Source organism: Calypte anna, chromosome 2 (assembly GCF_003957555.1).
Source record: "Calypte anna isolate BGI_N300 chromosome 2, bCalAnn1_v1.p, whole genome shotgun sequence".
Classification (NCBI taxonomy): domain Eukaryota; kingdom Metazoa; phylum Chordata; class Aves; order Apodiformes; family Trochilidae; genus Calypte; species Calypte anna.
In genome coordinates, this window is record NC_044245.1 from 67,475,772 (window position 1) to 67,547,860 (window position 72,089).

The window sequence follows — 72,089 nt, forward strand, 5'->3', positions numbered from 1 at the left end:
TAGGGTTGGTACCTACATAAAGGCAGGGGTACCTGCAGCCTGAGACACGGTGGGTATGTGTCACCCAGTGATGCTGCAGCAGTTAAATAAATGTGATGCTAAGGAGTCTTAAATGTGTTTAGGGTCCTCCTTAGCCTTATCTGAGAGTCAGTGCTGCCACACAGGATTTGCCAGCAAAACCAAGCCTGCTGTCACACACAGGGCAGCAGAAGCAAGGCCAACAGAAACACAGGCAGAAGGAAGATGATAAATCTGCCAGGCAGAGCCAAGACCAGGCATGAGACTCAGCTGCCAGCAAAGGGACAACCAAAATATTTGCTGTTATTTCATGATAACATGGAACAGGGCTGGGGGAGCATGCATGAAACAGCCAAGGCACGGTGGGACTCTTCCACCTTTACCTCCAGTGCCCAGAGATGGGCTGTGGCAGTGGGAGGAAAGGGATCTGTGGGGTGATGGGGGAAGCAGCTGAGGGGGAGCTGAGTGCTGCCAGTGGGTGAGGCAGGCTCAGGGCCACCATGGTACCCTAAGGGGCCATAAAGGCAACAGCCTCTGTCATCCCACCCAGGGGCACCCCACTGTGGATGGGGCAGCTGCTGGGCTGAGGCAGGAGGTTGCCTTGTGGGGCCACGGTGGCTCTGGGCAGGGGTTGCTGGGGCACCCCAAGGTGTGAGGCTCGATGGTGACTGCAAAATGGCAGCAGTGGTGTGGAGCAAGGAAGGGGTCAAGAGCTGTGACCCTGGCCCAGGGTGGCCCTTGGGCTTGGGGCAGTGTAGGGGAGGTGTCTTTGAGACCAAATAGTGAAACCTGGCTTTGTCTTGCCAAGGCTTTTGTGGCTTGTATCCTTTTTTTCTTTTCTTTCTTTTTCCTTTCTTTTTTTTCTTCTCTTTTTTTTTCTCTCCTTTTCTTTTTTTTTTTTTTTTTTTTTTTTTTTCCTTTTCCTTCACACTGCTCATATGAGCCTGAAAGGCTTTCTGTGGGGTTTTAATAGCACTGTGGTGATGGCATAGTAGTGGTGGCCACTGTTGGCATTGCTGGGCATAAAGAGTGGTTCAGGCTTTTGAAAGCTCTTTTTCAGTGGCAATGTTTGGTATTCATGAGGTATGTATTTGGGGTAGTGTGGGCGTGTGTGATGCATTTGATTTCCTCAAGCAAAAACACAGCTGTTGGGAATCTGCTGATGGATGAAATAGCAGAAACAGGAGTTCCTTGGTAAAGTAGATACCAGCATGCTACTTAGCAATTATAGATGAACCATTACTGTTTCTTCAATTAATTAGATCTGCTGAAATATTTTTTTCTTGTTCTGACTCCCTGAGTAATGAGAATAAATCAACATTGCTTCTAGTGAATGGAACTCCTAGGTGGTTTTAGTTAACTTTTAAAAAAATTAAATCATTGTCTCAGACCACTTACAAAGTTAATAACTTCTTGGTTTGCAGAACATTTATTCCTGATTAGCATCACCTCTAGTTATTTCTACACATTTACACATAAAGATTTCCTCACCAATTGACATAAAGGTTAATTTAAAAATTGGAAAATATTTGCGTAGATTAAAAAAAAAATACTTAGTAATTCCATGGAGCTCGTAACAACATACTTAAAAGAAGGTAACAAAAAAATGTGTAAGTTGTTACAATTTGCACTGACTGGAATATTCTTGCTGTCTCATAACCCAGCTGAATATTGTTCTGTTTTTTCTTGACATTTAACATTTGTGTAATGTCTTAAAACTTTTTTAAAAGAAGTATCTGAGTAACAAAAGGACAGAAGATAGCTTGTGATCATATTGTTCCATGAGCCCTGATCTTCTAAATTTGTGTGACTTCTAACTTTCTTTTGTGATACAAGTACAGAATGCTAAATTATCTTTTTAGCAAAGTCTGCTATTGTACAAGGAGGAAGCAGCAGAAGGTACAGCTAAGTGCATAAAGTTAGTGGAGAGTTTCTTGGAAATCTCATCCTTATTCTGCAGTAACAGAACAAGAGAGTCTGTATGTGTCAGGGACAAACAATTTCAAACTGACAAACTGATCTATTTTCCTTCATTAATGACTGGCCTGGTGTATAAGGGAACAGCAGGGAATGTAATTTCAGGTTTAGAAAGGTTTTTTTGCTGTTCTGCTATGCAGCTGCTGTAAACAATTCCAGGAAATGTGATGTAGCTTAAATTGCAATTCTAAAGCTGTAGAATTGGCTGAAACACTCAAAGCAGTAGGCACTGGGTTATCAAAGTGGGAGGGCATCGACAGGGATCTGGCAGGAGCTTATTCTGATGTTGCTTTTGCTCAGTGTGTTTATAAATGAGCTGGATGTCAGAAGAGCATTATATTACAAAGGCTGTGGCTGACACCAAGGTTCAAGGTCATCTTGGGGAGTTGGATTGTGACCAACAGGCTGAATTGCAATAAAGAGAAGCACCTTTCACTCATAGTGCTACAGCTGAATTTTCTTTGGATGATTCTACTGATGATGGTTATTTTCTACTGATGCTGAAAAATGATACCCCAAGAACTGTCATAATAGCTCTGGTTACCTCAGAAATACTTCAAGAGCAATTACTTTAGCAAAACCTCCAGCCTGTTAGTTTGAAATCTGGTTCTCACTGATCTTCTCCTCAAGGAAGAACAAACTGTCATATAGGTAAGATTGCAACATACATGCAAAACCATTCTGTTAAGCACTTCCCTTTCCCAAGCCCTTCAATCCCTTCATAGTTCTGAGAATGTGCTCTTCCTTTGTCCTTGCTGGAGAACAGAGAAAGGAGAGTCTGATGCAGTAGAGTGAGGACTTTTCCCAACACTTGCTATTCTGTGCTAGGGCTTGCAGAGAGCACAGTGCTGTTTTTGAAGTTTTTCATATGCTTTTTTTTTTTTTAGGTTACAACCTGCTTATTTCTGTCTGCCCAGAAGCAGCATTACATTGTTTCTCATTAACTTACACTGAACCACATATCTTTCCATGCATATATATCCATGTTTTAACTAATTTATGAAAAAATTGCTCATGCCTACTGTATAGAAAGATGCACGCCACAGTTATCAAAAACAGTGTTAATGAGACAATGAAAGACTTAAAAGCTGTAACACGGAAGGAAGGGCCAAGTTTTTCATTTAAAGAAAATGATAATTTGTCTCAGGTCTAAATCAAGTTTAATTTATTTAAGCACTAAGATGTGCAAGTCTAGGAGCCCCACGTGGCAGCTTCCTTTCTGTATCCACATAATGATATCATAGATCATTAGAATAGAATCATAGAGAAATAGAATCATAGAAAGTTAAGGGTTGGAAAGGACCTCAAAAGATCATAGAGTCCAACCCCCCCTGCCAGAGCAGGGTCACTTACAGGAGGTCACACAGGAACACATTCAGGTGGGTTTTCAATGTCTCCAGGGAAGGAGTGCCAGTGCTCTGTCACCCTGACAGGGAAAAAATTCTTCCTAATATTTATACGGAACCACCTGTGCTCCAGTTTATAGCCATTGCCCCTTGTCCTATTGTTAGTCATCCCGAGAAAAACTTGACTCCGTCCTCCTGGCACTTGCCCCTTATGTATTTATAAACATTAATGAGGTCACCCTTCATTCTTCTCTTCGCCAAGGTGAAGAGAGACAGCTCTTTCAGTCTCTCGTTGTAAAGGAGATGTTCTACTCCCTCAATCATCTTGGTCACTCTGCTCTGGACTCTTTCAAGCAGCTAAATACACTTAAATTAATAATGTGATATATAATTCACAAGAAAGGAAAATACATACTCCATGCTGCTTCTCCCATGTGATCAGCCTCACTCTTTTCTTACAAAGATTAGTGTACAATTATACCTGGCTTCTGTTCTCTCTACTACAATGTAATTCTTTCACCCCCTAACCTCAAACAGGCTAGTAACTCCCTATAAAAGGTAAAATAAGGCATAGGGAAAATCAGAGAAATCCACTAGACATCTACTGTCAGTTTTATCAAAACCAGGAGGGAGGCAATTTAACAAAAGACGACAGCTCTATTTGACACACACTCAGGAAGCCCTTACACAGATTATTTAATGCCTCTGATACTTAAGCAGACAACCCCATTCAAAGAACTACGCTTCAGTTTTAGTGCATTTAAAAACTGCTCATCTGTTTAGCAGCTTTGCAGGATGACATCTGTAAACACCACAGAAGACGGGACTCAAGTTAAGTTCTAAACATACTTTATTGATTTCAAGCAATTGCCACTTCCCAACATTCTCCACCCGAGTTACAACTTTACACATACTGTAGCAGCTGGCTCTATCTCCAGTAGTATCACAAACTGGTTTGCCTTCTGTGTACCCATCCATATACACATAATGCTTCTTCAGAGGTTTAATGCCACTTACCCTACATATGGAGATAAAGCATTATTAAAGAAAGGTTTTAAAGAAACCATTAGATTCTATCAAAAGCAGTTCTTAATTTTAAAATTGTAAGAGCATACACCAATTAAAACACATTCTGACTGCATAGGGCTGGTATGTTGTTTATTAGGAATGCTTGGGAAACTAATTATGTTAAATGTTTAGCTCCTTGTCACCGTAAGGGAGCAAGAAACTGTAATTAGCATGGTAGATTCAGCCAAACTTTCTATGTGTAGGATGTCAGGTGAAGACAGAAATCACATCTTCATGTGTAGGAGGAAAAGAAAAATTACCCTCCCTCTTAGATCAGCTGAGATATATTTCAAGACAACACCTCTGTTGCACAACTGTTCTGTTTACACCACGCTGCAAGAGCTGGAATTCAGCTGACAGCAGTGGCAGTAGCAGCTACTCTGCTCTCCTCAGAGACCACGGGCTGCTGGGACAGATGCTGCCTAAAACTGAAGAGGTTCCCTAGCAGTGTCAAGAAGTCCCCAATTCCAGAGGCTTCTCAAGACAGAACTAAAAGATTTTCTATCTTTCCAGCAGCAAGTAACAGCTGAAACTCATTCTGAAGGACTGAAATAAACCTGGGTTTAGTAACACCTGTCAGTTGGCCTCCATATCAACAATAAGGTCCAACAGAATTAAAATACATAAGGAAACTTCTGAAGAAGAAAGTGCATAATCTACCTAAATATTTACCAGTTAAAACACAAGGATTTTAACCAGACACAACTGCAGATTTCTTCCTAAATGTCACACATTTTGCACTGATCATTCTACAATTTTAAGAAAACTGCATTTATACAGTAATGTTTATTTACCTACATTCAATCAAAATTAAAAAAAACCCAATATTGAATCAGAAATGAAAAACAAATAAAAGCACATCTATGCAATGATTTCTTTTACAGAATGTTTCAGAAATTATCAGTACTGCAGCAGTGTTAATTCTGAATTGGAATGCTGGAAACAAAAAGATTAAGACAGAACTAAAAGAAAAGTATTTTTCGTATCTTTTATAGGACAGAAACCTTTGTTCATGTCTTCTGGTAGCCATCATCTTCTTTTGAACTGCACCTACAACACAAAGAACAAGTAAACGAGCAACTTTACGCTTCTCCAGAATAGCTTAAAACAGTTCTGTAGGCATTAAGGGGCATCTTTTCTACTGCTTTGTTTCTGTATCACCAACTCATTTCATTGTTTTATATTCCTATTTTAAGGATAAAGTACAAAGCAACATAAAGACTAAGCTACCACTACATCTGTGTAAAACTGCTTCAGAAGTTCTGCCTATGCTGTAGAAGTGCAAGTTACTTCCTCTTTTTAACTAGCAAGCAACTAGTCTTTCGTGAGACATCAGTTACTTTATTTCTTCTATGAGCAAGCTACTTTATTTCCTCTATGAGCAAGATACCTAAATATGCATAAATAAGGATTTTTTTTTTTTACTCAAGAATTGTACAATATATATTGAGGAGAGACAGGTTGAAGGTTCCAAATAGGCATACGAAACCACCCATCTCCTGCTTGTTTTCGTAGTTAGTTCATTACATCTCCTTGGTGGGGCATTCCCCACCAGCAGAATGACAGCTTTGTGCCATTTTTCCATTCCTGAGTGCACTAAGAGTGCATGACTGTTGCCATTATGTACCTAGATGGACACAAAAACCCTTCTTAGTTTGAAGTAGTAATATAAAGTATGTGAAACCAGTGGGGTTTTCACAGCTTTTTGGAATATATTAACAAAAATGAAAAGGTGAAGTTCTTAACATTTTCAAAGAGAACACTAGAACAGCAGTATGGACCTGAAAAGTTTGATCCTGGTTTCCTCAAGCTGCATAACTAACTCAAATGTTTCAAGCTGTTTTAACTTGTTGCTAAATGTTTATCTACACATGCTGTCAGAAATAACCTTGTTAGGAAGGTGAAGTTGGTGTCTCAGCAAATCAGACCCATGGAGTAGGCGTTGAGTGGCCTGTGACTCGCTTTCCTTTTTCTCTTTCAGCACCATCAAAAGGAAAAGTGAGAAAAACAGCACAAACATTAGTTAAAGCCTGAATTTAATCCCATGTCCTACAGGAATAATTTCATTACAATGAAAGCAGACAGACAGTATCTGTAGGGCTTTTTGCTTTGTTTTTGTTTAAGCAGTGATAAATATTTATCTAATTAACATAGCCTATAGTTCTGCCAGATAATAATGTTTAATAATGCCTTTAATTAAGTGATTATTAGAAAATGCAGGGGAGGTTCTTATAAATTACCTGATTTACCATCACTGAAGACAGATTCTTTTAAAAATGGCTACAAATGCCTTGTTCACAAAAGACTTTATTATCTAATGATGCATACTGAAAACATACAGAAATCTGCATGGTCCACTTTACATGCAGCAGAACAATCTTCACTTTACAATAAGTAAGTGTCAACTGTTTTATGCAAGAGACAACACTTTAAAGTCACATTTCTTAAAGAAAAGCCTCATTTACAAAAGAAATAAAAGGTAAAGAAGCAATTACCGCTTTTAAAAAGCAGCTGCTTTGTTCAAGAGTGGAAGGTTTATGCCTGTATTGAAAGACAACATGATCACAAATAATGAAAACAATGAACAAATGAAACACTTTTAGCATAAAGCAGTACACTTTCAAAATGACATACAAATAGTTAAAAATTTTCATTATGTTGTCTATCCTTTAGATATAAGGTCTTTCGAATGAGATCCCAACATAGGTAATTACTAAATGAAAACTCGTCCTTAAGTACTGGTTCTATGTCATAGTGAACTGTATTTAACAAAATGTATACAAAGTCTATAGCAAGTTGATTAAAAAAATTAAAGTAATAAGAAACAGTACACTGAAGGCGCTCTATCCATCAAGTGCGCACTCTCAAAATTTTAAATGTGATGAACAGAACAGAAGCTGTAACTATGCCACGGTTGCAATGCCAGAAAATAAAACAAGACCATTTATCAAACATGCAGGGAATTCTGCCACAATGCTATTATTGTCTCTCATTTGTCAGTTGTTCCAGTAAAATAACAGCTTAAACACCGGTGATGTTGATGGGTTAGCTTACCTTCAGTGTACTGAAAGTTGTACACAACCTGCTTTAAAAGAGGAGACCATCCCTGCGGGCAGGCTCAAGAAGGAACAGACCCCCTTCGGCACTGACTACACCAAGGGCATGCTGCTGTGGCCTGCACACACACACCTAGGAAAATGTGAATATAAACAGCATTTATGCTGGCCATTTTTTAAAGACAAAAATGAAGCCAAGTCTGCTAAAAACAAATCAACCACCCAGTATTACTGCTCTTCTTTTTTTTTTTTCTTTCCTTTTTTTTTTTTTTTCTTTTTTATAACAGATGCTTTTTTTATAATATATATGAACTGCAACCATATACATTAGCATTGTACTTCTGTGCAGTCTTGGCAATTAAAACGGTTCTACAGTGAAAATTTTCACGTAAGACACGAAACAGAATTACTCTAACATTTCTAAAAGAAATATCAGCCTTGTTGTTAATTCAAATGTGTCATTTCTTCCTCAACTTTGCAGGGCAAATATTTATGTTTATATACATTAATAACTGCTGTGAAATCTCTTCAGTCTTTGTATCTTAATTACTCAAACCCTTTGAACTTCTTCATCTGGTTTATATTTTTTCCTGGATGAAGGCATGCTGCAGAGCCTGGTTGATGCTAATCCGTTTAGCTGGGTCTAACATTAGAATCTGGTCCAACAAGTCCTTTAGCTGGTGTACTTTTTTACGCTGGTCTTCGGGGAGTCGTTGGCACCCAATCAAGTCTGCTAACAGGTCCTTGGTTGGATTAATGGTGCTCATAACTGTAACTTTCTCCTACAAATACAAAAATGGCAACCTTGTAGAACAGAAGTCATGCACAAAACCCTCATCCCTTCCACAGTGCTTCAGCAGCAACGTTTGTGCTGCTGATACGAGGGTTCTCTCATGTCTGATAAGCAACGCCCTTTGTCACAACCTGGCCTCACAGATCCTCATGAGGCACAAGAGGAGTGACAATAATTCTGTCAGGGGTGGAACAGGCTCCGTCTTTTGCCAGCAGCAGGGGCACACAAGAACCTAACCATCCCAGATAACTGGGAACTGACAAATTTTGATTCCATGGGGAAACGTCTCAGAGTTGACCACTGACCCTGTGGTTCTTGATAAGGACACTCTTGTTAAAATGATACCAGACGTAAGAGACCAGACCTCCTACAACATAAGCACATTATAATGAAGCCGGACATCCTTCCCTTAAATGAAGGCAGAATTTCTTTTATTAATAATTTAGGGATAGATTGTGTGCAGATACCCTGTATACCTACCAAGACTGAACTTAAGATTTCTCTTAAACACATTCCTAAATCATAGGAACAGTTGCTGTTGCTACTTCATAACTATGTAAGTAATAGGTAATATAAGTAATATAAAATAAGTAATAGGCGAATAAAGACTTACCCTTTCTGTCACTTTATCTACTTCTATATACATAAAGTTGAGATTTTGATCAAAGTGCTGATCTTTGAACACACCTTTTCGAATCATCTGAAACCAAGGGAGAGGCACAAGTTTCAGACAAGATGTTTGTGTCTTGCAAATTCCAATTAGTGTCAATGTCTACAAAATCATTGCAATATGAATAATTGAATACTAATGAAAAGTACAGGATATCTTGATATATAATATCAAAAGGTAGTGATTAGACCAAATGAAAAATACAAGTTCAAACCAGCTGAAAAAGAGCAGTCTCTTCCATTCACTTACATATTTTTTCAGGTCAGTGCTTGTAAGGTTTCTGCTTTCACTTTATACTTAGTCTATGAAAAAAAAGCTGTATAATTTCATGTTGTAAGATTTTTATATCAGTAAAAACTATACAGTTAGAGCGATGTCCAATATTTACTTATTGATAAGAGATTTATATGACAGGAAATAGAATTCAGGGGAAAAAAGTAAGCAAGTTCTACTGTTTATTGCAGCAATTTCAGATATTAATTAAAAATCCCATAATTATTTTTCTTACCTTGTTTGGCATCTTTCCTTTGAGATCCATGGCTAGTTTCAACATATGGTTATTGGTTTTTCCAGGAAAGAGTATTTTTCCTGTATAAAGTTCATATAATGTGCAGCCTACAGACCACATATCTATACCATAGTCATACATTTTTCCTATAACTGAAACAGAGCAATTACAATTAATTCCACAAAGGCAGCCTTAAATGATACATCACAAAACCAGACAAGATGAAATAATTCTTATTTTGAAACTGTTGGTGCTTCTTCACTTAGGAATAAGAAGTCACCATAAAAAATTATGCAAGCCTTTTAACTTTTACTGCATCTGTTTTAGAAAGGCAGGTTTTTACCTAACTAATCAGCATGAATTAAATTAGTAAAAAACAAGAACTCAGAACAGTGTCTCTAAATTAAACTGTAACTATAGAAATCAGAACGTCTTCTCCCTGTCCTCACTGAGCTGACCACCACCCTATCCGAAGAGCCACGCAAGCATGCTTTCAAAGTCTGAATTTTTGAAAGCCATCATGTTTCCAGAGTGGTGATTTGCTAAGACCAAACAGAATAAATTGAAGTCAAAATTCTCAGTTTGTAGTCCTGGTATGCTCTGCTACTGCTCAAGATACATGTAGCCATAGTGAATGTACTTACTGATTTCTGGAGCTCGATAAAATCTACTAACTAGATATGGTGTGATGTCATTATCTGCAACATGTGAAGCTGATCCAAAATCACAAAGCTTCAATATTGTTTTAGACTCATTAACCTGAAAGTTAAACATTATTATCCATTAATGCTATTGTAGACAGAATCACCAATAGCACTGTAAAAGTAACACAAAAACTTTTGGCCATTGAATTACAAGTTTGTCCCGTATTTCAAATACTTCCTCTCTGTATTCTATGGAAACTAAAGCCTTCTTAAACAGAAAAGTGACAGCTAATGTCTTAAGATCCTACAAAATACAAAAAAGGTCAGTTTCACATGCTTTTCCCTTACCAAAATATCCCTGGTGGACCTGAATTTCATTACAGATACTGAAATTGTATCTGTTTAGATTTCCAACTCTAGTATCCAGAATACCACTCACAAACCAGCATATTATTTGTGTATCTTATACCCACACAGTACACTTTACTGTTATGATGGCAAGAACACTTTAAAGCAAAAAATCCAAGTTTGTTACAGGGATGACTACTGAGGAAACCAAAGGAAAGAGGCCCGATTCCTCTGATGTAGCTCTCACACTTTCTATCACTCAGAATGTTTAATGGAAACAGAAAAGGCAAAAGAAAGGAATTACAGACTTTTCCTCCTTATTCACATAAGCATTATTTTCATTCAGACTCAAACAACTTTCTTCGACTCCAGAGAAAACAAGAACATTTTTCAGCTACTGATGAAAAAAATCCCAAGACTTCTCCTAAGGATACTGTGTTGCATTGGAAGATCTGCTTTCTAAAAAGATTCCATTGGATGCAGATTTGTTTGAGAAAGAAGGTAATAAAAAAGATGTTATTTAGATGCTGGATTATATTTCTTACTTACTATTGTACCATGATAGCATTTTATATCAAAACACAAACCCTTAACATTTTCAGCCTAAGTCAGTTTTTATTTCATCTAAATTAACAGAATTTTATTAGCTTCAAATGTTTCATTTTATACTACAGACTATGTAAAATAAGTTTAAATTATTTCTAAGTAATTATTAAATTATTACTTACCAAAATATTATCTGGCTTAATATCTGCATGTAAGATATTGCATCTTTTAAGAAGTTTTAAAGCCAGGAACAACTGCTGGCTGTATGAACGCACAGCTTTAATATGGAGCCCAACATCTTTCCCATACTTTTTTAGCACCTCTCGTAAATTCATACTATTAAAAGAAAGGGAAAGAGAAACAGAAAAGATCTTAAAGAAAAAATACAGCACCATCCCAAGCTGTAAGACAATCTTGAAGAAACCAGTGTGCTTTACACTTTTTTGTAGAAAAGCAGCATTCAACACACATACTGCTTTGTTAGCTACAGCCATGAGATAAAAATGCTGGTGAATGAGATCAAAATGCTGGTGAATGAGATCAAAATGCTGGTGAATGAGATCTGTCCTATACCACGTAATTACTTATTAGCCTGAACTTACTTAGCTCAGAACATACTTTTAAATCAAGATTGATTTCAGAGGAATTGTTTGCACACGAACAGCATTCTCTTAACAACTGTACTGCCTTGTTTGTTGTACTTGTTGTTTACTGAATAAGTTATGAAGTATGCAAAAGATGTAAGTTGATGAGGCAATTTTTTTGATGACTTAAGCAGCAGATAAAACCACCACAATTTCACAACAATAACATCATTGCATATAAATAATGTACAAGTGTGTTAGAAGAAGATAATGCAATGGAAGGAAAGAATTTTTTATGGCTTATTAATAAAAATATAATAGTAATTTCATAAAACTTGCATCGCTTCAACACATTAACATATCTTCACCTCTAATATGGCAAAAATTAAAATATGACAAAAAGCTATGGTTATAGCTATGGTTATAAGCTATGGATGTCTCTATGCAGGAATGGGAACTAAAGCCATCAATATATTCAGATTTATCACAAATCTGAACTGAAGTGACTACAACTAACCTGGCAAAACAGCCTAATCATTTAAACAAAAAAATGTGCATGCAAAGAAAGCACTGTAACAATTGTCTTCATTAGACTGCTGTTATATATCTAGTCTTCATATGATATACAGGATTTGCTGAACCTCTCAGGGAATGCATTCTTAATCCAAACACTTAAAGAATTACAAAAACTAATACAAATATTTTGACAAACACACAAAATAAATCTTAAGATGGAGCACTGGTGAGAATATATTGTTTGTTTGTTTGTCCAGGCAGGAAGTTCACAATAATGCTTTACACAAGACAGAAATAGTTCAGTAGTACATGGATTCTGGCTACAGAACAAGGTATCAAAACAAAAGCCAAACCCAAAAAGGTACAGACCACTCAGCAGTACTTTACTTTTTATAGAGAATCCCTGACATCTGTCATCCTACCTGAGTGGCTCGAACACCAGACAGAGATGTTGTTTGTGGTAGAAATGCCTGAACAACCGTAAACAATGAAACTTGTCATCAGGATCTGCATCATTGAGCTTCTTCAAAAATTCCAGTTCTTTTAGGCCAGTTTTTTGCCTGAAAACAAATAAATATTATTAGAAAACAAAATAGTGAAATTATAGACCCACTTTTATATTTAGCCATTAATTTGCTGGGTTATAATTATAGACAAATGAGAAGTGTCTTGCCATTACTTAATTGTACTATGGCTTTCAAAAATCTCAACAGTGGTTTGCTGTCATTGCCTACACAATGGGTAAGTTTATTTGATTGTGATCTTCACTGTACTTCTGTAACTTACTTAGTCTCTCCTCCTCCCTCCTAGTTGCATGTAAAGCTAAAATTAGATTTTCTTCTGTAATATGACACTATAGTTTCAACCAACATTCACTTGAGAAGTTTACTTTTAAAAAAAAGTACTTAATCACACACATTATTTTAAAAAAGTTTTAAGCTACACTGACTATGGAGCCAAATACACACCCAAACCAATTATTTGTATGACATACCAAATTGAAATAGCATCATTCCCCCCTTTTCTAGATACATATCCACATAACTCAAAGTAACCCAGATGAACACACAGCAAGACAACTTTTAAAACTTCCAAGTAAAATACTTTCATTTAAGTTGTCTTTAATGGAAGAGGACATTATGCACGACTGTAGAAATACTGCAGCAGATACTGAAAATGACAACTACAGAAAAGTCCTCACATATCATAGGTTTAGTAGATCATATGTTCTAATGTGCACTCATTCTGTAAGACCTCTTTTTTTTTTTAATTATTTCAACAGAAAGAGTCCCATCCCTTTTCACATATCTTATATGAATACAAAGGAAACATACAAAAATAATTGTTGTATAGAGGGCCTTTTATAAGTTGCAGAGGACCAATTAGGAGCTAACCCATAGCCTGCCAACTTGATTTAGTCCATCCAACCAGAATTTTTACAGTTCATGGCTTCCATCTCAAAAGTTTTCAGGCTGCACAGGCCTTGTAATTAATTTGTAACCTTGTTTCTTGCTGTTCCCTGCAGTTTTGCAAATGAGAAAGTGCCTGATGAAAACACAAGTACCCTTCTCCTGTGATAGCTGTACAGAAGCGTGGATACATTGTCCTCAGGCGCTTCCCATTCATTATCTGGCTCATATTAGCAGAAAAGGCAGGAATCACAGCTGTAATCTGTTACTTCACTTGAAACAAAGGGAGATGCAAATCACATCATGAAAAAAACTTCCATTACACACACACTTTAGTATTATTAAACAAAAATATTACTTACATAAGTTCATTGTTCCTGATGATTTTAACTGCTACTTCTTGGTTGGCTCTTGCCATGTCCCTGGCTCGTACTACGTTACTGAAGACTCCCTGACCAGTGTAACCATAGACATTGTAACGTTTATCTAGAACTTCACCTATATTAACACCTGAAGGATGAAACCAAGCAATTTAAAGAGTTTTTAGTCACACACGTAATGAAACCTTTTATGAAAAATAAACCATTCTGTATAATTCTGTATAAAACAGTCTTCATCAGTTAATTTCATAGCACTCAATGTGTTTAGCTCCGTGGAAATCACGGGGCAGAAACTCGGATTCTGTAAGTCTAAGGTCTTTGCCTAACTGAGGTTAAAACCTGCACACTCATTTCATACATTACATTACACACCGTTATAGGGCACTATGGAACATTTACATAAGAGCAACATTTCAGTCCTTTTTAGAGATGACTATCTTTTCGATTCAGCACCTTACAAATCAACAAACACAACTTACGGTAATAGCCTTCTGCATCTGTCCAGTTATCCCTGAGATTGGGGTTTTCTTTGAAGTCTTTTCCAAACCCAGCAGCCCTTAGCCGAGCACTCTGAAATAAAAAGTAGCAGCTTTGCTTGTTTGCTTACCAAAAGACCTTTTACTCCTGGAACACTGTTCCTACCCACCACAGTACAAACACACTTAACTTGTAGGAGAGATAAACTACTGTACACAAAATGCTATTTACATAGCAGTAGATGAAGATCGATGCAAGGAAAGAGGATGGGAACAACCAATAGAACTATTACTAAACACAAATGAGCAATGTTTTAATTAATGCCCATAAGGAATTTATACAAGCCAGGTTAGAGTGCCATTTTTGACCATTTGAATAGCACTTTTTATGTATACATTTGAAGTAAAAAAACCATTTTCAGGGAAAATGGAACTGTTTAAGTCTTGAATTTCTACTCATTCAGTGTCACTTCACAGATCTCATATTATTATATTTATGATCAGAAAATTATTACAACTGCTGTTGACATATCTGGACAGACTTGGCAGTATATTACAACCAATTCAAATCTATGAGTAGTAACAAATACCTTCAATTGAAACACAGCTTCCGGACGGGAGAACTGCCCACTTGCAAGTCATTTAAATACCTAGCTGTAATTTTCAAGTTCTTAAAAGCACACACACCCCCTTCACCCACTCCAGCACAGCATCATTAGCAAATTAAAATATCGACACTTTTTAGTTAACCATAAATAAACCTTTGGAAAAACCTACATAATCAGAACCAAGCAGCATGGTAACACTAACATAAAAATTAATCCAGAAACAGATTTGTTACTCTGTACCATTATCTATATACACACTATATATACTATATATTTTAGAACAGCAGGTGAATTCCCTAATTAGTTATTCTGGGAAAGCTCCGACTAATTTCAGAAGAATTTCTTTCACTGAAATATTAAATAAGAACTTTCTTGCCTTGGCTGATCAAAAGATTCAGAACATATCATCTGCTCTAACACATGCTTTTACAAATGCAAGTTCACACAACCATCAAGCGACAGTAACTCCCTAAAAAAACCCCAAGCAAATAAAATCATACATTTAATCTCCAAGAATTACCTACATCAAAGTATGCAGCAAACATATCATCTGATTCTGTGAACATATCTGGAGCTAGCAGTTTCTTCTGAGCTGAACCTTAAAATAAAATTTAGATTACTTAGCATGAAAAGGTAAGAAACTAATAACTCTGTTACCAGCATAATTTATGACTTGGTATTTTTACAATATAATCTAAAATCAGTACGTAGACAGAAAGGTAGCTCTACTAACATTTCTAGCAAATACAATTTTACATTCTAGAGATACAAAACTCAAATTGGTTAATTCTTCAAATCGCTTTAAAAAGACACCTCAAAAAAGTACATACTTACACAAACTACAGATAATGACCACATATGTATAAAAAGAAATAAAATGATTGTGTGCATCATGTTTTTGATATATGAGTTCAAGCTTTTCTTCTAATCACAAGGGTTTTACTTAAAAAAAAGTTGTAAAGCCCAGAAGTTATTTCTTTGGAAAGTGTTTTCTTCAACCCTGTCAAAAAGGACCTCATGTAGCTTTTACTCCAAAAATAATGTTAACAATTACATTTAAGAGAAATATTGGTAATGTGGGCAAGATTATCCCTTTCTCACCTTTTAATGATCTTTAAAGTCCCCAAGACATTTTACTTGGTTGATAAGATAAAAGCAAAGAAATATAAATTAAGTACATGTTAGTGAGAGCAAATAAACTTCAAACTATTTCAAACACACATTATGGTAGCATCCCTCAAGACCACGGTGCATCACAGGCACTCCCCTTAGGGAATTAAGCAATGGAGAAAGATAAATCATTTTCCTTAGATGCTTCAGGTCTCGTGATACATATAAGCAGCCACTTTCACATAAAATAACTAGACTGAAATCTTCTGACAGCATCAAAAACTTTCATCCATCATGCTGACACCAATGTTTCAAGATACAGATCCTTCCATCAACTTTCTCAAATTTTCTTAGTTCCAGTTACACTTGCACTGGACTATAATGAGTTACCAGCTACTTTCTGGACAACTTCCTATCCTACTTCTACTAAATAAAAAATAGTTCTTAAAAAAAGGTCAGATTGCATCTGTTGTTGTAGCCACCTCCAGCCCAGAACCCTACCAATGTATGAAATTCCCAGATTTGAGCGTAACAAACCTTTTTTGTAGCTTAAAAATGTTTATGTAGTTAACAGTTATATTTTCATACACCTTACTAAGCAAAATTAGAAAGCAGTACATGCCTCTGACAAAAAGGGGAAAAGATACTGTCTTTTATAAGACTAAGTCCAGAGTTGTGGTATGCCAATAAAGGAAAAGTGTCTAAGAGAGTTCTTTTCCCCTACAATGAGGGAGAACAACCTGAAAACATGCTGCTCAAGGCAAAATCAGGACAAAGCACAGAGCAGCACACCAGTCTCAAAGAGAAGTAGCTTTATTACTTCAAAGAGAAGTATCCCCATGTTTAGCCCTCAAGGATACGCCTAGAGAATGACATGAGATACAAGCTAAATGTCCATCTCCTGAGGGGTTGGACAGGTTTCACAGCCCTTGTTAAAGAGCACACTATTGCAATTAAACTCTAAAAAGAAACTGAAGTAGTTAAAACTAACTCAAATATGTCCACAGAGCAAATAGTCAGACCTTCTGGCTACCAGGAAGATGTATGGTAATCCACTTTCAAGAGAAAAAAATGGAAAAAAAAAAATGGAAAAAAGGGAGGTGCACTGGGAGATGCTGTAGGTTCCTTTTGCAACAGCAGGCACATGGTAGGTTTTGTTTCAAGGTGCATAGCATTTCAGTATTGTTGTACTATAGATTACACACAGGGAAGAAATAGCCATTTCTTCAGCAAGAAGTTATGACATTAAAATGGTCCTAACTAGCAATGACTCTCAAAACTCTTCATCATTCTAAATTACTACAGACCCACCTGTACTCTTCTAACACAGTGGCTTTGAAAAAAAACAAAACCAAACAAAAAAAAACAACGACAAAAGGTGTATAGTTTCCAATACATCACAAAATAAAGACTAGAACTGCATTAAGCTTCTAAGAAAACAACATGTGAGAAGAAAAACCACCAAGTTATAAAGGGTGGTTCTTAACTATAAAGATATACATTATTATTTGCTCTTCCTATTTTATAGTATGAATTGTGCTATTAGAAATAGAGAGAGCACGATCTACTCATCCCTCTTAGCAAGCAAGCTTTATTTTTATGTTACACCTTAAGTACTATAATATTCACGGAAACATTCTCAAAGTCTATCCCAAAAGTCAATTTACTTCCAAGTCTGGGACTATATTAGGAGATTACGCAAAATGCTCCTTTTAAGCACTCTGCTTAAAAGTTGAGCTTTCATAAATTGCACTATATGGCGAGATTTCAGATTCTTACCATTGTTCTGTTCAACTGTCATGAGGTTGTGCTTGGCTTTTACTGATGCCTCAAACGTGTCCACATTTTCCCGTTCGTACTCTTTAACATCAGCAGCCACTCTTTCTAGGATGTCATCTGGCGAGTTAGAGCGACTACGAGTACTGCTTTGAGGACTGCTTGGTTCAGATGGTACAGATATATTACTGTCTTCTGTCTGGCCTTTGTATTTCTAAAAGGAGATTGAATTATTAATCTCACTATCACAGCTTATCACAATTTAAACATTTTCATATTCACTTTTCCAACAGTTTGTGCTAAACCTTTATCTTTGCTACCATAATCACCTACAACTCTGATGGCAACAAATTACTTGCAGAATGGGATATAGCTTTTGAAAACTCATTTTGCCACAACACAGCACAGCCCAGAGCATAGAAGACTGAAAAAGGCATGTGTCCTTCAGGCTTTTACATTTCTGTAAAAACCTACTTCTATTTCTATTTTTTGTTATGACAAAACATCAGTGCCAATAGATTTATTACTAAACCATTCTAGCACACAAATAGTGAAATAGTTTTTTAAGGCAAAATTAATGATCTTGCATCCTAGAATAATTTTTACAAGTGCTATGGTACAGAAAAGTACTTTTTCAATACAGGTTTTTACTTGAATTGTACAACCTGCTCATTAATTCTTGTTGAAAAATTTCAGATGCACTAAAAATGTTTCAGATAAAACCTTTTTTTTTTAAACTCAAGTAGTATGAAATTATACAAATGTCGCTTCCTCTCCCAAAAGTTAAAAGTCAAATTTAATAACCACTGATACCACTCAGTATGAAGGTTGAACTATTCAACAAGAAAAGTAATAAATCCTATTTAGGGAATGAAGCTTTGGAATTTGCTTCCTGCGTGGACCTACAGCTGTAACTTACCTTTAAAACGAATGTATTTTTATCTGGTTTTGCTCAGTCACAGCTCTAAAGGATTTTTCAGTTGGCTTTGTAAAAAAGGCAATGAGCTGTATTGGTAATGCTGCTTAAAGTCAGCTGCACATCATAACCAGTTTTTCTACAATTACATTTTCTACATTTCTACATTTTTCTACAATTACATATTAAGTAAATATGCTATAGCACTTTACTTATAATGACCTAACTTTGTGCCAAGTCCCAACTTTAAATATATAAACACCCATCCTCTGTTGTAGAATTACATCCCCTTCAGCCACAGCTCCCTTTCCGTAGCCTCAATCACATATTACTTGACACTACCAGAAATAACATGTTCACGTGAATTCACACATGTCACTGAATACATTATCTGCTTTCATGAAAAAGGGACCTTGGAGTTTGGATTGACAGGAAGCTGAACATGAGCCAGCAGTGTGCCCAGGTAGCCAAGAAGGCCAATGGCATCCTGGCCTGTATCAGGAACAGCGTCACCAGCAGGTCCAGGGAAGGGATTCTGCCCCTGTACTCAGCCCTGGTGAGGCCACACTTTGAGTACTGTGTCCAGTTCTGGGCCCCTCAGTTTAGGAAGGAGATTGAGGTCCTGGAGCAGGTCCAAAGGAGGCAACTGGGCTGGTGAAGGGACTTGAGCACAGACCCTATGAGGAGAGGCTGAGGGAGCTGGGGCTGTTCAGCCTGGAAAAGAGGAGGCTCAGGGGAGACCTCATCACTCTCTACAACTCCCTGAAAGGAGGCTGTAGCCAGGGGGGGGTTGGTCTCTTTTCCCAGGCAACTCTCAGCAAGACAAGAGGACACGGTCTCAAGTTGTGCCAGGGGAGGTTTAGGTTGGATATTAGGAAGGAATTCTTTGCAGAGAGGGTGATCAGGCATTGGAATGGGCTGCCCAGGGAAGTAGTGGATTCTCCATCCCTGGAGATATTTAAAAAGAGACTGGATGTGGCACTCAGTGCCATGGTCTGGTAACTGCAGCGGGAGTGGATCAAGGGTTGGACTTGATGATCTCTGAGGTCCCTTCCAACCCAGCCAATTCTATGATTCTATGAAGAGGGAACCCACATCAGTAGCTCTATGTTTTGGAAATGGGCAATTTCTACTAGAAACAAACTGACCAGTTGGGTTAATTGATATGTAACTTAATGCTATATTGACATTACATTATCAATGACAGAGCTAAAAAGAAAGGCTCAGATTAAGGTAATTGAAAAACATTTTAAAGATGTCACTGGACTGTCAGAGAATGCTGAACTGTAGCACAAAAAAGACTCACAGAATCATAGAATTGGCTGGGTTGGAAGGGACCTCAGAGATCATTGAGTCCAACCCTTGAACCACCACTGCGGTTGCTAGAAGAGTTGCTTTAGTCTTGAAAGCAACATTGTTGCACTCCAAGTGTAAAGTTGAACCAGGATCAACATTTACAATAAACTGGAAAAACAGTAATTATTACTGTAATGTAGTAATAGGCTAAGAGCCTTCTTTTATCACATTTTACACTAAAATCATAAAATTATTTTCTGTCACTCACATGATAATACAATAATATACCTGAACAATTGCTTGCCGCTGTAATCTTCTTTGTCTGATCTCTGCTTCTTCATCCTCTTCCTCCAAATCAAAGTCTTCAAGGCTAAAAAAAAAAATTGTTATGTAACACGATAAATACAAGATTATCTACGGAATTTTACCAAATACAGATCTTTGGCATAGAAAGCACACAATCTATTTAACAATAGCTATTCAACTGACTCAGAAAGCAAAGATGTATTAAATCCCAGTGTGTACATTTACATGTCCTTACAGAGAAAATTTATCCTTTAATATCTTTTTGGAGATCTCTTTGATGGGACTTACATCATTCACCCTTGATAATTTGATTAAGGATGCATACTCTTGTGCAATTGGATTAAGTAGATATTTAGCAAATACAAAATAATTTGCAGATTGCAATTAATCCTTTCAGCTGTTACAGTTTTTCCTCAAGCCTCCACAGGCCAGATATTTTCAAAAGATACTAATGAGGTCTAAATTAGAAACAGCAATGTACCATCCCCTCAAGTCAGCTCACTATACATCTTGGTATATCCTGCATACTCCAAAGTTTGTTAGATCACCCTAACAGTAATCTGACAAGATCACAAGTACTAAAATATGATAATGGTTTCAGGTGACAACGAAAAAAAACACCCCTAAAGATAAATGTCCGTTCTTTCTCTATTAGTGGATCTGTATTTTTAGATAATCATTTAAAGTTAAAAATTAATTCTTACTTTTCATCTGATGAAGACTCCTGTTCAGCTTTCATACCCTCAGAAAGACTACCTTTAAATTTGTCTTCTTTAACCTTGCTTCTGCTCCTACGTCTATGGCCACCACGTGATCTGGACCTCCTTCGAAGGCGAGATCTACTTCTTCGACCTCTATCCCTGGTAAGAATAAAAGAGGGGTTTTGGGGTGTGTTTGAGTTTGTCTTATTTGACAAAAAGGAGCAAAACCTATTTATAAAACATAAAGGTAGGTAATGACTCAAAAATTAGGACAAATGATTTTATGGAGGACAATATTAATTCAACTACACTAGCACATATACACATGTGAACCAAAAAGGGCATCATATTTTTTACATATAAGATAGTAATCTTTATTCTTTTAGTAATATTTACAAAACATTTAAAAAAAAAAAAAAGCAACATGTCCTCACCTCCTCCGAGGAGACCTGCTCCGCCTTCTCGGAGATCGGCTACGCCGCAGGGGTGTACGAGACCTCCTTCTAATGGGGGTCCGAGACCTCCTTCTGGATGGGGACCATCTGCTGGGTGGGCTGACATCTTTTGATCTCTCACGTCGAGATAAAATATCATCTCTGGTCCGCGTTCTTAAAAGAGAAGAAGAGAGTGGTAGTAAAATCAGAAGCAAGATGAAAACAAACAAACAAACAATAAAACAACACACAATTCCTTTCAAAAGCTCTCTTAAAACTATTACTGCAGGTGAGGGACCACCAGCTGGGCTTCTGAGGAAGGGATGGTTTAGGGGTGTCAGAGAGCTGGCTGCCCTTCTGGCATGTGTCTGCCCACCCTGATAAACACCTCCATATGCAGGCCTCTCTCGGGGCAACTCTGGAAACTGAGCTGGTGAACCACTACCACAAAGCTACGAGAGGTTTTAAAACAAAGCTTCTGTTTTAATTCTTACATAAATAGTGGTCTGTTCTCATGTTTATCAGAAACAGAGTTTAAACAAGAAATAAAACCCCAAGACTAATTTTTGAGAACTTTCTCAGCAACCTTACAATACTGTACTGAAATTGAAGACCATGCTGCTCCACAGCTACTGCTTTAATGTCTATTTCTATCTGGGCGCTAGAACTTCAATGTCTTCAACATTTCACAAACTGTGATACAGCAGCTGAAAATTCTAAAATTCTTAATTAACATGTAAACTAACCCTTCTCAAATTAAAAAATAATTCAAGTTTGACATTGTGTGCCACTGAAAATTTCTTTGTTCTTGTGTATAGAGATTCATGATTATTCAAGAAAAAATAATCCTTGCCGGGACAACTACATAAAAAAGTTTAATTGTATTCCATATCAATGAGACTTCAATCAAAAATTCAAAAGATGTTAAAAAAAGTTAACAACTATACTAATGAAGCTGCAACAGAAATTCTTAGAAAGTATTGTTCAAATGAATTGTTACTACTTTATTTCTTCTCCCCCTGCCTTCCATTTTTTTCCTTTAAAAACCAAATTGGGAAAAATTATTTCAGGTGTCATCAATGAAGAAAATCTCCTGGGTCTGAAAGATTAATTCCATTTCAGTAATAGTTTTTTTAATTTATTTTGAGACTGTTAGCTTCAGTTACCTTAGCTATTCATAATGAACAGGCATACAGAACTGGCATAAAACAGTAAGCAGTGGGGCAAAAGGAAAATCTATGCACATGCAGGAGTACTGGCAGTTTCTACAAGAAATTACTGTAGACTCAGATGGTGGAACAGGCTTATCCTTCTAAGCCATTTAATTTCTGTTACACTCTTGTGAACAACAATACTCAAAAAAATCACAGGACGAACCAATATTTCCAGGCTTCCTGACTAACAAAGTGGTTGTACTGCCAAACACCAATAGAAATATCTAAAAAAAAATGGATCAGTTCAGGGATCACAGGTATAAAAAATAGAAGCTGATAAAGAATCATAGTAACATCACATAGTGATTAACTTAATTCAAAGACCTGAGAGGTATCTTCCATGATAAGAACACTGGAAACAAACATGAAAATTAAATTACTGTGAATTTTTGGTTAAAACTGTTCATTAAAGCTCCTGAAATTCGCTGGAAGCCTGAGTAATTAATGCAGTTAAACTCCCAATATAGGTGGGGTTAGTTCAGGATGTAGCAATTCCTTGTGATCTGCAAACACTGCCAGCAGAAAATATTTCTTAGTAGCCTCAAATTCACATGCTTCTCACCGTAAGGGAAATATGAATTTGATATCAGAATTTTGGACACATGCATCACTTGAAATAGCATTTAGACAACCAGTTCAAAGTGGCTGCAACTCAAGCTGTCATGAGAAAGGAAACCAGGAAAAACGCTACAGAAGTCGAATTCTACGTCAAAGAAACTTGGTGGTTGCACCAATACATTCCTGATTCACCAGAAAGCAGTCAGAAAAACTGCTAGTGTTGACAGCATTGCTTAATCTGGTCAACACCACCGGGACATCCTCTAAAGTACCTGCAGTATTGCGAAGCAGTAGTACAAGCAAACTCACAACGTGCCTGTAGAAGATACACCAAACTCAAAACCAGAAAGACTTTCACACTTACTAGGTGCTTATTTACTGAGTTAGATCTTTGTGGTTTCAATGTATGGCTTAAAATTCATACTTCTGTGTTCTTAGTTCTGGGAGTGGGTGAAGCCAAGCCCCATGATAAAATGTTTTAAATTACTCATTATCCGGAAGTTATGATGAACTACTCTGCCTGATGAACTTCTTAGATTTAATGAATTAACTTCCAAAACTGTTTGCACTTGGATTGTTCTCTGCTTGGGAACTTATCATCCAGGCCTTATTACTTTAGAGAAGGCAATGCTAGTAATTATTGTCTCCTGGCTTATATTAAATTTCAAATTAACTGCTCTCATAAGCTAAATTGTCTTTTTAATTCTTTTTTTAATATTTCACTCTTTCTCCTTGAAGTGTATGCAAAATACAGTAATGATACAAAACAGACCAATAAAAAAGAAACACTGCTATAACTCGAGCGAAGAAAAAATACAAAATATTTTTAGTAAAAACAACAGTGAGAAGGATATCTTGATGCAAAAGGTTTGCTTACATTCATACAAGCTAGCTCAATCATTAGGGTTTTTTTGGAGGGAGATAAGCTGTTAATTACTCATTTTTAGCCAACACTCACATGTAAGAGTGGAAGGGACTCTCACACCTCAGAAAATTCCTGAATGCAACAGAGCTGTTAACTAAGAAACAAAGGACAAGCCAAATTCTGAATTGAACTGAATAACAAAAAGGAGATCCTAAGCTACAAAACTTGTTTCCAGTAAGGGTGTGAGCAGCAAATAATTCAGCATTCTAACAAGCAAAGCTGAATTTGCATGTCTGACGGAGGGGGGGAGGAAGTGTTTTTTTAAAAAACTGAATACATACAAAGTGAGCTCATAATGCAATGCACAATCCAACTGCATTTTGAAATAGGTATTTTCAGAACACAACAAACTAGAACTTCATTCTGTAATGCATTTTTGCGACAGTTCATTACAACTTTAACTTACCTGGGAGAAGACAGACGCCTCCTTTCTGATTCTCTTCTTTTCCTTTCTGCAGACCTGCTCCTTACTCTTCTAACTGGAGACCGCGTTCGAGAGGGGGATTTACTCTGTTTAGATCTACGATCATTAAAGAGAGGGGATCTGCTTCTTCTTGACTTTTCACGTTGTTTTGGAGATAAGCTTCTTCCTTTTGGACTACGTCCAGGTCGTCTAGGGGACCTGTTTTCTTTCCCTGAAGAAGCATCTTTAGAAGGAGATTTAATTGGCTTTTTTTCTTTTTCAGTCTCTGATCTCCTAGGTTTTCTATCTTTGGACCGTGATCTTCTATCTTTGGATTTGCTTCTTAGTTCTGTTGGAGATTTAGATTTTCTGCCACGATCTCTGCTTTTGTTTTCATTTACAACCGGAGACTTTCTGCGATCTCTTGACTTACTTTTATCATCCACCTTATTTCTATCTTCTGGAGGGGATTTAGACTTCCTGTTTTTCTCCTGAGATCGTCTTTTAAGCATTGGAGACCTAGATTTCCTTGTCTGATCTTGGGATTTACTTCTCTTATAAGGGCTTTTCGATTTCCTCCTCTCTTTGGACTTGCTTCTAGTTGTCTTCTCTTTGATTCCATCAACTCCTGCCTTGCTCTTCTTTTTGTCAGATCTGTGCCTAGTCCTTTCTTTTGATTCACTCTTACTTCCTTTCTTGGAACTAGCTTTATTGTCCACAGGTTCTAATTTCCCCTTAGTGTTCGACTTGGTTGTGGGTTTTGTTCCATTTCGTACTTTTTCATTAATCTCCCCCTCTTCTTCAGATCCAGACTCATAACCTTGTAATATTAATCCCATCCCAGACTGGACTTTTCCTTCCATTAATTCGTTTTCAAGTTCAGCTTTCAACAATGCTCTTTGTTTCTCCAAGTCTTCCAGAGGAGCTAAAAAATCAATTTTAGTTCTTTTAGCTGGTCCATCTTCCTTGTCAGAGGTATCAGCTACCTCTTTTCGTTTATGTTTCTTATGTTTGTGTCTGTGTTTATGTTTTTTGTCCTTATCTTCTTCTGAAGAATGTTTATGTTTCTTGTGTTTACTTCGGTGTTTGTGTTTCTTTTTTTTGTGCCGGCTGTGCTTGTTCTGAGGTTGGTCTGCCTCTGATACTTCCCCATTTTCTTCATTTACACTTTTCTCAGATGCATCAGCATCCTCAACCCTGCAAAAAATAACAATTGAGTATCAGTACTATCTCGTAGCAGTCCTTCATCTTATGTTGACAGTCATTTTCATGGTAGAAACTAACTGGCATTTAACTACCTATCTTTGGAAGGATTAAAAGTGCACTTCTAGTGTAACTAAGATATAGCAGCAGACAGACTTCCTCACAAACAGACAACACAACGGCAAAAAAAATACTACAGAAAGATGATACAGCAAATGCACTAACAAAACTAAGCATGGGTGAAATCAATGCTTATGCCTTTAGGTTCATTACCGACAGTACCTCTTAACAGTACACAAAAGTGCTGTGTATTTATGCATCCTCTCCATCATCTACATTATCTACTTTTCCACTCTAATGACTAACCCAAGCTATGCCTTTTAAAATTATTTTCAAATGACAAAACACAGTTGTGCTCCAAAGATGGAAACTTTTTTCAAGGGATGACTCTGACCACCTAATGAAGCCACCTTACAAAATCTCACATGGAGCCAGCTGATTCTTTTTTAACTGCTAGTTCTAAGTGTACACACCTGTTAGAAAATCAGGAACTGCATTTATATCATTTATGCAGTACACGGTACACTACTGAGGAACATGATCAATTAAGGAAGTCTAATTTCAGAAAAGTTTTCTGATAGTATACAGCAGACTAATAGCTTCCTGAAGAAAAAAAAACAAAACCACAACTGTAATCTTTAGGCCTTTAATACAGCACTGGCCAGAAAAGCAAAAAAGAAACTTCCAGACAGTTATCAAAATAATGTACAGTGTTTCTTCTGAAAAAGAAATAAGTATTTCAATGAGGTAGTCACAGCAACAAGCAATTTAAATAGTGTACTTCATGACTTCAAAAACTATAAAATGAAGTCCTGACTTTATGCATTCACTTAAACTGTCATCCTTTTCAGAACTGGCTTAACCAATAAGTTTTTTACAGTGTTTAGCTGTAAAAATTGATCTCCCTCAGAATATCAATTCCATTACTGTCTGTGGCAAGAAGGCTGTTTGCCTTTTGGAAACTGTTGCCAAATATAGGTACCAGAGTTCACCCTTCTAGAGGCTCACTTCACTTAAGCTACAGTTTCAGAATGTACTAGCCAACACTTCAGTAACCTAAATATATTCTAAGCCTCATTCATTGAAAAGAAATTCCCTAAGCATGTTCGAGAGTGGTGAAGTGGGGGGTGTACAGAGAAATGGAGAGACATATTATGAACTCTATTAGCTTAACACAACAGATGTTTCTGCAGAATATGACCAATGATCCAATAGAAATAATACAGCAGAGGTATCCTAAGCGAGGCTTAGTGGATGTCACTTCACATTTGTTTGAAGTCTTCCTAGTTATAGATAGGATATTCAAACAGCACACAGTTACTGATTCTTTCCTGCTTGAGTTATTGTGAAGTCTAGTGCTACTAAATAAACCAGAGTTTTCTGCAATATAGACTGAAATTATTTGCTAAAATCATTAACACTTTAGTACTCCAAAATGGGGTATTTCTTAAAGGAACAGACTTAAAAATATGCAATATTCAGAGACTTAAGTTAGAATACTATATTCTTTTTCTTCTTTATCTTTCTCACTACTGCTGTTTACTCAAAGCACGTAGAAAGAAGGGCATTTTTCTTAACTGCTTCCTCCTAACACTCCACACCCTTACAACAGAGTATCAGAAAGGAAGACAGAATGCCTTAAAATGAGCTTGCTCTACCTGCACTTGGCACAGAAGAACTGAAAAAGAAAGGAAAATGTATTACATGTAAGCTTTTTCAACTTGGATTTACAACCCAGAGCAAGAATGTCAATGGTCTAAGTTGGCTAAAGGGCACAGAAATGCCAAAAGCAGAATTTTAAGGGAGTTCTGCATCTTTCAAAATTTCTTTTAGTCAGATGCAGGGTGTTGTGTAAGTCCCTGATAACACATCAATGATACTTCAACACACTATAAAGATATTACAGAACAACAAAAATCACATCCATTCAAATTCGTTCAGATCAAGTCTGCTCTAATAGCAGAAAGTTAAACTGAAATCTATAAGGAAGGTATTTCATTACTGTATGTAGTTTAGTGCTATGTAATCTCACTTTAGATTCCACAAAAGCAAGCTGATAGCCAAGGCACCAGGTGAGACACAGCACTACAGCAGCAACTCCAGCTGCAGGAGGCTGCTAAAACAACCATCATCTCTCTTTGCATTTGCACCTCTACAATAAAATTACTATTAATTTTGGCAACATGCATAAAATGTTTTAAGAGTTTATTAGTGGACAAGGATCTGTTTATTTCAAGTAACTTTATCAAAACACAGATAAAGCTTTTACTTCATTTGAAATGCTTCCGAGGTGTAATGACATGGATAAGAAACCTTTTAAGAAGATTTCAGAAGGTAATAAGGTAGCTCAGTAACTACATATTTGGGTGTTAATGGCTTTAGCAGAGGAATAGTGACATGATCTTGTTACAGTCCCACCTTTCCTTACTTCTGAATTAAGGGAGAATGACAAGAAGTCCATGAAAGAGATTTCACCCAGATTTTCCTACATTCAGACTTCCTATTGACAGAGATCTCCCTTCCTAGAGCTTATTGCTCTGAATTATGTTTCTTTATACAATGCTAAATACTTGATGTGCTCATGTGTTTTACATGGCTTAAGTGTAACCACTGCTTCTCCTCACCTGTTTACCTACTTCCAAGATTAACAAAAATAAAAAAAGTCTCAAATCGTTTCTTTTAAAGGGAGAAAAAGAAATACAGAAATTGGATCATATGGCAAAAAATGTTTGCAGAGAGAAGAGCAGCAATAAAGTAGGCACTGAGTTGTCACCTCCGGGAAAAAAGTCCCAGAGAAGAAAGAGCATCGACAAACCCAAACCTCTAAACGCTAACGGGGTTGGCCCGGAAAATGCACCCCCAGAGACCCGCTCCGTCGGGGAGGCGGCAGCTCCATCTTCGCTTCCCAACGGGAGCCGGGAGTTGCCAGTCATTTCGAGGGCTGGAAGGAGGGGCTGGCGGCAACAAATCGCTTTTTGCTTCCACCAGCACAGACGCTCTTCATAACGCGAGAGCGCCCGGGACTCCGGGGAGGTGAGCTCGCCGCAGGGCGGGCAGCGGCTGCGGGCGGAAAGGCAGCCCCGAGGCACCGGCTGACCCGGCTCCCCGATCCCCACGTTGGAGGAGGCCTCACTCGGACACAGCCGGGGCCCAACGGGTTGGGGTGGTGGTGGTGGTGGGGAGTTGGTATCCCGGGGAGCGCCGGCCCGGCTTCGCCTCAGGGATGCCCGACCCCGGCTCGGGAGGGCAGCGGCCTCACAAACACGCGGAGAAAGAGGATATTCCCCCCCTCCCCCTTCCAACCCCCGCCGCTTCCTCTCCCGCGGCACAACCCGCCTCCCCGGGGAGGGGCAGGAGGTGCCCGAGCGAGACCCGGGCGGGCCGCTCCTGAGGCCTAAACCCCCTCCCTATACACACCCCACCCCCCACTTCCCCCTCCGCCTTGAGGCGGGAAGGCGCACGCGGGACTGAGGACACGCGCCCGCAGGTCCTGGTCCCGGTCCCCAAGTCCCGGTCCCGGTTCCCCTCCCCCCACACCCAACGGGCCGCCTCGCGCGCGCCCATCTCACGGCCTCCACATCGTTACCCTCCCCCCCCCCCCCTCCCCCCTTCCTTAATTCCCCATCTCCACTTCTACCCCCTCCATCCCTCCCCCGTCTATCCCGGTCCCCAACCGGAGAGAGGCGACTACCGCAGCCCGACCCCGCTGGGCCGCCTCACGGCGTGGCGGCCGGCCAGCCAGCGGCTCCTATGGTAACCCCTCTCCCCCGGAGCCGCCGCCTTCTCCCCTCTCCCTCCTCCACCCGGGCCTCGTCTACCCCTCGCCCGCACTTCCCCTCCGCCTCCCTCCCTTCCCGAGGCGCCATAGCGAGGAGCCTCCTTGCCGCTCTCTTACTCGGGCGCTCGCTGCTCGGGTTCCGCCGCGGCGGCCATTTTGAACTTCCAAACTCCTTCGCTACCGCTGGGGGAGACGCGGGGCCGCGGCGCAGGCGCAGGCAGGCCCCGCGGGGGGAGGGGCGGGTGGGCTGAGGAGGGGGACGACGGAAGTGAACCCCGCGGCCTGAGTAGGAAGCGGGGCGACAGCTCCGCCTCCTCCGCCTCAGGGAGGGCCGAAGGGAGGCGGCAGCCGGAGCCGGTGTGCGGCGGGGAGGCTGAGAGGTGGCGGTGGAGGGGCCCGGCACGGCACGGCACTGTCGTCATTCGGTGAGTGGGGGAAAGCGGAGCGAAGTTCGAGTGCTCGCCCCTGGTACTGTCGTCGTCGGGGGAGCGGGGGGAAAGCGTAGCGAAGTTCGAGTGCTCGGCCTTGGCCCCCGCGGTGGCGCCTCCTCGGCACCTGGGGCGGCCGTGCCGCACCCTGTGTCTCCTCAGGGAGCCCCACCGGGAGCGTGTAGGGCGCCGCTTCCAGCCGCTGCTCGAGCGCGGGAAGAGCCTGGCGACGGGAGAGGCCGCCGCATCCCGGGAAGAGGCTGCAAGGAGGCAGCTGGTGTGTGGTGTCAGGCAGTGCTGCTCTTACCTTTGCTTTTTTAGGCTGTGTCTGACTGTGCTGAGCTGCACGGAAGGTGTCGGCGGGCCCTCAGCTGCGGGGTGCTGGGCTGGATGTGGGGTGCGCTGGCAGATGGCTGCAGTCAGGAGGCCTCCGTGTTTTGTCGGAGTAGCTTTCTCACCGGCGTTCTTTGCTCGGAGATGAATGCAGCCTGATAGATAGTGGGATCTGTTACAAAGTTAACACAAAAAAGTGATGCGGTATTATTAACCTGCATTTAATATTTGTTAATTTCTACAAGAGGTTTGAGTAAACGCTTACGGCATAATTTTTCTCCTGGCAAAACCTCACTCCTTTCAGGTAATCTTAAGATCTAGAGGCATCCCTTTGACTGGCAGCTGACTCTAGATTTCAGTGTGGCCTAGCGTTGTTAAAAGACATTTGAAATAATAAAGTGCATTTTAACTTGTTTGTTTATTGTCTTTTGTAGATTCACCTACCGGCAACTACAGGAGATGAATTGATATCGAAAGAAACATCAACGTGTTGTATCAATGAACCTGAGGAAATCACAGCATCCCAGTTACTGTATGCTGCTGTACCTGCAGGTGTTGAAGTCCAGATTGCTGGCTTGGTGGAAATGTTTCTGGTGGAGGTATACAGGTGCAAGCTCTACCAGTTCACAAGCATCAGAAAACAGATCAGGCACACCTGGCTCATGCATGAAACAGATACAGCATGTGAAATTTCACACTGTCGTAAGTTGGACCAAAATGAAAATGAGTCATGCATCCCATAGCATAGGAGTCGAAGCTAAGCAAGAAAAGAAAGTAAAGAAAGAAAATGGCGCAAAAATTGTCTTTCTTCTGGTGTGTCTCATACTTCAAAACATGAGTCCCCATTGTTGGTAACATGAGCACAAGCAGCCAGAAATAGTCCTCATGCCTGTCACTCTTGTGAACACCTTGTTTGGAGAAGCAGCAGCTCATTTGCAGCTTGAGAAGCCCTGTTCTGCAGTGCTGACTTCTCTTTCGTATTCCAAGAGCAAAGATGAAGAAGCAGCCCAGTGTGTTCGTCGTGGCCTCTGTCATGTTTCTGATGTTACAACTCAGACCTTAGCTGGGGAGATAAAACTGAATCAAGGTGGGAAAATTTCAAAAATCAGGAGAAAACCATTTGTGGTAGTATAGAGCTAGCTCATCTTTTGCAAGATGCTTGCACCTTAAAGCTGGGTTCTGATAGTATGCATCCTTTCTGCAACACCTGCAAGATAACACTAAAGTCATAGAATGCTCATAAGATCCATTAAAAAGGTTGTGGTGTCGATTGTGGCTTCAAGTGCATTTATTGTTGCATGGCTGGCTGAGTGGGACTTAATGGAAAATCATTTAAAATCATGGAAGTGGATGAAAGAAACCTGCCAGAGCCTCATCTGTGAAAGTGTTTTTACATAAGCAAGTGCCTGGGAGGTTCACAGGAACAGCTGCCAGAGGAAACCTCATCGCTTTCAGTGCACAATGTACTCATCTTTTGAAACTGAGTGGAGAAGAAATCTTCAAGTAGCTTACCATTATCAGGATGTTTAAATGTCTGCATAGGGGTTGTACCAGTAAGTCAAACTTAATTTTTAATTCTTGTACAGATCCTCTGCTTTGAATTTCTATGTCAATGTAACTTTATTTGGTCAGTGCAAAATTTACTAGGGAGTTTGAACATGAGATCAAATGCTGTCATGAGAAGCTACAGTAAAACATCCTTGTCTTGGTTTAAACAAAGGAAATACATGACTTGGAAACAATTCTTAAAAGTGTTGCAAATGTTTACTGTTTGGTGATGTTCCTTTATTCTGAAAAATTCTGTTTAATTTCTAAATATTTCTAGAAGTAGTTGATCATTGTATTCCAATAATTTCAATATTATTGCCTTTTAATGGTTCCATACAAATAGTATAAAGGTACTTCTGTCAAGCTTAATGCTTTTGATTTTGTCACACTGCTAATAGATAAATGTTATCTCCCTTTATAAATGTAGGACCTGGGCAGACTAACATAATTTCTGTGACTCATAAATCACAAAAGGACGTAATTCCAGTGCTGTTCCTTGCATTGACTGCATATGATAGTTTTGTACCATTTGTGCTTTATGTATGCAAGGAGGGAAAACCATAAATCTTTTCCTGTTACCAATTACAAGTATTTTGCCCTCAGGAGAGCCATGGAGTTGGTGCTTACCTTCAGGTCTGTAGGTAAAATCTTCAAAGATCTGTGTATAAAGGTGGTGTTGGCATTTTTTTGTTTAACCATTCAGTGCTGCAAGTGATTGCAGTGGTGGTTAGTTTTTTTGCAAAGTTTCCACAGTAGCTTCTGCTGATGCAGTCCAAATTCTTGCTGTCTGAATTGAACTATTGGTTTGGTTCTGATTGCTGAGTAAGACTAGTCCAAAATCAGATAATTTATGTGAAATAAGATGATGGCTCATGGGAGCCACATGCTCTGAAATTTGTGGCAGTGGTTGGATAAGAAAACGGGTTATCTTAAGAGCATTAGGGAGTGTGGAATAACAGGGCTTCCTGTGATTGTAGCCAAGCCAGACATTCCATCTGTGTTGAGGTGTAGGTTTTGGAGGGTTTAGGTACTAGATTGCTTTGTGCAGTCTTAAGTTTGAAGTTTTTGGGATAAGTGGTGGTGTTCTTCAGTTTTTAGTGTTCAAAAGAGCAGGAGACAGGATTTTCATAGGAGGTTATTGGAGAATTTCTGCAGGATAAGCAACTGAAAAGAGGGTTGATAACTCAAAATTCAGTGATTTGTTATTAACACCTTTATAGCAAAGGCTCAGTGGTCTTGATTGCATTTCCTGTTAAACAGAATTCCTCTAGGTAAAACCTACAACCTCCAAACAGTGCTTTCTCCAGACCAAATTTAGGCTGTCAGCAAATGTGCTTAGAAGGGGATGAACAAGTGCAGTGCATTGCATCTCACAGATAAAAATTGCTTTTTGAAGCTTGGGTATTTTGATGTTTCTTAAGTATCTATTTCTTCAGTATTTTCCATATACTCTCTAATTCACAGCAGAATAACTCCACCGCAAATACGTATTTTTGTTAACTCATTTTAAATTGTTATTTGAAAAGTTTGAGAACTCCTTTTTATCCTATTGGCTTTTTTGTTCTTTTCTGACACTGGGGAGTGCATTGAGCATCCTTAGAGATGAGGTAACCTTGCTGTTGTCATCAGAGCTCCCATGGTCAAATTACGTTTATATTCAGTAATCACTTTCTTCTGAAATACTATGCATCTCAGCCACCTTCAACCTCACATTGCTTAAATAAGGACAAAACACTTTGAAACTACATAGAAGTAAGGTTTGAACTTTCATATTAATAATTGTTTACTGTGGAGAAATGTCTTCTGTTTCATGTATTTAATCCAATTTTGGCCTGTTATAACAAACTGTGGCTTTTAATACAGCTAAGAAATGGATTAAGATCTACAAGCATTTGTGCAACCATAGTTATGGTTTCAAAATGCATCTGTGTGTGGATTCTTTTTTGATTGGGTTTTTTTTTTTATTCCCTCTTCCTTGAATAGATCTTTCTTTAACCTTTTTCTTTTCCTTTTCCTTTTCCTTTTCCTTTTCCTTTTCCTTTTCCTTTTCCTTTTCCTTTTCCTTTTCCTTTTCCTTTCCTTTTCCTTTTCCTTTTCCTTTTCCTTTTCCTTTTCTTTTCCTTTTCTTTTTCCTTTTCTTTTCCTTTTCTTTTTCCTTTTCTTTTTCCTTTTCTTTTTCCTTTTCTTTTCCTTTTCTTTTTCCTTTTCTTTTTCCTTTTCTTTTTCCTTTTCTTTTCCTTTTCTTTTTCCTTTTCTTGTTCTTTTTCCTTTTCTTTTTCTTTTTCTTTAACTGCTTAGTTTATAAAGCACCACAAAAGCTTTGTAAATACTATAAATATTTACTGGATTCCTGATTAAATGTTTTACTTCGATCTGCTTTTACAGAGCAGAAGTAAATTTTCTAGTTCTAAGCATTTGCTTAATGCAAGCGTATGTGCAAGTAAATACGTTTTAATTGGTGGAAGAGGGCTTTACAAGTCATTAAGCTAGATTGAAAGTGTGGATCGAGGGGGGGAAGAGGATTAGGGATTTGTTACAGTTTGCTTGAAGGCACTAAACAAGAATCCTAATCTTCAAAGGCAATTGTTGGTGATGGGATGAAGCAGCTGCATTGAGCTCACAGCTGAGCAGCTGTTACAGAGATAGAGGACAAAAGACAACCACAGCGAGACTCAGTACAGGGAATCTGCATTCAGGACATTAGGAATTGCTTGGGTTTTGGCTATGTTTTATGCTGATCGAAGTTTCCAATGAGCTTATTTTGGCAATTGATAATAGCTTGGTTAGATAACCACTTGTCTGTTCATTTAAAAGGAAATTTTTCTTTGTTAAATTAGTAGCAGTGGGCTTATCAGTCTTGTTCCATCTTATGCAGTGAGAGCTTTATTTCTGTGTGCAATAGATAGAGATTTTTGTTTCATACGAGAAAGACTCTACTACCTCACAGTTTTATTGTTCTTTTGTTATCAAACTAGGCCCTTTTGGGGGCAGAGAATACTGTATTGCTTAAAACATCAAAGATGAAGGATGCTTCATGCCTGAAGCTTTTCTGACTTTAGCTTTGTGTCAATATGACTGGAATAACACCAGAATTATAGTACTCTGAATTACAGCCTGCCAGGTTCGGTCTACAGTTTAGGTCTTTTTTGACCAAGGGATTGGTCTCTTTCTGATTCCTTTCTTGACATTTAATGATGTCAAAAGTGCATGCTGCAGTTCACATTGTTAGCAGTTCCAATTCCTCAGACCTTGACCTACAAAACTGTCTTAGAACAGATCTGTGTGGTGTCCCTGTGGCTCTGATTGTTAACTGAAGTAGGGTGAACCTGATGGGGAATGTATAGCAGCCTATCAGTCATATGTTTACTTTAGTTCCATAATATGAGCAATACTTATGGGTAACGTCAATGCTTCATAAATCCTAAAGCACCTTTCAAAGGACTATGCAGCTTTGTCTCCTGCAAGATGAACAAAAGGAGAGGAGGGAACAGCACATACTTCCACTATCAAATTTGACTTTGTAATTTATTTTTGAATAGTGCTAGAAGCTCTAGCAGCTATTCCTCTTTATGCTGATAAATATACTTTCCCCAAGATTTTGTTAAAAGGCTCCTTCCTCTGAAAACAGAAATCAAATTAATTTATGACATATGCCTGCATATTTCTCATTTCTATATTTTAACTGCTTACTGCATATTTAGTGTTGTAAAACTGCATTGCTTTTTCATTTACTACTCTAGATGCACAGATTGTTACCAGTGTTGCTGCTTATTTAAAGTGTACTATTTTCACTTGCTCATCTGTCTTGTTCTTTTGTTTAGACTATATTAGCTGAATTTTTTTATGTTGGTTTCTTGCTTCCATATGACTTGTTTCCTTTAAAAATGATCACCAAAATGATTCAACCAATTTTCTAGAATGTATATGGGGGAAAAGTTTCCATTCCTAATGGTTTCAAGTGAAAGCAGTAAGGGTTTTATTTAAAAAGTCCTAATACTGCATGGCCTGCAGAAAAAATCTATGCATTTTTTAGATGGCATCTCCTACTGGAGCAGATGAAAGGCTGCAAAAGTCCATCAAGGTTTGGCCTCTTCACAGCCTTTGAAAAATGCTGTGCAGAGCAAAGATGCCTTACTGCATGAAGCTAGTTGTGACTGGCTGTTTTAGGGAGGTGGGGACAGGAACTTGCCAAATTTTTTTGGTACCTGACTGCAAGAGTTTTTAATTTTTTCAGGGAAAGTATGTAAAAATGTTGCATATTAAAGACCAGTGGGGCTGGAGAACCTATGAGAATTAGATAGAAGACATGATGAGTTAAGGAGGTGAACTCAAGCATGATTTGGCACATCAAGAAAACTCCTAGGGCATAGTAAGCAGAGAATAATATTAAGTGGGGAGTCTCAGAGAATGAAAATAACCTGGGTACCAGGAGACTTAGATACATGAACCATCATTAATATAACAGGGTACACAGTGACTTCTGTCCACTATTGGTGTCATCACTCTAAGGGCAGTTAGTTCAAGCATTAGTGTTTCCTGGTTTATCTAAGGGTTCAGCAATGCCAGTTGGCCCAAATATAGTTGCCTATTGAGAAATCTGGAATTTATGTTTTAACATCTTGGGTATTAGTGTTTTAAAAGAATCTAAAAGTAAAAAACATGTTAAATGTGTGGGATGTTGTGCTCGGTTTTTTGTTTTGTTGGTTTTGGGTTTTTTTTGTTTGTTTTAAAAAAAAAAAACACAAACCCACACCAAAATTAAAGAAAAGACAGACACTCATCATCTGTGTAGGTGGATAGCCTTGCAAAATCTCTGGTTGCCTGACTTGACTGTATACAAATTTTTTCTTCCCCCATATGATCCTTCTAAAATTCAGTCTGGTGAATGAGTAGTGCTTCATTAGCCTTGGTTTATTGTTTTGTGAGCATAGAGTATATACACAAAACCAATGAAATTAAGATTACCAAGACAATTTTAATTTTGGTGGTTCTTAATCTTTGTATCTTGGCTTAGCAACTTTAATGAGCTGGGATTTTGTTTCTTTTTAACATAGGATTTATTTTGTGTTGTGGCAAATCTGTGGGAATCTACCTTATCATACTAAAAGATATTGGCCAAAAATGACAATATCAGTGTGTGCTTTCTGCTCTTACTAGGCTGTGAGACCATACTGTTCATTGCTATATAAAAGTTTGCATATTTCTTCCTTAGGTCCTGTGACATGTAGACCCCTTAGGGTCACTGGCTTCAGCTCCATGGTGACATCCTAACATACACTGTGGTGGTGGTCATGTATTGATCACCAAACCACACTGAAGCATGGAGCAGCTCTACACTGAGTAAAGGGTCAGGTAAGTTTTTGTTTATAATACTGTCTGGAGTTTGCCATCTCAAAGAAGTGTAAGACACTGATTTTTTTTTTTTTAATCTGTAAATGGTCTTACAATTGGCAGTTTATCCTTGTCTCACCTCCAGTCACTAGAGGCTCCATAGATCCAGCTGGGTTTGTAATCTGATGGTTGCTACACCATTTAAAAGGAACTGACAATTTAATAAATAAGGCCTCATAACACTTGGTGAGGAAACACCTTTAATTTTTTTATTCCTGTAAACAGTAGTGTGCTGAAATGTCTTATGTTTACCATTAACATAAGCAGTTAATACATAATTCTAGACTTGATGGATTTTACAAAAGCAAGAGTTGAAAAAGTACATGGAAAATCACAAAACCGTTTGCCTTCATTTTGGGAACAAGTACTCAAAACCAGATATTATGTGAATGGACATCACAAACTGATTCATTAGGAAAAAAACCAAAACAAACAACAGCCCCAAAAAATGAAACAGAAGAAACATGGCTGATGATAATCCTGTGTGTTCTTACACAAGAGCAACTAGGAAGAAGGATTCAAGTTAATTTGCATGTAGTACCTCAGGTAGGTATGATCTGCATTATAGCAAAACTTGCATTTTGTTTGTTATGCTCCAAGTACTTCTGTAGATTTTCATTGTAGAAAAACTTTGTATTTTTTTACTGACTTATTTATTTTTACAACTTTACAAGAAAGTTACCCAAAGACTAAACCTAAAAAATCAGGTGCCCTATTCAATAGGGTAGTTAGTCACTGTTAGTGACAGTACTAAGACTTTGGAGTAAAGTAGGTAGGTGCTGATCAAAAGCTGTTTTTAAAGGTGGTCTTCTAGGTTCTGTTAAAAGCAATAAGAAGGGATGTGTTCTTTAAAGTGCTAATAGATGTGCTGTGAGACTTCTTGGGATTCTGCATGTAAATTAGATAAGAGTGTGACACTGTACACCTTCCTTTGCAGTCATGGCTGCATTTCTAAGAACAGTATATATTGAAGCACTGATTTTATCAGTTAATGCAAAATTCTGCTTATCTGCAGTTGTAAGAGTGAATACTAAGACTTTGTCTAACCTCAAGTGCTTCCTCTCTTCCCAAGAAAACTTGAGAAGGCATTTGATGCTTCCCTTGTAGTCAAATTTTTTTTTTCTCTTTGACAAAGATGATACTGATCTCTATTAGCCATCCATCCATGAGCTGACATAATCCAACAGTCTTAATTGTAGCTTTTCTAGTATTTAGGTAGAGGAGGTAGTGTACATTCTGTTTCTCTATGTTTCTTCTAAGCATGTGAGTGTTTTTGGGTGATACTTTTTTCAGTTGTTATTGTTTATAGTCAAACATATGTCTTAACATCATTAGAAAATATTTTCACAGTAGACACCTTCAGTTTAACTAGAGAAATACTTTCTTACTTTTAAAGTTGCTCTTAATAATCTAAATTAATGCAAATTCTCAAAGATATTTCCCTAAAGAGCCTCATTACCCCACTGTTTTCTAGGATTGATGTGATTATCTGTACCAAATCTGCATTTCCTGGTTTGAATTTTTTAATGCTCACATGGACAGAAATAAGCACTTCTTATAGTGGCTTGCTGAAATTAGTGTAATAAAAAGAAAGAAAAGGTAATTTGCATTTGTATAGTCAAACCTGATTACTTTTAGTGAACTAGCAGCTGTCCTAGTAGATAGTAAACCAACTGCTGATGTACCTTTCACATAGGCATCTGCTTGGGTTTTGTTTGCTTTTTGTTTGGTTTGGTTTGGCTTTTGTTTTTTTTAGATGAAGTAGTCAGTTAACAAGCCTTGTCTTAGTCTCAGCACAGTTCACTCAGCACAAATTCACAAAGCAGATATACAAGTTGCTTCCATGTTCACAGGGAGGCATTTTGAAATAACTGTTCTTAGTTTTGAAGAAGCTGGAGAAGTAGAAGTTTTAAATCATTAGATGTTTGGGGTTTTTTGTGGTTTTTTTTTTAAGTAGCAGGGTATGGCAATCCAAATTGCACGTTACCTCTCTGTTCTGGAAGTAAAATGAGAATTTAGAGGTGGGGTTTCTTGAGCTCTCCCTGCCATGATGCTTATAGTTACTGCAAAGATGAAGAACTTTTTTGAGTTCATACCTAGTTCTGAGGAGTTTTCTGCTCTCTCTGTAAAGCAAAGCAAACTTTGTCTTAGTGCCTTTTCCTTCTTCCATCCTCTTTGAAAGGCAAACTAGCAAAACTAGCAATTAGCCATACTATCAGCCTATGGCTGTGTGTTGTATCTTTCCACTGGAGGCCCTGACCCCATGGCACAGCAGAATCTGTTGTGTCTCATAGCCAGTTCAGTGTTGTGTCCTACAGCTGAGGCTGAAGAGGTGGTGGCATTATGACATAAAGATAATTCTGCTTTGTGCCCTGAGACTCTGAGTGTGCTGCACAGAGCTCCAGAGGGCCAGAACAAGTATCCTCATTTTCTCTCCTTCCTGGGATGGTCTCTCATTATGTCTAGATTAACAGACTCATTTTGGAAATGTATTTTGGAGTCTACTGATACTTTAAAATTGAACATGAAATACCAAAAACCTTTAAGCTGAGAAAGATCTGCTGTCACAAGATTGAGTTACCTGAGGAGAGGAGGTAATGGTATGCAAGGAAAGGCCGTTGTTTTCTGGCTGTCTTGTGGTGCTTTTTTGGTTTGTTTTATTTTTTCCCCAGAAGAGGGCAGCAAATGAACAACATCACACTAGCTTTTACTCGGCGAATACTTTTTCAGCGTTCCTCACTGCCGGTAAACTTTAGCGTAGAGGTACCTGCTATTGGCAAAATTTATAACGATTATTTCCATGTAAGTTATTTGCTGCAACGTTAGCTGCAATGTATTAATTGGAAGCTTATACTCTTTTCAGTAGTAGGCAGTAGAATTTATTTATTAAATCTCTTTAAAGTTTATCAAAAAGGCAGTTCTATATGAAGGTTTTCGGTGACGAGTGCCATTCCTCAGGGGCTGGTATTAGGTCTGGGGCTGTTTGAGATTTTTGTCAGTGACAGGGACAGTGGCAGTGAGTGCAGTCTTAGCAAGTTTACTGATGACACCAAGTTGCATGGTGTGGCCAGCACACTGAAGAGAGGGGAGACTATTCAGAGGAACCTTTTTCAGGTTGAAAGATGGACCCATGAAGTTCAACAAGGCCAAGTGTAAGGTCCTGCATGTTGGGGCAATCCCAAGCACAAACACAGGCTGAGCAGAGAATGGATTGAGAGCACTCCAGAGGAGAAAGATTTTGAAGGTGTTGGTTGATGAGGAGCTCAATGTGTGCTGTCAGTGTGTGCCTGAAGCCCAGAAGCCAACCCAATCCTGGGCTGCATCAAAGAAGTGATGAAAGGTTAAATCATCCTTGGAGCATCCAGCAGGACAAGGGAGGTGATTCTCACCCTCTGCTCCACTCTTGTGAGATCCCATCTGGAGTACTGTGTCTAGGTCTGAATCCTCCAACACAGCAAGGACATGAAACTCTTCGAGCAAGTCCAGAGGAGGGCTAAAGTTGATCAGAAGACTGGAGCCTCTCCTGTGCAGACAGGCTGAGAGAGTTGGGATTCTACAGCCTGGAGAAGAGGAGGTTCCAGGGACACCTTACAGTACATGAAGGGGGCTGAGGAGGGACTTTTTACAGGGGCATGTAGTGTAATGATGAGGTGTAACAGTTTAAAACTGGAAGAGGGTAGATTCAGGTTAGACATTAGGAAGAAATTCTTTAGTGTGAGGGTGATGAGACACTGGCAACAGGTTGCCCAGGGAAATTGTAGCTCTTCCCTGTCTGGAAGTGTTCAAGGCCAGGTTGGATGGGGCTTTGGGCTAGTGGGGGGTGTCCCTGCCCATGCTGGGCAGTTGCAACTACATGAACTTTAAGGTTCCTTCCAACCCAAATTGCTCTATGATTCTGTGATTTTTATGACTGTTATTTCATGTATGTATATATAAAAAAGCCAAACAACTGAACCCCATGATATTATTGGTTAGTGTCTCCTAAGTCTCACATCTTTCAAATATGTTTTCTATACTTCAAGCTAATGTAATACTACAATTAATAATGATGTTTTCATGGTTGTTTCTCTCCCATCAGAAAATAATATGTTAAGTATAGTGATGCTTTTAATTTAATGTATTAATGCATTTATGCCCAAGGATGGCTTGTATGTTCTGCAGACTGCATATAAGTTAAAGCCTCCATTCATGGGAAATACTGGTGATGCTTAACAGTATAATTTTATTGTCTTATTTCAGTAAGGAAGTTTTATAATCTAAAATTTTATGGAAGGGTACCAAATTACTGAATTTGGAGTATTATTTTTAGTGACTATGTAGGAAGCTACTGATCAATACCTAACATCCTGAATTTCTTGAAAGTGTGTGACCATAATTTTAAGTTACAGGTCGAGGCATTACAAGAAGCCACAGAGAGAGGGCAGTCTGACCTCCTCACTTACTTAGTTTTATCCAATAGTTGATATAAAGATGGCAAGATCATAGTAACATTTGTGAGGATCAGCTGCCTATAGTCAGTGTTTAAAAGCTAAGTGGGAGGAATGAAACTGATCCCTAACAAGACTTATTAATTGATATTCTTGCCTGACTGTTTCATCAAGAGTACTCAAGACCCTTTGGTATCAGTGGGTCAGAATTCCCCACTGTCTCAAACACACCTTATTTACATCTGAAGGATGAAAGGTTAAATCATCCATATTACAACTCCAAGTTCTTTTGGACTTTTGCTCCTTAACCTTAGAAGATAGAGCCAGCCCTCCTAGTAACAGTGTCTTCTTTCTTTTATCTTTAAATTTAAAAATAACACATGAGCATTTGTGGGCAGTTTGCACTACAAGCCTTACGTAAGGTAGGCACTTCCTGCAATAATACCAGAATTCTGAAAGTCTGCATTTAAAAGTATTACATGTGCTGGAAATAGGAAGCTATGCTTACACGTTTTTTAAAGAGTAATTCAAATAGCTAGAAAATACAAACAGTTCTACTTTTCTACAAACCATTTAATCCCCTAACAAAAGAATGTTGTTCTGTTATGTCATTGTGAAAGGCTTAACCTTTATATAAAAAGTACTTTAAAAATTCTGGTTTAAAGGACTAGAAAATAGTACCAAAGAACATTTTCCTAGTTTGTGAATTGGCACGTTGTATCTTTGAATTGATGTACAGGATTCATAATGATATTATAAAAATTGATCCCTGCATTTTTGGTTTCTGCATCGTAGCTCTTAAAAAAATACTGTCTGCCCAGTAGGAGTCCAGGATCTGCCAATTTTCTTTCTTTTTTTAATAGTTGTTGGTTTTTTTTTTAATAGTTTCTCCTCTTGAAAGATCACAAATGTTTAAGGAAGAGGGGAAAAAATAATGCAAAGTTATTCAGGATAGCATAGTTTGCCTTTCAGAATTGGCTTTAATTTTTAAGCCTGCTGTTTAAATCCTGAATTTTTCCATATAGGCCCTTAGCTCTCCTGAGATTATTGTTTTAGCTTTCACAACTTCTTTGCATCAAATACCTCAAGAACTCCCAAGTCCTTAGATTCCCTCATGCAAATTAAGAGCTTTTGTTCTCTGAGCAATGTAAGCTTTATTCCTCTGGTGCAAGAAAGTGTTAATCCACAGAAATAACTGAGGATTAAATCCACTTTGGCATCTTTCTTGTTTTGAATACTGTTGCAAAAAAATAAAGCTGTATGATTCACTCTCAATTCAGAATTTGCAGGAATACTTGTACCAGAACAAATCTTGAGTATAATATAAACTAATTTGATTGTTTTCTAAAATACTTTGTTTTCAAAGTAGCAGGACTTTAATTACCTTCACAAATGTGTCATGAAAATAACTACGTTATCATTACAGAGTGTTTAAAGAATGAGTAATCCTGTTTATTACATCTTCCACGTGAATCCAGTCTGTATATTTGGAAATAGTGTTGACTTAGAAATTAATTATTTACAGGTATGATTTGAAAGGACATTGTTTCCTTTTCCCAAGTGCTGATCAATAATCTAGGTAAGATGTAAGCACCTTTTAAGCCTGCTATAGTTGACTTCAATGGGACAAGGATTTTAAAGTTGTTCTTTGCTTGTATTTCTTCCTTTGAAATAGTGAAATAGTTGTGTTACAGGTGTGGCTTTACAGCATTAAAAACTTGAACAGCCAGTGCTTCCTCTATCATCACTGAGTTTTAAGGAACTTAAAGTACTTAAACCTAGACTTAAATGGTTTTGGGATATTTTAAGTGTGTTGCAGGGAAGAATGGAAAAGCAAGGAATTTGGAACGGCATATTTGTAACCTATGTAGACCTTTTCAGATGTTTTACAATTTTGTGTCCTAGGAATCCTCTCTTAGTATATAAAGCATGCATGTAATTTTAATGTTCATTATTTTTCCTTCTAAATAAATTCTACTTGCTGGCCTGAAAGAGTAGCACTTGTGAAAGTAGAATCTGTCTTTTTCATCCAGACAAAAGAATTCTAGAGGACTTAGGTGGACTACTGAAACATCAAAATAAAACAATCCAGTATAATCATGTTGTATTGTGCTGCTAGTAAATTAATCAACACAGCAAAGTGTGTCATTCTGGGAAATATAAATAAATAGTTGAAAGATAGTAGAAAAAGTAGAATAATAACTGAAGAAGTAGAATAATAACTGAAGTATTTGATTTTAGACAGGCCTGACAGGAATCTTTGTGCTCTCATTCCTCCCGTAATGATACTAATCTTTCCTAACTAACAGCTTTAAATGCTCATCATAAAAGGCATTAAAAGCCTAAACTAACACAGTAACTGAGGAATATTATCCCCTGAGGAATATCATCCCCTCAGACCAGTTACACAGGAAGAATAGATGATGATTTTCCAGCTGTGACAAGGTTCATTTCCTTTCTGACAGGAAGTGTTCTTATAGTTAGCCCTGCAGAAACACATGGGAATGCATGCTGCCATCAAAGCCTTTCACTCCCAGCACTGCGAATATAAAACAAGGCTCCAGGCCCCTGGCACAGCGTGTGTTCATGCAAACAGGTGGATTACATGCCTTTATTCTTTATATTACCATTTAGATAAACTGCTTTGGGATTAAAAAAAAAAAAAAAAAATTCTGTACAGTTGAGTACTGAATGATGTGTAGGAGTACTGCTTTTGTGCTGTGAAAAGAACTTATGGAGTAAAGGAATATTTTTTTGTATATTGGTAGTTATTGAGTGGCATATGCAAAAAACAAACACTGCCTCTGATTTAACAAAATAAGTACATTTTTAACTTAAATGTTGGGGGCTTTTTGGCATTGAGAGGTATTGCACTTTGAGGATATGTTTTTTTTGCCTTTGTGAATATGGGTATTTTTACAGAATTTTTGGTTTAGGATCTATATTCAGAAGGCATCTGTGTAAAGGTGTACACACTGTAAAGGCAAGGACAGCTTATGACCCTGGCTCATTAATGGAGAAGGATGCTTTTGCTAATTCAGCTGGATGTGATTTCAGCCAGTTCATAGTGGTTTTGTTCTGTACTGATAATCCATGGCCAAGAGCGAATGGAAGTGTCTGCTCAAAACTTTTAAAAATTGTCTTGTGAATATTGGCAAATTTTAATATTTTTACTAAAATATATTGTTCTTTGTCCATCTTGGCTATGTTCCCTTTCATTTTCTGGAAGGCTTCCTGCTTCAATTTTCTGTTTTAAAGTTTAGTGTTGAACTTCTATGAAAGGCCCAGCTTCTCTGTGACTGATGCTCTGGGGTTCTTTCTTTCTTCCGTATTTGTTTACATAGAGTTCATGTTGCCATGGTTATATGAAGTCCATCAGTCTGCCAAAAAAAGACACTTGAATTTATGTCGGAGAAGGTACTTTGTATCACTGTCTGCCTGGAACTGTTGGATCTGTTCCATCTTGTTAGTATTTAAAAAGTGAAGCTTTTGTCTTTTTTTTTTTTTTCTGAACTGAGCATTTTACAGGATTAGAAAATGAGTTTAACTAAATTAATAGGATGGGAATGTGCTGTGCTGCGTTAATGGTCTTCTGAAACCTCCTACTTGATGTGTGCAGGGAGCAGGTGGAAAGGGCCACGGGGAGCCAATTAGCTGCTTGTGATAATACTTAAAAGAAATCAAGTTTGTGGAGATCTCATCCTATAGGATCTGGCAGCATAATGGATAGGGAGTATCTGCCTTTGCCCACACTGGCAAAATTAATGCCTCAGCAAGATGAGGAAATTATTGACCATCGCAGGATTTTGGCAGGAGTGTGGTGTGCTGACACTCGGGTGGTGTGGGTGATGATCCATCCCCCAGTGTTAGAGGAGAGGAGGAGGCAGATGTCTGGCAGGAAACATCGGTGTGAAGGCAGCTGACAGACATCTCATCCTACTGGGACAGATGGCTCTCAGTCTCTGTGGTAGTGAGTATATCATGTCTTCAAAGACAGGAATTTGCTTGATTAAACATTCTTAGCTTACGTAGAAGGCAACTGACAGGGATTCAAGTGGTACAGGGAAGGAAGAGTGATGCCCACGGGAGATACAACAGCCTTCTTCTAGGAGGCTGGCTAGGCCACGTGTTAATGATGTTCAACTGTAGACAAGTGACCAAACCCATGCAAAATAAACTTTTGCAAAATATTAGCAAAGTAAATAACTTTCTAGAAGAAGAACTGCAAACCCAAAGCTGTCTCCTCTTTCTTTTTCTATAGCTTACCTGCTATGTAACCTACAGAAAATGTATTTAATGAGTTCTAGGAAGCTGCTTTTCACATTTCAATTTGTAATTTATTATTTAGATATTAAGCCATTGACAGTTCTTCCTGAAAGTGTCATCAGCTTCTTCCTGTTTGCTTCCCCAGTGACAACTGGGAGTAAAAATAAATAAATGCTTTGATTTCCACATTTTATTGACTATGAAGTGATCATGTGATGTGATATCCTGTGTGTTCCTTCTTAAAAAATAACCGGAATAGAACTGGAGAGTTACCTGTAACAATGTTGATGTGAAATGTAACTATGCCAGGGTTGGCGTTACATTTTAGATTCTTAAAATCTGTTCACTTTTCGTTATTTTTAACTTAAATCTATTTATTTGTTTGATTTGTGGCCTTGGCTGCAAAAATGAAAGTAAGTTTGTCTATCTGGGAGTTGGACCAGCTGACATCTAGAGGTTCCATTCAACCTCAACCATTCTGTGATATTTCTTTTGGTTTTGTTGTGCTTTTGGGGTTGTTTTTTTTTTTTTTTTTTAGTAGTAGTTTCTTTCTGGTTAGGTTAATTTTAGGCTTTCCACCCTAATATTTCAGAATTTTAGTACATCAGAAAAATAAGAAGATAAATATTAGAACTTGTCAGTGGGAATATAGCTGAAAGGGGAAGTTAGTCCTTTAAGAATGCACTTCAATGGCTTTTTTAATTGAAATTAATTGGTTTTCTTTTTAGTTTTGACCTAAGTGTTGTCCTTTCTGTTTTTACAGAAAATTCTTTGTGTGTTTTCTTCATTAAGTTAAAATTACTCCCTTATTGTCATTTCCTTTGCTTCTTGAAAATTTCCTGTTCTGCTCCATTTCCCCTTTCTGAGGGACTTTGTTTGTTTAAGTTGGTGACACAGAGTACTCTTGAAAGCTGGTGCTCTGAACTTTGAATCAGAAAAGAAGATCAAAACTAAACGTGGAAATGATTCTGGCAAGTTTTTCTTGATTAGACTTATGGTGGAAGCCAAATTTAGATGCAATAAGTCTCCTACTGCTAAAACAGACTGTAAGAGACCACTATGTAAGATCATGCTTCCTTAGCAACAAGAAGATGTGAAAGATGAGCTGTGGCTTTAAAACTGTGCTGTAAATGCAAATCCTCTGATACTCGATTGAATTTTCCCCACACACTTTTCGTTTCCATAGAAGACAGTGCATCCTTCCTATTTGCTTTCCATTTCCTGGCTGGTGAGAGGCATTTCAAATGCCAGGTCTGCTCTCAGGCCTCCATGGAAGCTCTCTGCAGCAGCACTTCCAAACAAGTGCTAGTGAGAGGCCCTTCATATGGTGACTCTGTTCATGTCGTTGGTGAGGGTAAATAATCCCTCTGTCAGACAAATTCTGTAAATCTGCTGGCTTTTAAAAAACCACAGCAACAAAACCCCACCCTTTTACACTGCGGACTCAAATCCATTAATAAAAGCCAAGTCAACCATTTAAATATTATTCCCATTGGGAGCCTGACTTTATGAAGGCCTTTTTGTTTGGAAGGATTGCTTTCTGCCCCCTCCTTACAGCTCTTGCTCCGTGTAACTACTGTATAGATGGTGCTGCAAGAAGCGTGGAACACTAATGTGGTAATTACAAAGAGTTCCAGCAGGCAAAGTTGATAGTACCTGTGTGTGAGGGGGTAGTGGGATAAATGTTAGGGACTTGTTTAAAAGGAAAAATGTGTTCATTCACTAACTGCATGTCTTAATTTGCTGTATTTGCTACACTGTGGTGCATTTTCACAGTGATTTTGTCTGCAGCTTTGCTTGTAGTGTTTTGATTCCACCCTCCTGCCCCCGCTGATTGAGAAAACGCTCACATTTCTGACAGTGCTAACACATTTCATTCTGCAGTGTTGGCAGGGTGAGTCGTGTCATGAGTGAGAGCATTAGCTAGTCTTACTAAAGCTGAAGTACATGTTGAAAGTATGTACTTAGCAGCCTTAGAGGCTGTTTAAATGTTAAATTCTTGTGTGTTTAAACTCTGTATGCTAAACGATGTACTATTTGCCTTGGCTTAAAAAAAATAAAAAGTTTTAAACTAAGATAAGCTAATTTCTACAAGCTTCTTGAGTGGTTGTGAAGGGTGGTTGGTAAAGAGACAGCTTGATTAGTTGTAACTTGCTACTTTTGTGAGGGAAAGCTTCATTTACTCTGCTTCTTTATTTGTCATGACAGTAAATCTGATTACAAAACTAGTGCTCCTTTTGGAGATTCTGTTGGTGCCTGAATTAAAAACTGAAAAGGTATCTATCAGAAGGGGTACATACCTTAAGCTTAAAGTAGTTCTTCTTCACCAAGAGTTCCTCGGTATCTGATAATGGAATATCAAAGTAAAAGCCTTATATCTAATTTGTGTGGTAGCAGAACTGTAAACATTATTATAATGTTCAAACAAAAAATGAAGGAAATTTTGAAATGGACTGGTCACTTACTGGCTGCGTTGCAAAACCAGGTATTTCTTTGCAGACACTTATTTTCTAGGAAGTATCACCTATGTCCTAATACATGAGCATGAGAAAATAGTGGTAGAAAATGTCAGGGGAACAGTGGTGGTGAACTGTAGAGCAGAGCACTGGTAACCTTTTATTCTCTATGCATTATTGTAGCAGGCAAAATAAATCCAGTTTCCTCTTCTGTCACTTTAGTTGTAAGATCCAGCTAAGCATGATAGGGACTGTCATTAAGTCCTGTACTACTACAAATCTATTTTTTTAAAATAAACTATTCTGTAATACCTGTCATAGTATTCTGCCTGTTTTTCCGGAATTACTTTACAAGTATATACTTTTAAATTTGTAGTTAAATCAGCCCTTCTTACAGGGATCACAAATTTTGTTTCTTGCAAATTAGCAATGTGCATCCTTCCACCAGCCAACGTTTTCCTTGCTAGATGCACGTTAGCCATCATAAAAGAAAAACTTAAATGCTTTAACTATTGCTGTGGATCTGCTTCCCTTTGAAGTTAATAGAATTGTTCTTAATTTTAAAACTTATTATATAATGAGATTCAGCAAGATCAGGATGTGACTGCTTTACCTGGGGTCTGTAAGAGTAAACAATAACATGGTCTGAAAGAGCTCTTGCATGTGAAATCTGTACTTAGAAAATACTTAGTTCCTATCTGCGTAGTGGTAATTGCATAGTATTCCAGACCTAAATATATTGGATGTTTGAAGCTGTCACTTTTGAAACAGTTTGCCTGAGTTGGGTAAATACAATTAAGCTTGTTTGTTTTTCTTAAGTAATCTGTTTCAGGTTTGTAATAGTCTTAAGATTTTTAAGCACATTAGAATGTAACATCCTCTGTTTCTGAAATTATATCAAAAATATAACAATGTAGGAATACTAAAGAAGAAAAAAAAAACCAAAGAAACCCCAACTTTTTTCCATTTCTCAAGCATATACTTTACATCCACACAGAACCCATTGATGGATTCAGTGGGTGTATGCAAAGGTGAGGTCTAAAGGCTAGAAATTGTACTTGAGCATGCAGATGTGAGTCTAAGCTGGTCTAAGGATGGTATAACTGCAGTGGTGAAAAGTGATAGCTACAAACTCTTCAATATTTTTACTTAATCTTTTAATAAATACATACTGTTTGCTGAAATTTAATTAGAAAATAGTTTCATTATTCAAGCTGTCACCCGTTGAGATAATTTTTGCTTTGAGTTTACCATATACATTGAATGAAAAACAATATAGTGAAACCTGCAGTGGCAAATGATCATAAAAATCCAGGATTACAGTGAAATTTAATTTTAAAGTGCCTCTCTGTGTATTGGTATATATGTATTTGTGTGTGTGTATGTATAATGAACTCAAGACTAAAAATGTGTATGTAACTGTGCTTACAACAGGTAGAGTCTTTTTAAGGATGTTGCCTTCCCAGAAGCTTACAGCTATGTAGAAGAGGAGATGTAAATTTACTTGAGATATCTGCCTTGCTTAGTGACTTGGAAGAGTCAGATGACTGCTTCTGTTGGCACAGGGTCTGACAGGTTCATGTTTCTGGTAGTTTTGCTGTCAAAGACTGCAAGAGGATTTCATGAAGAGTTTCACATTCCTGATCATAGTAGATAGAGGGAGAGTTCTTTGCTGTCTTGGTAAGAATATATGGGAAAATATTTCGCATTTTGGGTAAATCTTAGCTTGAAAATGTAACTTTTTCTATGGCTGTCTAGTAAAGTATTTTCTTACTTGCCTGATCAGCCAATTATATTTTTGGTAGGTGTGAGTGGAAAGGAGGGCTAAGGTATGCTTTTCTGACTAAGCATACTTTAAGAAAGTCTGGAGTATTTTGCTTGTTTCATTCATATAAATAACACTACCACCTAAGTACCACAACCCCCAGTATAAAAACCCCGTAAATATTTGCAGCACCAAGCATGAGATTTTTAAGCAGATATGGTTTATATATTGCTAAGTCTAAGAATTAGCCAACTTAGTCATTTGTATAGTCTGACCTCTGCCGATCTCCTTCTGTACTCAGTAGAGTGATGACATTCCCACAGTTTATCTAATTCCATGTGGAACATTATTCAAACATGTGGGCTAATTCATCCCCACTAGGGTTACTTACTGCTGGTCTATAGTTGGCTTTACAGAGAAAATCCAGAAGGTGATTACCTGCTGGATACCATTCTATGGGATAAATCCTACTGTAGGTGATTGCTTTAATTTCCTGGCTCGTAAGGTTGCAAATAGTTGTTGCCAAAATGAACAAATCCTCAATATCTGTTTAAGGGAAACCTTAAATTCAGAGAAGCTTACATTACAAATTGGTAAATTTTGAAATCTGATTGTTTGATGTTAGGTTAAAAGTGCTGAGTTCTAACCCATGAGTCTCAGTTTGGGTTTTCTTACAGCCTGTATACAGCTATATTCTAGCTTGGCCTTCTAGGGGGAAGTGCCAAAACCCAAAGGTTTAGATTCTAGATTTGGTACTCCCTAAGGGAGATTTGGTTCTCTGAAGGAACTGACGTTTTGATTAGAATTCAACTATGTAAAGGCAGGATTCAGACCTATAGTACACATGTAACAGACCTCACATGTTAATATAAAATGAATCCTTGACAGTGTTTCTGTTACAGTTAAATTATTTTGAAGTATGTCCCTTTGTTATAGTGTAAAATAGGTCAAATGAAATGACAAATGGGAGGTCAAAACTTTTCAGTATATTCAGACTGGTTTGCAGCTTTCACTACATTGAGCTGGAATTCTATGCAAATACATACACACACAAAAATGCATAAAACTCTGATGTGGGTGGCTGCATGCTGGTGCAATTCTGTCCTAAGAGTGGAAATGAATAGAGGTCTTATTAAGATTAAAAAGTAAATTGGGACACTTGTGCTTGTATGAGTTTAGGTTCTTACTGACTGTTCAGAGGTTTTATTTCAAAGAATAGATACATCCACAGGTTTGCAAGTGAAAGTAAAATAGAAATATTGCTGAAAACTGATGCAAACACCAGTAACTTACTCTGGTGGTAGGAAAAATAAGTTGAAAGGTGTTGTCTTGCTTGTGTAGAATTAGATATGTTTTAGGTTTAGAAACCCTCACTTGGGAATATAGCCATCTGTAAGTTAAATTATTGGGCTAGGAGTCAGGAGAGATGTGCCTGGGGGTAGATCTGCCACTGGACAGAGCTGTGAAATCTTACTAGGAATGACTCATCCCATGACCTGTTTGGCTCTTTTGGATTTGTGAACAGTCCAGCTAGAGACTGTCTGCCTGTTCTTGTGCAGTGCTTACTGCTATTGGTGGCACTAATGTCTGATGCTTTTTTTCTTTTTCTTTTTTTTTTTTTTCTTTCTTTCTTTCTTTTTTTTCAGTATTCAGTAGAAGAGCTTGGACCCTCACATGCTGACATCACACTGGTGAGGCATTTGGCTGTATTTTTTGCTGCTATTCTTCCCCTGGAAAACAACTTTTTCTGACAACACATTAAGAAATACCACTTGGGTTCAGGAACCTTATTAGCCAATTTCCAGCCCACCTTTACCCTCAAATCACTTCCTGTGGAATATGAGGTTTTTTCTGCTTAAAACTTCTACCAGAACATCCCTTCAAATAAAGAAGATGTTGGCATTGTCAGACTTCTGTGCTGAAAGCCAGGGGTTGTCTGGAAGAAAAAACACTCCTTATGTGGCAATTAAAAAGCATTGGAATGGTCTTCCCAAAAAGCATTATGTACATGATGGTACATGTGTAGCTTCAATGTGGTGACAGAAACATAGAGGTTTGTGTTGGACATAGTGGACATTTTCATTTTTTGTTCTAATTACCTCTTGCTGATACATTCTACATGCTTACAAATTAACAGCTTGACATTGCAAGGCAGAATCTGTTGAAATGTACCAAAGCTGACACTGAATCCTACAGGTGGTTTCTGTACTACATCTCTCATTTTTAATACAGGCCTATATAAAGCAATGAAAAGTTCAAGAAAATTTACTGGTGACATAGCACTCATAATGTGGTTAAAATATTAATTAAATTTATTCATGGTTATTTTTTGTCACAAAATGTTTCTATTATAAACTCAGGCAGTGTTGAAAAAAAATAAAGTGAAATACGACATGTAATAAACTTGAGCTGAAAATTCTGTGATTAAATACATCTTTACCTTATTTAGCCAAACAGAAATAACTTGCTTTAAAAAAAAAGATTAAATTAGAAGAATGGGATACTTTATAATTTTAGGCTTAGAGGGATGGTTTTACTCTAAGATGCCACATTTATTCTTTGAGTATGGTGGTTTTGTGGAGTCTGAATGTTACTCAGGAAATGTAACTCTTGCTAAAAATAAAAAATCTAATATCACAACTTCCTACCAGACAGAAGCAAAAAGGGACTGAAGTGTGCCTACACTGTTATCTTAAACACAGTTGTGAAGAATATACCATCTCAACAGGATAAAAGTTTCCTTTCAGGTAAGTTCTAGACTTCTTAATTAACAGGAGAATATAAATAAATAACAATGTGAGTCTTATGTGTAGCTACTGGCAAATCTGTATTAAAGAGGAGCTTTTATTGGAGAAGAAAATGCTTATACCACTAGAAGTGGATGGGCATCAGATGTCATCTTGCTATTTTACAGATAGAACAGAAAAGGTTGCAAATGCATTACCAAACAAACACTTGATTCTTCTTCATCTGGAAGTATAATAGTTGGACATTTCAAACTGTGTATATAACTACCAGTGGGAAATATTTTCATTTTTTAATAAAATTTACATGGCAGCATTTAAACTTGTTTGAACAGTAGTCTGGTGCTTCTCTAGCTTCAGATTTTCTGAATGGTAAGTACTCATTTATGACAAGAGCAGTACTTGGCTCTGAAGGATTCCAGCAGCTTTTCTCTAACTTTGCATTGGGGAAATATTTTTGATTCTCGTTGATGTTAAGCCCAGAGGATGTTGACTTAACATGTTGATTGTTTAATAGCATCTAGTAGTAGCAAAAGATGGGAACTGCAGAGGGGATGTAGATGTGTGGAATTTAATTAAGCAAACTGGAATCCGGCCAAAACTCAGATCAACAGTCCCAATCTTGCAAAAAACGCAAGGGGACTTCTAATAGTTGGAAAGTGAACTGAGCTTTCATTTGGATGTCACCTTGACAATTGTGGTGTAAGCAATCTAGTACCTGTTTTTCTAGGGAATTTATTCTGTAATGTTGTGAAGGACGGTCTTATACCACTTACTAAATTACTAGTAATTACTAGAAATTGCTTCTGGCAGCATTTTATCCTGTTTTTTATGTCTTTCATAAAAGCACCATGCTCAACCTTTGCATTTGAGAACAAGCAGGAATACAGCTTGGAGTGTCAGAGCTGAAGGCATTGCATGGTGCAGTTGCATGCCCACTAGAATTTTTAATGTGCTTTGGGGTTTTTTTTCCCATTTTCCCCCCACACTTTTGTTAGTGCAGGCTGTATAATAGGCTTGATAAGTTTAAATACGAATGGGATCTTGAATATAAAATAAGTGCTTTATTTCTTTCTAATATATTTCCCAGCCTATTGTAAGGTGACAGAAATACTCAGCTTTACCTTTTATACTGAAAAGGCTGACTGCCAGTAGCCATTTTTGTATAAAGAAGGTATAATTTATAGAATGAAATTCTAATCTGATCTTCATACCAGACTCAGGCAGTAATTATTCTGCAGTAAAGTGAAGGATTTTTATATGTCCTTATAAATAATCTTTCAATATGAATGTGGCAGAGTCTATGAGAAATGCTTCTATGCTCTTTAGAAAAAGAAAAAAAAAAGAGATACAGAAAAAAAAAAAGAGATACAGAAAGTAATAATCTTAACGTAGTTTTTATTTGTTGTGTAAGACCTCTTGGAATAGTAACCTTTTGTCAAAAGTCCAGACACCCTGGTCATTCAGGAATAGCTGTTAATGGAAGATTAAAGTGGCTATCATGTAATTTATAATTAATATGTTTTTTCTTTTAAATATACATAAATCAGTAAACAATTAGTTTCTAGTTCAACTGTCACATATACCTCAAATCTTCCAAGTCTTCTTCCAGCTCTAAGTAAAATTCTAGGAACATCTGAGTTTAGAGTGCTTTGTTTCCTTTCTGTGTAAAGAGTGATGTGCGTGTGGTTTTTTGTATGTCAATTTATGCACATCCAAGGGGAAATCGACTTAGGTTTTCTCTGTGACTGTTATTGTCTCTAGAGGGGCAAGACAGTAGAAGATATGTACATAAAAAAAAATTTATTATAAATAGCAAAAGATACAGTTATGAAGCCTCTAAATGAACTGTGCTTCTTCTTGAACAAACTGTTCTTTCATTACCTGCCTTCTTACTTCCCTTTGCTGTCAGGAAAAACATTTCATAGAGCAAGAGTGAAGTACAGCCTCAGCACAGGGTAGGGACTGTACCAGAGCTGGCAAAGGACTCTGTCTTGTTATATTTAGGCAAAGGAGAAAGGCAAAGGTTCTCCTGTTACAAATAATGCAAGCTTTAAGTGGAAACTGCAAATGGAAAGATCAGCCTCTGCAGGCATGTTGATTTCAAAATTATCTGTTAGGGTTAGATTCTGCTTACATGCTGAACACATGAGGCCTTCCCCAGCTTTGTGGTTGATTGTTTTTATTAGTACTACCCACAGTAGTGAGTTGTTCCTATAAATAAAGACAGATGTCGTAGCTAGATAATCCTCTGGGAATTTCTGTCATTGTATATTATGAAAGTTGCCTGAAAACTATTACAAGACTGTGTACCCACTAGTGTTAAGTGCTCTAGGTTTTATTTCTTGTGGTCATTAATAGAATTGTGCACTGTACCTACTGAAAGTAAATTTAACTATTATTAGGGAGTGAGCAGATGCTAAACATACTCATTTCTTGCCAGATTTTCCTGGGATTAGTCACACTGTGCCTGATGTTAGCCACAGGTTTAGGCTTGCATGTGCAATTACTGGGGCTAAGCTGGTACCTGGCTAATGCATGAAGCTGGAACACTAATCGCATCTCAGAGGATGAGCACAGCTTTTTGTACTGTTTTAATTAAATTGGTTTAAAACCACACCTTAAGGCCTCTTCTAAAGATAACACACTACCAACAGCAAAGGTGGCTGACAGTCTCATATGTCCACACAGGTCTGTGTGAAGGCTGTTAGTTTGCTTCTGACTAGATGGATTTTTTCTTTAATTTGGATCATTTCTTTTTGCATGCAAGCTCATTTAACAGTGTAAAGATGGTTCTTGCATATTTTTTTAGTAGTTCATACGTATTAAATGGTAAATGAGCCCCTCCCTGTCCCAACTTGCAGAACTGTAGCACGAAGGGGAAACAGATTAGAGTGGCCCAATGTAATTTTATTACTGTCCATTTTGGGCATCCTAATCTGCTGTTTATGGGCAACCGTGAGAAACATATACCTAGAATGCTTCTAAGAAGTAGAGTTAAGGATTAAAACAGGATTAAAATGTATGGAACTCCTAAGTGATATGGGATCCTCTCAGAAGTGACTGATTTCAGAAAGTGCTGCAGGAACACCAGATCCCAAACTTTGAGTGCCTGGAGACACCGAGTGTCCCAGCATGGGAATGTGTTGAGCTACAGATGAGCTGAGTTCATCGGAGTCTAGTCCACAAGATGCTGACATTGAGTAGGGAGTCTTCAAGTTAAAGAGTCAGGACTGAATGTTAGGATTGAGTTATACCACTCATCTTCAGAGTTAGGCCCTTTCAGATGGTCACAGTTCTTTAACAGACTGCCTCCTTGTTTGGTGTCTGGAGTTTTCTTTGAGAAAGTGGAACTGGGGAAAGTCCTGGAGCCCCTACTTTAATTTTGCCTTTCTGTAGGTACCACGTGGCAGTTCAGATCACTCAGGAGGACAGGGTTTCATATTCTTTTTTTCCTAGAAGATTGCAGAAGGGTAGAACCCTTTGGAAATGGGGTTTATCAAGTGCTCCTTGATAAGTGATATTTATGCATGGGGATACCAAGCCTCTAATTTTTACTCCAGTGAATAATTAAATTTCCTGTATTAAACAGGACAGGGATCAGGTCTTAGCACTCTTTGTAACCCATCTCAAGTGCCATGTTGTGCAGACATTCTCTTCTTCTTCTTTTGGCTAATAATTGCTGAATTAGTCTATGTGCATAGTAATGGTTTCAGATGTTCCAGCTTTATGGTCAGGGCTCTTTCTTAAGGGGTGGGGATATCATCAGGCAGAAGAGTGTTTTTTTTAATTTTTCCTTCACTGTGGTTACAGAACAAGTCGGGACCAGAAGTTACACAGGAAAAAACAGTTTTGTCTCATGCATCAGTCTTTTAAAACACACCTGTCTTTTTATGACAGTAGTCAAAATAGAGAAGGTAACTTTCTTCACTTCTTCCCCTGGAAGGTTTTTCTTGAAAAGAAATTTGGGATAGCTAATAAAATTTAAAAAGGTAGGAAGGAGAAATCTCACAGACTCAAATGGAATTGCTCAAACCTGTTTTTTGTTGGAGGACCAATAGTTAAATCGTTAACTCTGCGTTCTACAGGGTAGTGCATTGTTATGCTACATTATTCTTTTCTTGATCATAACTAAACAAGACTTAGTGATACATGATGTACATTCTTGGATTGCATCACTTGAAAGCATCTTGAATTTTTCAAATTTACTGAAAACCAAAATCAATGTTTTAAACTTGATGTTCCTCTTTTCAAAGGTCATTCTGCATATAGCAGAAAATGTAAAAGTCCGACAGACATAAGTTGGCTGCACACATAGTAGTGCCAGCAGAGAATATCTTAAAATCATTTACTGATTATATTTCCTCATTTACAGTGTATTGATTTTTTTTCACAATAAGCAGGTGACTGTGGACTCTTAGGTACAGAATACAGGTGCCAAGTGATGGCAGTGAAGATGAACCACCAGACATGGAGTTAGGTGAAAGTTCCATGCTGTCAGCTGATATTCAGCATTCTTTTGGGTAATTTCCTTGGTAATTCCACACCCAGTGAATAATAGTGTCATCCAGCAGTGACAAGCCACTGTAGCCCAAGGAGAAGGAAGCTCTTTTTGTGTTCCTAACCAGGCATATTCAAAACTATGCCAAGCTGTTGCTGGAAGTGCTGACTGCATCTAATTGGTGGTAATTTATTCTGGTCTGAATTGTACTGATTAATAGCTGTTAGCAGGAGCAAAGGAATTTTCCTCTATAAAGAGGTGGGGCTCAGAGCCTTGTTGATTCAAGTCTTTCCAGAGAACAGAGTGTGCTGCTATAGTTACTAGTGATTCTTATCCCTGGCGAAAGGAATCTGTAGCACTCCTTCTTTGTACCATGAGTAATACTTTGGCCAGAATTTTATTATTCTTGCCAGTATGGACTAGTGACTCCTTGTCCTGTCTGCCTGTCTAGTGGCCCTGCCACTGGCAGCTCTTGTCCAGAATGAGACTACTCAGGGGTTTGTTCCCAGATTTTTGCCACTGATCCACTTGCTGTGAAACAGTGTCTCTCTTAGGCTTCTAGGTTTTGAGTGTGGGTGTGTCCACTCTTGGCAAATGCCATACAATGGTAAAATACCTGCGTTACTGTTTATTGTTATTTCATTGCTTATATGCAAATAAAAGGAAACAACCTTTTCACACACTGAGAAAGTGTCACTTCCTCATTGAGAATTGGTGCACCTGGCTCAAGGCATTTGATTGTTGTCTGAATTTGGGAAATGATGTCTTCATGATTGGAATGCCTTTTCTTCACTTGCCAGCTGCTGCGTGGAGGTGCAGCAGTTCTCTTTTCACGTAGCAGCTTTAATTCCTGTTTCTGTAGCAGTAAGTGAGCAACGCAGCACACCTCTCATGGGGTGCAGTTAAGCCTGCCTTAGTCACTGCTGGAGGAACAGGCAGAAACAGGTCATTTAATAGTAATTGTCTCTAATAAAACAGACAAACGTGTCCTGTTGAAGATACGAAGAAATCTCTTCAGGGGAAAAAACCTACTTCCTAGGGATGGACTTTGCATGGCCTTCCTTCTATTGTACTTTCCTTCCTCTGAATAACAGATATGGTTAAATACTGGTACCGGTTAAGTTATTCATAGTCAAGCCAGGATTTCATGCACCATGTCTTCAGGCAATGGCTTTACTCCCCACCCAGGTAAAAGGGGTCACACTGGCTGCTGCTGTATCTCCCCAACCTGATCTTGTATTAGTTTTCAACTCTCGTGAAGCCAAATCTATGATTAACCTTTCCAAACTTTAGTAGCCTGAGCAATTACGCATTCTGTTTAAAAGTAGGGTTCCTTCTAGAGCCAGTGGAGGCAGTATGTATGTCCTGGGAGTAATTAATCCCACCCTAATTGGAGGCAATAGGGTAGCAAGGTGGTTGCTAACTAGATGTAACCACAGCACAAGGTGTTCTGATAGGCAGTGACTCTGCTCACCCAAATATGATGCTGTGGCAGGATCTGCCAAGGGATCTCTTTCCATGTTAAATTTGCAGTAAAATGAAATGCTGTCAGTACTCAAGGTGCTTATTAAAACCCCTTTTTGGGTCTGTCTGAAAACTGCAATGGCATTTATAAAAGACCAGTCCCTGCAGTCTGGTGCTGAATGTGGAACTCGGATGACTGAAAACAGTATTGTCCATTGTCCATTCTGTTTTTCTCTGCTGTGTTTTAGCGAGCTCCTCAGACTAAGATTTGTGAAAGACCCCAGCTATATGGCAGATTAGCAGAAAAATTAAAACACTACTATAGGTTAAGGCCAAAAGAGATTATCAGATGAACATCTCCCAGAAACTGTGCTGACCATGTTTAACTCCAAAGGTAAATTATCATTACCCATAGTGCAAAACTGCTGTTGTAATACTCAGACTTAATCAACTCCATGAACAAAAACTAATGAAGCCTATTAGCAAAACTAATGAAGCCTTGTGTCCAAAGTGTGTGAATATGTCTCACTTCCTCCTCTGCAGATTCTCTGGTCTCTATTGCTGTAACAAGTCCCTCAGTGTGGAATATATGAATATATCTCTCTTGTCTATTTTCCCAAATTATTTAACAGTTTAGTAATTGAGAAACATCTTACTGTTCCATTAAAAGTTGGTTAAAATTGGCCACTGGGTTCCAGAGTTACTAAGAGGCAATGGACAGACCCCTGGCTATGTGGAGCAGAAAGATGTGTTTTATTTACATTGGAAACTTGGCAACAGGTTCAGAGTGAGGGATGTGATGATGTGTTAGCATACTGAGAAATGACTGATTTTGGACTGTGGTTGGCCCCAAAACATACAGAAAGGTGCCTGTGTCAGATCTACCTCACTTTCTGTAGTCTTCTCCACAGAACTTCTGTGTGTGAGCTCCTGCTAGACAAGAAGTGGCTTGTGTTTTATGAAAAGACTGTCATTTAAAACCAAAAAATAAATGTACTGCTTCTGTTCGTAATCTGTCTCAGCAATGTTTCACAGTTAATATGTTGCGTATTTCATTTCTAAGGTGTGTTGTTATTTTTAGCTTTAATGTTTTACTATTGGTTTTTGCAATGTGTTTTTCTGCTAGGTGAGAGAACTGACTGAGACCAGCTGTTTTTCATGACACACATGAAGGTGTATGCCTTTGTGTACCATAATACAATCATTCTTAATTTTGGTTTTCAAAAACAAAGCATACTGAACTCTTTTAGCTCCCCATTGTAGGGCATTTTACGTGGCCTACATATTAGTCTGGTTCTTCTCTTTACTCTGTAATTGCAATCAGTGAGGTTAAAAAACAATTTAGAAGTTACTTGTCAGATTCTGTCAGTAGTATGCTTCCTGGCTGGCACAAAACCTACAGAAAGAGGGTGACATCCTATCTGCTTTACACAATTAAATCAGATGATAATGTAAGGATGGCAGCATCAGCTGTTTGTTTTGTGTTTCTTGATTACCAGTGTTGCCGTGAAGATGCTTGTACAAGCTGTAAAATCAGCTAATTTTCTGAAGTCACAGTTTTATATTTATATTTAGTTTTCTTTTTACAACTCCTGCATTCATTAGCAAGCATTTGTCAAACCATGCTGTTCCATTGAGATGTTCAGATGCCCTTTTAAAAGCCAAGCAGTGTGTGCATTTGTGAAGATGTTGGCCTATCACAACATGTTTCCATTTTTTTCCCTGAAGATAAATTTAAATTTATTATTTAAATTTGATTTGATTATTGCTAGCTCCTTCTTTCTAAGGTGTATTTTTTCTCATCTGATCAGTGATCCTGACTGATTCAACTCCTTGCCTAACACAGGGAAGAAGCCTCAGAGCTGTTCATTACGTTAACTTGTCTGGCAAACTAACATCATAAAAAAAATTGAAACTGAAAGCAGCAAGAGCATGTGTTTGACCAGATTGTGCTCTTTTAAAAATGCCCTCTGAAGTATGACTTTATTTATTTGTTGATTCCAGTAATAAACAAATGTGGTTAAGTTTACAGCTTGTCTCAGTTTTATCCAAAGTTGCCATCCTATTGTGTTCTTCTTGAATAGATGCTTGGAACAGCGATGCTTGCCCTCAAGCTTTATTTTCTGCTGAACCCTTGTGCTCCTGGAACAGCAACTGTTACACACAGACAATGTGGTATGCTTAATCCTTAGTCTCTGAGGATGATCAATAAATTCAAGTTAAACATTTTACCCTATGGCTAAACATTAATTATGTGGAGTGTACTAGGTTCCTCTTTTTTAGAAACAGTTTAACCTTAAGCAGTCAGTGATTAGGTGCTGGCAGGTCATTTTTTGTGTGCTGCTGCTGCTGCTGCAGAGCAAAGTTTAGCTGGCTGCAACTGTGCCTCTATCTGGGTGATGAGATATATGGGTTTAAGACAATGCTGCTGACGAAATGCATGGGTTGCAACTCAGATTTCTTTGGTTGTTACAAAACAGCCAGGCTAGAGTGAAATGGCAGTGGTTCAAGTGCACGCTAGACACACCATATGTTCCTTACGGTGAAATGAAGTAGTGTTGTATATCTGTATTGCTAAGCATAAGGACAACAGCTCCAGCTTCCAGAACTTCTGGCAGGAGTCCTACATTGAAGAAATGCACTCTTCCTCTATCCCTTAAAAGTCATTTAGGAGTGAAGCCAATGTCTGTTCCTGCCCGCCTGATGCTAGAGCGAGATGTACTAGGGAGACATGCCTGATGTAAAGGAGTGGACAACTTTAACATATTTCAGCTATGTATGCAACTCAGTTCTAAAATTGTAAGCTAAAACCATCACAAAACTATCACTTCTGAAATACAGGACTGTAAAGGATCTTTTGTGTCATGGAGTCTAATCCCTGCTCTTCCAAAAGTTAAATGTTTTCTGATTAGTTTATCAAATTCCATTTCTAGAGCTGTGATTTTTCCCACCCTCGTGGAAAGCTCCTCCAGAGTTCTCATCCTCTCCTAAATTAATCTTTTAGCTCTCAGCTCAAATTCTAGACTTGTTTTCTATATTTTGATGGCTGTTTTCATTTGCACTTAGAACTGCTTTTTCTCTTCCTGGTGCTTCTCTTAATGCTTTTCTAGAGAGCATACTCTCTCAACAGAGCTTTTAAAAGTACCAGAAGCAACAAGACTTCTCTGGGATGTCTGGTAGACCAGTGTTTTAGGCAAGTTCCATTGTGAACTGTGTTTGGCACCTTAGAAATAATAAGCTCAATAAAAGTCCAAACTTACGAACATGTTACATTAACTGTAAGTAGGTTACTCTTTTTTGAAACCATGTGGCTCCCCCATAGGCTTCTCAGAGTATTTTTTAGATCATCACTGATGGTCAGATAAAATAATAATGGTAACAGTGAAATCAAAAGTTGGAGATCTTCAGGGGAGTAGTGAAGGACATACTGTGAGGACATACTGTGTCAGCCTGCAGACTTTTATGGGACTTCTTGCTGAGTGAAAAACAGGGATCAGGCGTAAACCAGCAATTTATAACCCTATGTAAGTTTAGGTGTCATCAAGTAGCAGCTTATTTGTCACTTTTCTAATACTATAAAGTCTGCACTAGAGGGATAGTGATGCCATGCCAGAAATAAAAATATAAAAGTTAAGTCAAACGTTTGAGAACGTTGTCATTTATTGCGGAAATTCCAACTGTAAGGTGTGTGTCCTGTGTCCCAGACTGTCTTCAGGTGAAATGCTATCTGTGTTGCTGGACACTGAAAACTTTCTCTAGAAGGTGGAAACAGGCCTTTGTTTGTTTGTTTTTTACTTGAATTATAATATTGAAACTGATGACAGCTTAATTGTAACGTACCTTTAAAACTGCATTTAAGTCTTTTCCAGTTTAATTAACTTACGTTTTGACTGCACAACCATATTTGACCTGGGGTGTGAGTATCTCAGGTCTTGTCTAGGTTGCATGAGGTGGGTTAGATGAGGTAACATTCACTGACAGAAATCAAGGTGAAAACCACAATTCCTGTATCTTCTTTAGACAAGGGACTCTTCAATGTGTTAACTAAGGCTGATGTTTCTTCAGTGTTTCTTACTGCAATCCTCAGTGAACAGCGGACACCTTGCTCTCATCTGAGAGCTGCATTTCTGCACGTCAGTGCTGCTAATGGTGCCATTAACACTGATTGAGATTTTTGAGAGAAATTCCAACTTGCTTTGTGACTGGGAGAGGAGTTTGAGATGATTGGAGTTTGAGTAAAAGAGCTGGTTGAAGACCTAGCTGTTGACACTTTGGAGCTGTGTAGTAGAAAAGGCAGTTGTTTCAGGATGCAAGTGGTAAGTGAGCCAACTTATTTTATTTCAGCTAGATTTGCTGAAAGGCTGTGCTTTTTTTTCCTCATCAAGGATAAAAAACCCAAATCTTTTAAAGGCATGTCACTCCAACTTTACAAATTGCATGACGTTAATAAATGACTATACACACTTGAACAGGTAAGTCTCCATAGGAAGAGAGTCGTATAATCTCATCCTTTCCAGAAATCTGTCTTTTATGTGGTGATCTAAGTAAATCAGGAGAGACAAAAACAAATAAGTCCTACTGTGACTCAGACATGGGTAAAACCATGACAACTCAGTCAAATGCTGAAGCAAATTGCTCTACACCCTTCATTACCTACCCCCACCCACCTATCCCCACACCCTCTCCTTCACCCTCGGGATATTTCTCTGCTTGTTTCATGTCATGATACCAGCTCTGGTGCTGTGCTCCGCACACAGGGTAGCGGAATGAAGCACACATCAGATAGGAGGTAAATCTCACATGTTCGCTTTGGCTTCTGACTTATGCACTGCTGAGTTTGGTTATGTCACTTGTTAAAAAGCTGAAGGGATTAAGCCATTAGCAGGAAGTAATTTCCTTCTTTTTCATATTCTTTTTATGAAACGCTTTCATACTGGCAGGCAGAGCGTTAGCTCTGTGTGGAACCTGCCTGAAACTGTGTTGTGCTGGCTGCACAGCTGGCTGCTGTCCAAGAGAGAAGAGGGCAATTAAAACACCTCTCCATATACAGTGACAACTGGAAAAACTGGGAACTGCTGAGCAAGCCTGGCAAGTAATAGGGGCATATGGCTTAGTGGTTTCCTCAGTGCTGACAACAAAAGTAAGGGACCAGTTCCATTCTAGCACTGTATGCATGCAGCAGAAATAGAAGGAAGCTTACAGAATCAGGAGTAATATACACCCCAAACTTTGTCACTGATGTGTCTCCCAGGAGAGTGTGAGAAATACAGTGCTGCTGGGAGGTGGCTTGAGACTGAGAAATAGCATTGTGTGATGCTGTTTTACTTGCACTGTGTACATCAGTATGGGTTTTTGAGGTCAGGTCTACAGCTGGTATAAATCATGACAGTAAAGAGAAATGTTCATGCAAATTTCTCTTGTAATCTTTAATTCATTTTTCTAAAGCATATGGCAACTGCAAAGCAATTTGTCTTCTTGAGTATGTAGAAAAAATCCTAAACGCTTGGATAATTTAAGTAAAAAACCTAACACATCTTCAGATGAAGATATAACTTGGGTCCAGCTGCAAACCACTCAATCCAATCACATTAATGGAAGCTAGTTCAGAATGAAACATCACTGGCACCAAACGCTGTGACAGTAGTAGATTTAAAACCAAATTGTCTTCTGCACTTAAGCTGGTGTAAACTTGTGTCACATCCAGAGGAATCAGGGGGCTTGCACTGGTGTAAGTGAAGAGACTGATTGTCTCCACTGGAGAGCATGGGCCTCTCCTACAGAACTGCAATTCCCATACTAATAGAGTGTGGTGTCAGGTTAGGATAGTTATTCATAAATCCCTTTACATGCTGTAAATATAGCTGTGCTGTTTGACATGAGCAAAATCCCTTTGGAGAACCTCACAGCAGGGACATCTGCAGCCAGATCTGTGTTTCAGGCTTCTGTTGGCACAGCAGTATCAGCCAGGGATATGAAAAGGTATGACCGCTGGCTAGAGGAGCCAGGCTAGGAGAAGCTTCTAATACAAATGCAATTAGTTACACCAATGTAATTATTATATAGTCAGAGGGTGACTTTCAGAAGGGTTGCCAAATACAGTGGTTGTGCTGCTGTTAAGTTACATCCACAATAGAGATGCTCAGCTGGCTGCATAGGCTTAAACAGTTGCTCCAGCAAAAGGCTGTAAAGATCAGATAATTGTCTTTTTAAACCCTGACTTATTTATCACAGCAGTTAATAATTAGCAGGCTTTACCCAAATGAGGGATCTGAGCTTTTAAGCACATGATGGAAGACAGGTTATGGCTGCCAAAACAAGCCTGTGCATCGTGGCATTTGTGGAGCAGCAATTATAGTTCCCCCTTGCAAGCACATCATGGAAAAAAAACATTTTTTAAACCATTTGTGTTTTACTCATAAGCTAATAAGTTTCTTTTGACAACAACCACTGTGAAAAGAAAAAAGTTACCAAAATACATGATTGATAATATCAAGGGAAATATAAATATTTTGCAGGGATTTAAAAGCATAACACAGTATTTGATTTAGAGTGATGAAGGAAAAGCAATACTGCATCTCCTCTGGATATAAATGCTTATGCAGCAACCTAACTCCCTGTGCTTTTGCAGCCCATCCATAAACCCAATCCCAAAACCATGTACCTCCCTGGGAACATCAGATGCTTCACATCTAACAGTTATTTTCTCTCCTCTTCCTTATGTATGGAGAAGTTCTCTGAGTCTAGACAAATTACTGGTGATATTTTGCCTAGTTAAAAATAAATAAAGTCCCAGAAATTAGTAATAAATGGGGCTAATAATAATAATATTAAATAGGCAAGATTCTCTCCTGGAGAAAAAATAAATAAAATAAAATACAACTTTTTTGAGCTATTTGACTTATTTTAACAATATGATTCACAGTAATGCTTCCAGCACAGAGATTCTTAGAGAGTTATAGCTCTTCTTCTCTGCAATTTCTTGCAGTTTTGAACATTCTGTGCACAGTTAATGGTGGCAAAATGGGAAAGTGGGAGGAATTTTTTTTCATGTGTATGCTAGCACTTGCATTAACCTCTAGTTTATAAGAGCCTGGAAGGATTCACACACTTCCCCTTCAAGTATGTCTTCCATGTACCTGGGATTTGTTACATTACAGTCAGTGCAGCATAAATCCTGTTTAGATCAGTCATAATGATTTAGCTATGGCATGTATCTGATGACTGTTGCCATTTACCAGTAGCAGCAGGTTTTTACTGAAATGTCTAATAAATGAACTTGAAATTTTTAGTATCTCTTATTGCATAAGCTGGTTTTATTAATTCTACCCCTTTCCACTGACTTCTTAAGGCATTTTCCGAGTATGTTGCCAGATTAAGACACTGTAGAAAAAAATATCAGAAGAAAAGGCTCCTCTGAAGCCAAAAGAGAAAGAAGTTTCTATGTGTGTGATTTGAAAAGGGCTGAGAGCTAGGAAAGCAAAGTACCACCAGGAAAACTGCAGCAGTCAACACTGCTGGGAAGAGCTGTAGTGGGAAGCTGGTTCTGGTAGGCAAATGCAGAAGCCTTGAGGCTCTGTTTCTCTGCAGCACATCTGGGACACTTAAAGCCATTTTTAATGACTTAAATGCAAAAGGATAGAAGCTGAGGCTCAGCTGTTGGCTCCACTGTAATACAGTAAATGATCCTAGGGCCTGATGCAAAGATGTGAACATTCTCCAGTTTCATCCAGGAAAACAGGAAAAGTGAACTCCCACAGATCATCCACAGCATGTCCAGATATTTCATAGGAAAGCACACCAGATAGTAACAGCTAGGGTAAGGGGTAAAAAGTGTATAACCTCTCACAGATCAAAAACTGTCATATCTTTTATGCTTTAAAAATACTCTTCTCTAGGACTTCTACCATGCATCTCTTCAAGAGGTAACCTTTTTTAGTGGGGTTTTTTGGGGGGGCTAGGAGGGGTATGAATTATGATTTTTACCTTTTCAAGTTTTCTGTTTGCTGTTACAGTGTCTTTTGTGAGAGCCAATGGAAACTGACTTTGAAATTGTTAGGTATGGAGTGGTTTAGCATCTGTTCTGTTGCTGATCACATTTAGCACCACTGAGCTCTTTTGCTTACTTGTTACAGAAGACTGAACAAGCAGACTTCCGGAGAGTGAGGGAGATCTCTACACTTAAAAAAAAAATAAATTCTGGTTATGTCAGATGGGGTTTGTAGAAAATGTTACAACTCCCCACACTTTTGTGGAAAGGGCTTCAGTATTTGAAAACTAGTGAATTTCACCTGAATTTCTTCCCAGTGGGCTAATGTGTTTCATAAGCTCTAAAGAAAAGAAGGTAGTTTTGGCAGCTATTGTGTGAATATGCCTGCATCACAAATATTGCTTTAGTTCATAGTTTTCTCATAAACAACTGAAAATGTCTAAATGTACAAGGTTGTATTTGCTTCCTTGCTGGAATAAAAACCAACCAAGTAGCCTCTTGCCCCAGATTGTACTGATTTGTGGGAGAATAAGCTTGGGAATATAACCCTCCAAAGGAATCAAGACATTTTGATATTCAAGTGAGTTTTACTGACTCAAATAACTGTAGAAATTGCAGATCTCATTATTTACTGTTGAAGTCTCCAAAATATGATTTCCAGATGGCAACCTAGTATGTTCTTTTATCAACAAACTTACTCCCTCCAGTATAATTGATGGAGGAACTTAAAGACAGGTTCACTCTGAAAATGTGAAATACAGAGGAGGAAGTTTTATACAAGGAAGAGAAGAGAAATTTTACTGCATCAAGCAGAAGAAGTTACAAGATTTAAAACTAGTAGCAGGAAAAGCATTTTAACAAGAACTGGCAAAGCTTGTGCTGATCTGACATGATGACAAAACAGGACCAGCTCACCTGGAAATGGAAAGGACCCCTAAAGAAAGATCGAGAGGCCACTCTGGTTTACTGACTTTCAAGGTACAATATCTGTCCATATGTTTGAGCTAATCTTGCAGTGTTTGGAAGTGCATATTTTCTTAAGAGGTATAATGCATTCCTGAATTAATCTGGTTGGAGGAACTCTGTCACTCTCATTAGCCTGAAAAGTGGATAATGCATGCAAGAGGCAGACGCAATGCAGCCACCTTTCTGAAAGTTCATTCATAATGTTCAGTAACCACGTTATAATTCTTCTTCTGGGTTTCTCTGTGGAGCGCTATTCATGGTGCATCATAACTCACCTAACCAGATGCAGTAATTCAAGGACATCCACTGCGGCTGTGCAGGTCAAACAGAAGCCTTATCTTGGAGGTTCTCATTAGCTTTTGTAACTTTTTAGTAAAACTACATTCCTAGGTGTAAATGGTCACACCACATGGATGGGAGGCATTTATTCTGGTTCTGATGCACTGGGGTAAGTACAGTGATGGACATAAAGCCAGGGTTGTTGCAGCTCTGAGACCTTTTTGGCATGCATCTGTCATCATGGAAGCAAGTACTGCTCTGCCAAGGCAATGCCAAGTACAGGAGAAGACTGCAGCACAGAGCAATGGAAATCTGGTCTCAACTGTCTTTGGTTTTCCCAAGATTGTATGAATAGCTTTTCACTGTCTTCTCCTGATCTTAAAAATAAATTTTAAGTAGCATACGGCAGCCAGTTTACTTCCTGACCTGAAATGCAGTATGAATTACCACCATAGAACAGCAGGATTTAGATAAGTTTCAAGCTTTCTGATCCAAAACTTTTGGGACTGAGACACACTTGCCTCTACAGGCAGCAAAGCCTGGAGGGACCCAAAGAGATTAGGAGCTGCTGCAGCTTTGCTCCTGTTCTCTCTCAGATTATTTTTCTGCCCATGTTGCTGTCATAAATACAGTTGCAAGGACGTGAAACATAAGGTTGTTTTGACTATTTGGGGCTTAGTTTCCCATTAGTTAATTTTGGCTTATTTGTGCTGAACCTATAACAACCTGTCTGGGTAAGAAACAATTCCAGAATAGACAGAGAGCAGCTGCCAAGTGAGGTTAACCATCAGTTGTAGCAGAATGGTGATGGTGCCACTGCTCTCAGGCTATTTGTCACAAAGCAGAGGCCTCTGTCCCTTTAGTACTACACATAGCACAGGTTGGGGAACCCATTGCAGATTCTACATTTTATAGAAAGAAAGTTGTTTTACAACTTACAGTGGTAAAAACTGAGGCACACATTATGAAGTCCCAACCTCTGAAGTGACAAGTGTTTCCTCAAATTATGAGTCCTCCTCTACAGAGCTCTTTCTGCCTTGCAGATATGCCCAATACTTTCTTTATTCCTGAAGAGTGCTAGAACTATGCTAAAGGATCAAATTCCTCAAGATACTTAGTGCCATGCAGTGTGCATTAGATTACATTGTATCTGGGTTTAATGCAGATCTTTTCAATGTTTTTACTCTTTGTTATTACTTGTTGAAAAATATGTGGCAAAATATGAGACTGGATGTGGCACTCAGTGTCATGGTCTGGCAACCGCAGCGGTAGTGGATCAAGGGTTGGACTTGATCTCAGACATCCCTTCCAGCCCAGCCAATTCTATGATTCTATGATTCTATGATTCTATGTGGGAGTGGGGAGGTGTGGAGGTTGGAGACACATAGAGTCTCCATTGGAAAACTGGAAATGTTGTCGAAGCATTATTTGCTGAAATGTGCAAAATGAATAAATATTATGTTCTGGGCTAGTTTGTTATGGCATCTGGGAGGATGCAAGTCCTCAGCTCCTTGCAAAGTATCATTTCACAGTGCAGTCTAATCTAGCATTTTCTTCCTTGGCTCACACTTACCCTGCTTGCTTTTGGTGCATCAACAGTTTCTTTTTTTTCTTCCATTCTGGAAGCTAAGCAAATTTTCAAGAAGAAAGAAAAAAATGTTTGATTTTCTTCAGCATCTTTGTAGCATTTTTAAGCTGATGCTTGACCTCAGCAAGAGACAATGGAAACATTTGACAGAAACTCGGGCCCTGAATAAGGAAAACATTCCTAAGTGCCTTCTGAATTTTTAGCTTCTGATTTTAACTAGGCTTGCAGCACATTCCCATAAGCCTGAAATTAAGCATAGGATTGAATTTTACTGGACTGCTGTCTCTAGTTAGCTAGTGTGTCTTTTCATAGCAGGAAGAAATGTCTTCTCAGAGGACTCAACAGTCACTTAAAAATCTGTTTCTTTTGCATATAGTGTTATTTGGTTGTACAATAAACCAAGCTGTCTCTGCATTTCATTAGTTTTGCCCAAGCATGCGTGTGTAAGTAGTATGGCAGTGCCCACTGAATAGACAGTCACTGGGTACTCCTTTGTGTTTGCACATGCATGCATAAGAATGTTGCATTTTAATATATAAAGACTCTTGATACGTGGTCTGTGATGGTGTTTGTGGAAGGAAGCAAGCTTCCTGGAGTGTCTTGTCTCATGCTGCCATGTCCCACTGTTTACCTGCACTGGGCAAAGAGGTCTGGGTTTCCACTCTTGTTTTACAGGGTGGAATTTCTGTATTAGACTTTTCTGCTCTCCTTGTTTAAGAGAAAAATAATTTTTTCTTTCTTTGCAACGCATGTTCAGTCTTTTTCACTTGAGGCCATGATTTTAATTCTGTAGAAATAATTGTTCAGACTGGAAAAATTACACAGATCTGTGCAGCAAAGTGTTTGCAAGATAGGTGTCAATGTCACACCCAGAACTACAAAGAAATCAAGTTGTTTTAAAATCTCAATGTATTTTCAGACACTATCTTTTAAGTGGAGGGAACAAGACCAGGCTATTATGGATTAAACAGCACATGATCAGATGATTAAGAAGTCTATCATAGAGCAGTAGAAACATGATTAAAAATCCACTTGGCACTTCTAACGTGGATTTCTCTGTAGGAAAAGAGACAAGTGATACTTAGGGAGTGTGAGCCACTAATTAAAAGCTACATAATATATGCATTTTTGCTCATACATTAAAAACTCTAGCAGAGAACATAGGTGGTGGAGATAACCTCCAGCATAAGACGATGTTTATTAACAATTAACATCATTTAACATTTTAATTCCCATGCATCTGTGTTGGCTATGAACTAAATGGTATCTGCCTCCTATTCAAGTCTAGAGGTGGCTGCGAGAGGTGGTTGTTCCTTGTTTTTCTGATAATGAGAGGTTTCATCAGTGGAGAATTAGATCAGTGCTGCCTCATTCAGGTCAGATTTTATTCAGATTCCAGTTTAAATTCTAGTCATGACAGAGGAAAGCATTTTATTGAACTGCTCAACTTGGAATCTCTTCTTAGACATCCTTGCAGACCAGCGATGCCACTCTCCCCCTTTCCCTGTGGGGTGTTTCTGTCCTGTTTCTGTTGGTTATGCTGACTCCACGGTGGGAGCATGTGCTGATGCCTTCTGAAATCAGTGGGCATCTGCTTATTTAATCAAATGATTATCAAAGCAAACTCTCAGTTGGGGCAATTGCAGTACTTCCTATAGCCAGTAGAGAAATACTGACTTCTGATCTGGCAGTTTCTGAGTGCCATCTGCCCAGCCAGGCTGTCAGAAAGCTCAGCTCAGTAATCCAGCCAGTATTGTTTGAGGATGCAGTGTGGCTGACTGTGAGCAAGAACATGGGGGTTGCTTCTCTGTCTTCAGTTATTGTGCTAAAGCAGCCTTTCAGGAGACTTCTGTCTGAATTGGGAAAATCTGAGAAACCAAAGTAAATACAGCAGGGAGTGGTGACTTGCCACATTTCCTCTCATCAGCCTCACCATTTTTATGAAGACCCTGCTTCTTGATGGAAACAACCAAGTAAATCCTGATCTCTGATGGGAATGGCCAAATAAAGTCTTGGGTAGTGCCAGGAGCAAATACACAAACCAACAGGTAATGCTTGACTGACCAGACCTGAACTAATACTTTAAAAGTGAAAGCTACCATGACCATTCATCAGTTTTCCCTGTGTGAAACAGAATCCTTGAAACCATTCAGGTTTGAAGTGCTCAGAAAATTAGACTTTTATCTGCCTGTAGCGAGAGAAGGAGGGGAAAAAGATTATTCCTCTGCTTTTAGCTCCACAGTTCTGACTTATGCATTATTCATAGCATCAGTGTATGGTACTGCTGACATTTGTCATTGCTGGTTTCATTATATGCAA

General features: G+C 38.4%; 1 protein-coding gene and 1 long non-coding RNA gene across 6 annotated transcripts; one reads left to right on the forward strand and one right to left on the reverse strand.

The window, feature by feature from the left end:
* Positions 1-6,696: 6,696 nt before the first annotated feature.
* On the reverse strand, positions 6,697-29,860 carry PRPF4B (pre-mRNA processing factor 4B). 5 transcript variants are annotated; one of them, XM_030444495.1, is made up of 17 exons: positions 29,745-29,860; positions 24,590-25,783; positions 21,487-21,660; positions 21,056-21,211; positions 20,334-20,415; positions 17,837-18,047; positions 15,472-15,545; positions 14,343-14,433; positions 13,846-13,993; positions 12,497-12,634; positions 11,157-11,310; positions 10,081-10,195; positions 9,437-9,588; positions 8,872-8,958; positions 8,152-8,247; positions 7,464-7,598; positions 6,697-6,950 (listed from the first exon to the last, which is right to left on the reverse strand). In XM_030444495.1, the coding sequence occupies exons 1-16, from the start codon at positions 29,780-29,782 to the stop codon at positions 7,497-7,499; spliced, it is 3,012 nt and encodes a 1,003-aa protein (XP_030300355.1). In that variant the 5' UTR covers positions 29,783-29,860; the 3' UTR covers positions 6,697-6,950; positions 7,464-7,496. The 5 variants fall into 5 exon arrangements, 3 of the variants coding, with proteins under 3 accessions (XP_030300355.1, XP_030300354.1, XP_030300353.1); XM_030444494.1 differs by having other exon boundaries at positions 6,697-7,598; XR_003987177.1 differs by having other exon boundaries at positions 6,905-6,950; positions 7,464-8,247.
* Positions 29,861-29,949: 89 nt separating this feature from the next.
* LOC115597799 lies at positions 29,950-52,500 on the forward strand. The gene is made up of 4 exons (XR_003987179.1): positions 29,950-30,052; positions 30,823-31,941; positions 37,149-37,288; positions 51,888-52,500. It is a non-coding gene; the product is annotated as an uncharacterized LOC115597799 (long non-coding RNA).
* Positions 52,501-72,089: the final 19,589 nt, after the last annotated feature.

Excerpts from the sequence above, each read along its gene's own strand:
- PRPF4B (XM_030444493.1), bottom strand. The coding sequence starts at position 29,782 with ATGGCCGCCGCGGCGGAACCCGAGCAGCGAGCGCCCGA. Across the intron at positions 13,994-14,342 it reads AGATGCAGAAGGCTATTACC|GTGTTAATATAGGTGAAGTT; the intron begins GTAAGTTGTGTT and ends TTCATCCTTCAG. Across the intron at positions 8,959-9,436 it reads AAGGAAAGATGCCAAACAAG|ATGATTCGAAAAGGTGTGTT; the intron begins GTAAGAAAAATA and ends CCTTGGTTTCAG.